Genomic DNA, 61365 nt, shown 5'->3' with positions numbered 1-61365 from the left:
TATCTTTTCCTAAAATAGATGAATTCTTTTATGAAATAGAACAATCTAAAAAGTATAGCTTTTGTTGCGAAGGAAGATGCCAATAAGAAAAGTCACAAAATGGTGGATGCTCATCATCCTTCGAGTTCAAAGAACCATCATGAAATGACAAAGTTAAGATTAACACACCTTGTAAAAAAGATGACGCTAAAAAATAAGAATGTTAGTCGAAAGGACATCAAGAGCTTCTATCCTTAGATTAGAAGAAAGCGTCAAAAGAATGTAAAATTTTTGAAGTCAATATAAGAATGTTAGTCGAAGAAAGCATTAAAGTTTATAAAGTTTATTAGTAGAAGGTTTACTTAGTATTAATCAATTATGTGCTACTTAGTATAAGGTTGAGTTTCACTCAACTAGGAGTTTACGTTCACATAATCAATCATCCTCGTGTCGAGAAGAAGAGTCCGAGAAGAAGGATGAATGAAATAAAAGAAGAGAAGGTTCACTTCCAAGGGCATATACAAAACTCATGTCGTCTTTCCAAAAAAGTAGTGGAGACATCTTCTTAGAGACAAGAACTAGATATATTTCAAGAACTTAGTGATTTTGTACTTGTCTTGACAATTGAACCAAATAATATAGATGAAATATTGCATGACTTAGAGTGGATACTTGCTATAAAAGATGAGTTGAGCCAATTTGAAAGAAACTTACACAATTATTGTCACTCATTGGATCTTTAGGAATAAACTCAGTGAAAGGAGATTTGTGATTTAAAATAAGGTCAAAATTAGTAGTTTAAGGGTTCAATCAGTTATATTATGATGATGCGCGTATCTAGTCCATTCGTATGCTTTTGGCTTTTTAAGGTTTTTCAAACTTTTTCAAATGTATGTAAAATTAACTTAAGCATCCGCAACGGGGTGTTAAATGGATATTATAATGCTCATTTAACACCCTCTCTCCATTGTGAGTGGACATTATGATGCCCACTCACAAGAGAAAGGAGAGAGGGTGTTCAAAGATTTGAACACTTTTGAAAACCCTCTCTCTTAATTTTTTTTTTAAATTTTTTTTCTTTTTAAATTGTAAAATTTCTAATATTATTTAAAAAATAATAAAAGAGATAAATGAAAGGATGATGAAACTCATAAATAATGAGTGTTAATGTTAAAAAGAATGCAAGTAAAAGAAATATGTTGTTATAATGAATATATGACAGTAGACCTCATATTTTTTGATGAGGTGGTGAATATTATAACGAATTAACGTTGCAGATGCTCTTATTTGATCAACGAATAAAAAAATATTTATGTCAAATACCCCCCAATTTTGAACACTTAATGCCAGTGAAACAAAAATAAGAAGGAATTATAAAAGGAAAAGAAATAAATAAAAACAGTCTCATTCCATATAACTCTGCACAGCAATGCACTCACTAAATAATACTATCAAAAATCATAGCTAACGCAGACATAAACACAGTTTGTGACTTAAGCTGAAACAACAAAAATCCTAAAAGAACTTGCTCCTACAAACAATTCCAAGTATACATCCCTCCCATTGGGACATTTAGTCCTTAGCGATCGTAGATACAACAAAAGCTTCTGACATTTACAAAAGAATGTGATTGAGAAAATGCACTACTAATAACTTGCAACTCTGTATGTATCTTCCCGTAGTCGAGCTTAGTATGGAATAGCTCCAACCAGGAAACCTGTATTTCAGAACTCACAACTGGTCATAAATACACAACAAACCTCAAACTGAATGTGATCAGCAGTTTTGAGTATCTTTTAGCAAACTGTTCTATTCTAGCTAAGCTCATCCTCCACTCGAAGAGTTTGAAGAGTTCGCTTAGCGTAGATGGTAATAGCTGCAGTGGCACCGGCAGTAATGGAAAAGCCAACTATATTGTAGATAATCTGTTCCAAAGAAAAGAAACCGCCATCATCAGTTGCATCTGCTAAGCTTTGAAATAGCCTCCCACTGCTCATGTAAACAAGTTGTAAGGAGAATGAAACAATGTTAGTTTTCGAAGAGGAACAAATTTCTGCAAAAGCATCTGTCACATTACATGGCATAATTTAATTTGACTCGTAAAAGCACATTTACCATATTAAATTTGGAAAGTAAAAAATAAAAAATAATAATAATAATGAAACACATGAAAACAGGAAAACAAGCGCCTAAATCTCATTTAAGTCGTCTGGTCACAGATAACCTTTTGGTTCACTACATAGTCACAAATGCAAAATTCACGCACTAAAGGATAGTTATGAAACCATTAAACCAGTGCCATTTGGAGATGTTGGCAACAGCATTCAGTTTACTTCTCAAAGGAATAGAAACTAAGGTAATGTAAGAATAATGACTAGGTGTAAATAAACAGACTACAAGTTGATCATGAAATCTAAAAATGTAGACTGTGAATCTGTATGACCCTATCACATACTGCAAAGGAGAAGATGATAGCAGCACGAAGATGATAGCAGCACAAATAAAAAACTGATATAGTTTACTAGAGCAGATCCGCGAGGAGATTTACTAACCTGTAAATTGCAATAAAGATCTCATGCATGGTTCCTACCATTGAACCTGAGATATATGGACCATATCTAACATTGGTAGCAACTGCAGCGTAATTGAAAATTATATATGGAAATGGAGAGACCCTGATCAAGATGACAGATTGGAACTGGTGAAACCAATCTCCTTCACCAGCTAATCTTACAAAAGATGCTTTCTTGGGCCATTTCTCTAACCATTTCTAAGAAGTAATGACCGAAGTTACATAAGTATCTTAAGAATTACAAGTGATACTGAAGTAGATCAGAAGCAGAGACTAACGTGTATTTGGTGATGGAATAATGAACCAATAATAAAAGGCAATGACATGCCTATTATCATCCCAGACATAATCAGCAGAAAACCATAACCATAACCGAATGTCGTCCCTGCTAACCACATAGAGGGTGATGAGGGCAACAGAAGAGTTGGAAACAATGCGATTGTAGCAAAAAGTAATAGAGCAAGTGTTAGTCTGCTAAAGGATGCCATTTCCCAGTCCAAAACAGGAATAACCACCTGCCAAAAGCATAAAATCTATCAGTGCAAGCAAGGAATATATAGAGAATTCTGTCTAGTTTTGAAGATTATTTTTCAAGTGAGAAAATGCAGTCTAGTTTTAAGATTTGGTAAAATGATTTGCCAATAATTGTACATTTAAACTGTAGCTACATCCATATCTTGAAACACATTAAACTCCTAGCAGTTAAATTTAAAAAGAAGAACAAAGTAACAATCCCTAATTACTTCAATGATAATATTGGACATCATAAGGTCTACTTAACAACTAAGTTCCAGATCAAACAGCTACTATGGAGGGGTTCAAAACGTTCTATCACATCAAAAATGTTTGGATGACTTACATTCAGATTTGCAAAGTGAATGGTATGAGAAAAAGAAGGATTGTGGCTCATTGAATCCAACTAAATTTAATTTATAAGAAAGATAATATTAAATTTGATCACAATCACACTTGTGATTCCATAACCAGCACTTAGGAACATAGAAAAGAACTAGTGGTATTTATATGGCATGATGCAGTGTTTTGAAGTGGAATAAATCCATGAATCAAGTAGTTGGCCAAATGGTTTTCTGCTTCTTGTTGAGGTCATACACTTGAATATCATGATAAAATGAAGTCAACAATCGTACAATGCAAATTGTTAATTGTCAACATCCTATTATCATTGTTAATCAAGATCATAGAATGTCTTCAAGCAATGTCTCTTCTCTTTTGACTCCCCATAAAGATTATTTCCTATGGAAACGATCTTTGATATCGATGTCTGTCAAGAAACTAATTATATGACACCAAAAAGTTTCCCTCAGGGCAACCCTAACACAGAGGATTGTGCGTACGACAAGTAATCGACCAGATCGTCTTCCAACGACTGAAACAAAGAAATCCAACATTGATCTATCCAAACGAACAGTAGTATTAGACGAAAGGTGAGACCTTTTTGAGAATCCAAGGGCCGGCGAAGACGACGAGCGGCACAGTCGCAGCAAACAAGCAAATGCAGAGAGCCACCTTCACCCACCGCCCGAGCGAATTCCATATCCTAGGACCGGAATCGGGAAGCTCCGCCACAAACCCGACGGGCTCTCCACCACCCAGCCTCACATAATCGCCATTCGCCCGGCCATCCCCCAGCTTCGCGCCGAGGATCAGGCCGGTATCGGCATTGCGAGCCTGGTACGTCATGGCTCCGCGAACGGATCAACCGAAGGTCGAGATCGCACAGAGAAGCACAGGCATGGGCGGGATTGGTCCGAGACAAACAGGAAAAGATGCAATGCGCGAGGACTGAAGAAGCGGAACGGAAGAAACGGGGGAGCGTACCGCAAAGGCTTCAACTTGGGCTCGCGAACCCTAATTTTAATTTACGGCCAGGCAAAAGCGGAGAGAGAAATCATTTTTATTTCCTCTTTCGTTTTCATTAAACGTCATTTCCAAATAAATAACGCCCTGCATTATTCAAAGCTCACCCAGTTAGCGCGGGACAATGACCTAATGATTGGGTTTTCAATGGATAATCAAGGGATTAAGATTCAAATCTTAATTGTGATGTACTGTTAAAGATTTTTTCTATTGTGAAAAGCATATTCTAATCTAAGAATCCTAATTGTCTGAATAAATCTTCATGAGTACTTTTCGATATATTTATCCTGATGATCGATAAAATTTGTTGATGAAATTAATAATTAATAAGAAATTTTTATGACACTGAACTAATCACTCATAGGACTAATCACTCATAGTTGGTTCAAAATACTGACCTAATGTCAAATAAAAAAATCATCAGACTAATCCAAAACCGATCTTTAGATAAATCAAATTGTTAAAATAATTGTTTAGCTTGATTTGTATATATATTCAATTTTTTGAATCGATTAAATTTTAGAGATGACTTATCTAGTCCCATAAAAAAATTTTATCGGTCATCAAAATAAATTTGAAAATGTGCATAGCATCTCATACTGTGATAGGACAAATGCCCTCATAATTTACTCCTTCTAAAGAGTGTAGAGTTGTCAAGACTGCTAAGTTGACGGTGTTGCTCAAAAAGTTAAGAGGATTTGTCAAAAACAAATTGATTAGATCATGTTGGTTGGTTTAAATTATGACTAGATAGGCTTGTCAATTCAGAAAAGCTGGTTAGTTTAGTTCTATTGGTTAGTTTAGTTGATCTAGATAGGGTTGGTTGAGTTGATTGGGTTGATTAGCTTGGATGAGCAAACCTAGGGGTGTCGAAAATAAATATAATTCGCTAATTCGACCTGAGTCGATTTGAAAAATATCAAACTAGAATTGAAGATTTTTAAATTTGAATTAGGAGTTTTTGGATTGTGTTACGATCAGTTTAGATTTGAATTGATTCAGATTGTCCTGAATTTATAATTTTTCTAAGGTTAAATCATATTATATTTTAAAAATTAAGCTGATTTATATACCTAATAACGTAATATGAATATAATAATAATAATAAAATATTAAAAATAAAAGTAAACAATTATTAAGAAATTAATTTAAAAAAAGACTATTTTAATTGGGTATCTCCATCTTAAAAGTTACATCTCATTCCAAGTGAAGAATTTCCTAACAGAGCCACATTAGGTATCTCTTGGGCTGTTAACCCACCCTAATTTTTTTAATTATTATTATCTATATAAATTTTATTAAGTATTTTTTTAACAAAATAAATAAATAAACAAATCGAATCATCAAACACGAAGTGAAGATGATGATTTAAAAATTAGATTAAGGTCAAATAAAATTCATCGATAAACATGAAAATAAGGAATATGTTACTTTAAATCGGGATTGATTTAGTTTTGATTTAACCTTCAATTTTAGGATAAGACTTTTAATTTCAGCCTTGAAATTATTTTATTGGAGAGTATAATGTAATATAATGATTTTTTATTTTATATATATATATATATATATATATAGTGTCAAAGGATATCCACATATCTCTACAATGACATGATATTATCCACTTTGGACCTAAACCCTTATAGCTTTGTTCTTGGGCTCTCCCCAAAAGGTCTCATGCCAATAAAGATATCTTGCATCCTTTTAACCTCATGATTTTTATCAAATCTTTTCAATGTAGAATTTTAATTAAAACCCAACAATATAATTCACTACATCTTTCATAATAATATGAGCATGATGATAAAATTATAAAATTTTTCTCCAGAACTCTGTAAATGTATTTACAAGTGCTTCATGCACTAGACTATTACATTAATTTCAAGCTCATCACAAATTTTAATTCTTAGATTCGTCCATGCTACACCGATAGTCTTGAGAGCTATCTATCCCCAACCCTATAACTTTCCTAATAGTGGAATCAATGAGATTGTTGGCAATCAAATTGTAGGAAGCTTGCCTTTTGCAATTTGGCCGGTCTAACATATGAAAGTTCAAGAGGTGAAGGTCTTGGCAGATGAAAGTCCAAGAGAATTATTCTAGTAAAGAAGAATGTTTTTAGAATAAACATTAATATGCTTTTGTTTTTTATAAAAATAAAAAGGTGCCTTAATATAATATTATTAATTGTCACAATGCTGACGTGAAGGATTTGCATTCATTAATGGATCATAGTGTTCTAATTAGTTAATTAGTTGTTATTGTTGTTAATTAGCTCTGTTGATTTGGCTTTATCACTTATATGTTGGTCCAATCAGATCGGAGGAAGGGGAAGTGAATTATCTGTTTAGAAAAATCTTTCTTGAACTTTTAATTCAGATGAGTAATACAAAAATAATATAATAAATGTTATTCCCTGGGTAGCTTCTGGAGTATGCAAACTGATCGTCGAGGCTAGTGTTCGACACTATCTCCATAAACGATATTGCTCCGCTACGGTGCTTAACGGATTGTTGCAATTCGTTCCCAAGATACAACGACGACGAATGTCTCGGAATCGTAGCACTCCGACTTCCGAGACCAGCGAACCTTTTAATAGACTTCTTGGACTCTTGAATTCACAAGATGAGATGAATGCTTGAGGAAGAGAAGAGAGGATTGAATGATTGAGTGAATTTTCCATCATCTAGAGGGTTCTATTTATACTGAATGAAGAGGTTGATTGTCCTTTGGGTGAGTGGATGTGTTCCTTGGGCTAGATCGATCTAGATTATCCATTCTGAAGGGTTGTAACCCTTCACCAAGCCCACTTCAATCTCATCCATCAGATCTGAGGAGTTGTGACCCTCAGATCCCGCCTATTGTCATCGGCCATCGGATCTGGATCCATTGATTTGATGCTTCAGATCAAGTCTCATCCCAAGCCGTCAGATCGTTACTCTTTGCGATCCAACGCTCTAGATCGCATCACAAGCGATCCATCATACCTATTTGATCAACGTTGATCAACGGTAGCCATCCATTCCCTAAGTCAACTGTCCAGTCATCTCCCTTTGCCCACGAGGATGCCGCATAGGTGCTGCCACGTCAGGTACGAGCCTGACACGTCACCCGAGTGCCACGTAGGCACTGTAATGTCACCTGGAGCATAAATTTAAGCTCCTCAATGCTCCTCGCGACGATGCGAAATGCAAAGTGCGCCTACAAATCGCCCATTGCGCACGTGCGCACGTGGCGGGTGGCGGGCTCACAGGTGCGAGCACCTGCTCGCCCTGGGCTAAGGGGTAACCTGTCCTTTTATTTTTGTGTTAACTCCATTAACACATCTTCATTAATAAGTAGAGAATACACATTGAGAATTTTCGATGTGGGACTATTCTCCCATGCACTTTATTAATGAATAATAAATGTTATTTTGGGCTGACTTTAAACATTAATTTCTTATTCACCCTTAATCGGTTTTGAGCAAATTAATAGTCTAAATCTATCTACGCAAATCGTAGATTTCAATTTTGAAGACAATTACGACTTTCAACAATTGATGGCTTCCTTCCTCTAAATCGTTTTGGTCCATTTAAGGCCCCAATATCCAACAATCCCCCACATGAATGGAAATTAATGCAATGCGTGTATGCATGCTGACATTTTACAAGAGTCCAATCGATAAGTCACTGCATCGGGAGAGGTAGCTTGTAGCTTTGAACCTTCCGTAGTGAAATGCTATCGAGTATACTAGGCTGCGCAGTGAACGTGATGTCTTGAACTGCTCAGCTGTTGGTGTATACTGAGACAATAACACCCACACAAAGATCTATCTCACCTACTTTAGGTTCTCATGGTTGGTTCCGTTTCGGCCATGGATACCATCTTGGATTCATGAGTGTTTCATTGAAGCGGTCTGTCTTCACACTCACATAGGTGACACTTCTATCAAGAGTATCCTACCATACTCCACCTTATCATGTATAGAAGTCACTAAAAGCATAAGCTTAACCTCACTACATGAGGTAGGACAGCACAAATTCATCCTAGGATTGGGATAGAGATAAATTATTTAATGTGCTGGACCACAACTTCTGTAACTTCGTTGTCCCATTGAACCAAGATCTTGGGATCTCCAGTCATCAAGGTTGGGTTACCGCTACAGTAGTTTTTAGTTGTAGATTTTTTAATCTCATTCCTCTTGATGAGCAGTATACTTGATCTCGACTCAACCCATTCGTTAGAGGATCTGTCAAATTATCTTTGGACTTAACATAGTCGATTGCAATCACTCCATTCGAGATCAACTGCCTAATGGTATTATGTCTACGACGTATATGTCGTGACTTCCAACACAGCGGGATATTTTCCATAATGTAATCCATAGTTCATAGTATATTTCAAATATCTGAGAACTCACATCAATACTTTCCAATGGGTGTCGTTTGGATTACTCGTAAAACGACTCAGTTTGTTGACCGTACAAGCAATATCCGGACGTGTGCAGTTTGTGAGATACATCAAACTGCCTATTATCCGAGAATATTCCAACTGCGATATGGTCTAACCATGGTTTTTCGCTAAGTGTTGACTTAGATCCATAGGTGTTTTCACTGTAGAGAGATCGTACGCATTGAATTTTTTCAATCAGATTCTACATAATGGGATTGTGTTAAAACTATCCCTTCTGATGTCCTGAGAATTTTAATTCCCAATATAACATCTGCTTGACCCATATCTTTCATATCAAAATTTCTGGTCAACATTTTCTTTGTAGTCATGATTACATCATGATTACTGCCCATTATTAGCATGTCGTCTACGTATAGACAGACAATTACATAGCTTTCAGGTGTGTTTTTGACATAAATGCATTTGTCACATTCATTTATTCTGAATTCGTTTGACAGCATTACTTTGTCAAATTTTTCGTGCCATTGTTTAGGTGCTTGCTTAAGTCCGTACAACGACTTAACAATCGACACACCTTTTTCTCATTTCCAGGAGCCATGAACCCTTCGGGTTGCTCCATATAAATTTCTTCTTCCAACTCACCATTTAAGAACGCAGTCTTAACATCCATTTGATGTATTTCAAGGTCATACAGTGCTGCAATGGCTATTAGCACTCATATGGACGTAATCCTTGTCACCGGTGAGTATGTATCGAAGTAATTAAGGCCTTCCTCTTGCTTGTACCCCTTGGCTACAAGTCTGACCTTATACTTGTCAATTGATCCATCAGCTTTATACTTACATTTTAGTATCCACTTACAACATAATGATTTATTACCAGAAGGAAGGTCTACTAATTCCCAAGTATGATTATTCATGATAGACTCAATTTCACTATTGACAGATTCTTTCCACATTGGAGCATCGGGTCTAGAGAGAGCTTCACTTAATGTTCTTGGTTCCATTTCTGACATGAAAGTCATGAAATCTGGCCCGAACGATTTCTCAACTCTAGCCCGTTTGCTACGACGCGGCTCTTCACTTTGATCGTCAATAGTCCTTTTATAACAGCTAAGTTCGGTAACGTTATTTTTGTTTGAACTTCCGTTGTTATCACTTTCAACGTTTCCCTTTTTATTTGCGAATACGTTTTCAAAGAATATCGCATTCCGAGATTCTATGGTTGTTCCCACATGTATATCAGGAATGTCTGATTTGTGAACTAGGAAACGATATGCACTACTATTATGGGCATACCCGACAAATATCGCATCGAACGTTTTAGGTCCGATCTTTACTTGCTTTGGTTTAGGTACTTCGACTTTTGCCAAGTACCTCCACACTTTCAGGTATTTGTACGATGGCTCGCGGCCTTTCCATAGTTCATATGGAGTTTTATCATTTTTCTTATGAGTGATTCTGTTGAGAATGTGATTTGCCGATAATATTGCTTCCCCCCACAAGATTCACAACATCCTTTGGCCCCTTGGTTGGCTTCTTTGGGCGTCTGCAGTCCTTGGATAGGTGTCCTGCCTTTCCACAGTTGTAGCAGGAGCCTTTGAACTTCTTTGATTGAACCTTCTTTTTGAACTGCTTCGGCTTTTTGGCATTCGGCTCGACCAGGTTGGACATTTCGTCTATAGTCCGTTTGGTTCCTCTGGAGTCGGATAACTTTCGATTATCCTCCTCTATTCGTAGCCTCAGGATCAGGTCTTGCAGCCCTATCTCCTTTTGCTTGTGCTTTAGGTAATTCTTGAAATCCTTCCATGACGGAGGGAGCTTCTCAATTACCGCAGCAACTGCGAATGTCTCGTTCAGCTTCATGCCTTCGGCGTCCAGATCATGCAGTATTAATTGCATATCTTGGACTTGAGATGAGACGCTTTTTGAGTCCACCATCTTGAAATCCAAAAATCGACCGACGATGAATTTCTTCAATCCAGCATTTTCGGTCTTTTATTTCTTCTCAAGGGATTCCCACAAAGATTTCGCCGTCTCTAGATAACAATATACGTTATATAATGTGTTGTCCAAGGCGTTGAGTATATAATTGCGGCACAGAAAATCTCCGTGAGACCACGCATCGCTAGCAGCCTTACTACCTTCCGTAGTGGCTGGCGTGTCTTCGTGCAAAAACCGTACAAGGTTTAGCGTTGTTAGATAAAACAGCATCTTCTGCTGCCATCTTTTGAAGTCGGTTCCGGTGAATTTCTCCAGCTTTTCTCCGTGCGGAATGGTTGTCGGAATGGCGGTCGGAACGACGGTCGGAACGACGGTCGGAACGGCGGTCGGAACGGCTGTCGGAATGTCGTTGGTATCCATATCAGTTTGCACGGAATATCGTTTACGACTGTTATTCCCCGGGTAGCTTCTGGAGTATGCAAACTGATCGTCGAGGCTAGTGTTCGACACTATCTCCGTAAACGATATTGCTCCGCTACGGTGCTTAACGGATTGTTGCAATTCGTTCCCAAGATACAACGACGACGAACGTCTCGGAATCGTAGCACTCCGACTTCCGAGACCAGCGAACCTTTTAGTAGACTTCTTGGACTCTTGAATTCACAAGATGAGACCGCTACGGAGGGAGTGTAACGACCCGCCTTCTACTGACTAGGCTGTAAGGCGAATCGCTACAATACTGCTGTACTGACTGTGCGGAAAACTAAGCTAATTTAAAATTTGCTAAACTAATTACTGTGAAGTCTTAACTTGACATTCTAAGAGTACCTAAGTGTTGTACACATGCTAGGAGAGACAATCTATGCCTCTTGGATGTCCTGCTAGCTGTAATCAGACATTTCAACCGATCCGTGAGTCGATTGAGCCATCGGAACGATTCACAGATCATTCCAGCTGATACTGGCACGGAGGCACCCTCTGGATCGGTCGGAAGACCGATCAGTGAGCCTTCGTGCTTCTGCTGCGTTCTGTACGCAACTGGATCGGTCTACCGACCGATCCAGATGGTCCCTGATCGGTCAAGGAGACTGATCGGTGGCCATCTTTCGCGACCCAGCAATTCTGTACGCCGCTGGACGTAGCTGGATCGGTCTACCGACCGATCCAGGAGTACCCTGATCGGTCGGTAGACCGATCAGTGCACTTCATATGTTTCTGTTCGCCTCTGGATCGGTCGGCTGACCGATCCATAACCCTTGTCAACTCTCTGTTCGTGCCTGGGTCGGTCGGCTGACCAATCCAGTGGCACCAACCCATTTCTGATCGGTCGGCTGACCGATCAGGGTTTCTGATTTCGAACCTGACATTCTGAATTCAGAAACTGGGTCATATATAAACTATCTAATGCCTAATAAAAATTCTAACCACTTGCAGTTAACATTCCAACATGGTTACTGACATTTTAAAACATTCTTTCATAGTTCAATGCGTTCCAAATCTAAATTGCATGAAAATGAAAATATCAAAACTAATAAGCTGAAAGTGCTGAACGTAAATGCTAACGAGTTCTAATGCATAAATAAAGCTTGTTAGATCCCTGAGATTTTTCATTCCAGTTCCACACACACATCCTCATCTGCATTGACCTCCAGCCTCCACTGCTAGTGCATTTTCCATTTTCCTGTATCTGCAGTATAAGGAAAATAATATCTGTAAGCTTAAAGCTTAGTAAGAAACCATCTACCTCACTAAAACATGCAACGATGCGATTATGTTTTTAAATCATGCTGTTTGAAACATACTGAATATGCAAGCATGGCATGGCATGGTATCATACAAAGCATAAACTGGAACTGAAACATAGCATAGCATATAACTGAACATGAAACTGAACTAATCATGCATATCTCTAAATCTATACATGAAGTCAACTCATGTAAACTGAACCTGAACTGAACTAAAAGCTAAATTAGTGTTCTCATCACTGGTTTCAAATTTGAAAACTATACATATAATAGATGAAAATACTAAACATGCTGCTGGGGCCCCGTAATCAGATTTATCATGCGCAGATCCCTACGAGACCCGGATTGCAAGTTCGAATCCAACGAGGATACTAGGTTATCCGAACCTAGGGACGATGTGTGGGAGTCCAGCCCATGGATATCTGATCCAGAATCATGTTAACTGAAAAAGTAAAATAGCTAATTATTATTTATCTTGCTCGTTCTAGGTTATCTGAACCTAGAGCTAGGTTATTTGAACCTAGAGGCTACTGTGGGAGCCCACCCAATGGATATCTGATCCATATAGCTGTAATAACTGATAATAAACTTGAATAAAATGTTTCTAATACATTTTACATGCTGTTAGGACGCCTACTAGTGCATCCTTCTGAACTGGGCATTCTACCGAATGCTTGGTGTGCACTGAAAGCACACCCTAAAACTGAAAACTGTAAAACTACTGAACTAACGCTAAAACTAACAAGCGAGAGCAATTATACTGCAGGTGAGAGGTTTCTTACCTCAATCGCAAGGTTTTCTTACGATTCTATTCGCTAGGTTTTCCGGAAAACTGCTCCGTTCGAAGAACCACTTACGTCCTCGCGTTCCTCTCGCGGAGAAGAACCTTTTTCGTGTCGGAGTCGTCGCCGGAAGATGTTCCCTTGACCCTTGGCTTGGTGTGTGGGTGCCGTGCGTGAGGAAGAGGGGAAGAAGAGAGGTGCGGCGGTTTTAGGTTTCGGGTGAGAAAAACTACGGTGAGAAATAATCTAAAACTTCTCACTTAAATCCTTATTTATATTTACTAATTAATCATCCAAAATCAATTATAAATATAATTGACTCCCTCTTCTTTCAGCACGGCCCTGCTGGGTTCAACTAGTTACTAGCATTATCCCTTACACCATAGGTCTCGGGTTCGATTCTCGCCTAAGCTATTTTGCGACCTATTTGTTTTTGCTACTTCCGGTACTCCAAAAATTATGTAAAAATATCCTAAAAATCTAGAGAAATCATAGGACATTTCTAAAATCAATTCGGGAATTTTTCGGACTTTACAGGGAGCTTCTCAATTACCGCAGCAACTGCGAATGTCTCGTTCAACTTCATGCCTTCGGCGTCCAGATCATGCAGTATTAATTGCATATCTTGGACTTGAGATGAGACGCTTTTTGAGTCCACCATCTTGAAATCCAAAAATCGACCGACGATGAATTTCTTCAATCCAGCATTTTCGATCTTGTATTTCTTCTCAAGGGATTCCCACAAAGATTTCGCCGTCTCCAGAGAACAATATATATTATATAACGTGTTGTCCAAGGCGTTGAGTATATAATTGCGGCACAGAAAATCTTCGTGAGACCACACATCGCTAGCAGCCTTACTACCTTCCGTAGCGGCTGGCGTGTCTTCGTGCAAAAACCGTACAAGGTTTAGCGTTGTTAGATAAAACAGCATCTTCTGCTGCCATCTTTTGAAGTCGGTTCCGGTGAATTTCTCCGGCTTTTCTCCGTGCGGAATGGTTGTCGGAATGGCGGTCGGAACGATGGTCGGAACGGCCATCGGAATGTCGTTGGTATCCATATCAGTTTGCACGGAATATCGTTTACGACTGTTATTCCCCGGGTAGCTTCTGGAGTATGCAAACTGATCGTCGAGGCTAGTGTTCGATACTATCTCCGTAAACGATATTGCTCCGCTACGGTGCTTAACGGATTGTTGCAATTCGTTCCCAAGATACAACGACGACGAACGTCTCGGAATCGTAGCACTCCGACTTCCGAGACCAGCGAACCTTTTAGTAGACTTCTTGGACTCTTGAATTCACAAGATGAGATGAATGCTTGAGGAAGAGAAGAGAGGATTGAGTGATTGAGTGAATTTTTTATCATCTGGAGGGTTCTATTTATACTGAATGAAGAGGTTGATTGTCCTTTGGGTGAGTGGATGTGTTCCTTGAGCTGGATCGATCTAGATCATCCATTCTGAAGGGTTGTAAGCCTTCACCAAGCCCACTTCAATCTCATCCATCAGATCTGAGGAGTTGTGACCCTCAGATCCCGCCTATTGTCATCGGCCATCGGATCTGGATCCATTGATTCGATGCTTCAGATCAAGTCTCATCCCAAGCCGTCAGATCGTTACTCTTTGCGATCCAACGCTCTAGATCGCATCACAAGCGATCCATCATACCTATTTGATCAACGTTGATCAACGGTAGCCATCCATTCCCTAAGTCAACTGTCCAGTCATCTCCCTTTGCCCACGAGGATGCCCTAAGTGCAAAGTGCGCCTACAATGTGCCCATTGCGCACGTGGCGGGTTGCGGGTTCACAGGTGCGAGCACCTGCTCGCCCTAGGCTAAGGGGTAACCTGTCCTTTTATTTTTGTGTTAACTCCATTAACACATCTTCATTAATAAGTAGAGAATACACATCGAGAATTTCCGATGTGGGACTATTCTCCCATGCACTTTATTAATGAATAATAAATGTTATTTTGGGCTGACTTTAAACATTAATTTCTCATTCACCCTTAATCGGTTTTGAGCAAATTAATAGTCTAAATCTATTTACGCGAATCGTAGATTTCAATTTTGAAGTCAATTACGACTTTCAACAATTGATGACTTCCTTCCTCTAAATCGTTTTGGTCTATTTAAGGCCCCAATATCCAACAATAAATAAATAATTAAAAAAAGTTAAAAGAGTTAATTTGATTATAACTAAGGAAGTTATTAATCCAAAATAAATAAACATATTAAAGATTTTTTTTTTTTTTTTTTTTTTTTTTTGAAGATGAAGAATAAGAACCGGGGAGATGAATATGTTCTTTGTAGTTTGATACACAAGAGAAGTATGAATAAGAAAGGACTCATTATTGCTCATGTGATGACATTTGGCTGCAAAGCTTTTATGCATGTGCCAAAAGGGACATAATAGAAGCTTAATAGTAAGTCAACTTCATGCAACAAGACAACCCATTGCATGAAAGTCCTATTGATGTCGTGAGGACCTGAGAAAAAATTTATTATAGGTAGTCGGATTCGATTTTATAAAAGATTATTTTCACGACTTAAATTTGTAATCTTCAGATCATATGATAATAATTTTATTATTACGTGAAGCTCCCCTTCACACTTACAAAATATGAAAAGTAAATTTTATATTATAGACTTTGGGTTCAAAATGAAGGCGGTACAAAACAATGTAATTTTCTAGAAAAATATAGAATATAATTGTGTTAATCATAAAGAATCAAACAATTCTAAAATGGGATATTGTCATTGACATATAGCAAAGTTGTGAAAATAGCTAAATTGCATAAGTGAAATAATGTTGTAAATTTGAACATGAATCAAGGCTCGAAATCATGATCTTGAAGTCGCCGAATCAACTTGATTATTAAGAGGTGAAACAAATGCAGGCTTGATCTTCCGTAGTGGTTAAAGCGAGGACCGTCATATCTCCCTTCCGGATGGAATGGAAGAAACGGAGAACAAAATCATCATAACCCTACAAGGACGACAACCCTTTCGTATAACTTAATTTAAATTTATTATCGGTCCATTGAATAAAAAAGTGGATATCCAAATTTAATAAAGTAATTTTTTAACCTTAAATTGTGCATTTTGGATAGGAAAACTGATGTGGATGGTCTAAGCCCACCTAATGCAGAAACAATAACCAACATCAAAGTTTTCTACAAATTAATGAGCACCTCTAGCCCTAGTTTATCTTGAAATGATCAAGTTAGACAAAGTATATTGGGGAGATTGCAGGTGCAATCGTATGCCAAATAGTTTTGATATATTTGAGCAAATTAAGGTTTAAGTTAGACAGATGGAAGACCGCACCGGAGTAAAATTTTGATGGAGAGTGAGCAATTCTTCACATAGAAAAAGAGATTCCATCAGTAAAGCTCCAAACGAGCAGCAGCTACTACACCCCAAAGGCCAAAGCCAAGCATGCACCAACACTTTCCAGCCTTGAAAAAGAATGAACAGTCCCTACCTTCCAAACCCTTATTCGTGTGCCAAAAGACAGTTTAATTAGCACCTCTGACTAAACTAATGATCATGTTCACAAGATGGTGCAAACATTTGGATTGTCTTGAGCACTTTGCACATAGTAAAACTGTGCGGCATCGTACGGATTGTAGTAGATTTTGTATGGATTCACAAGCTCCACTGCTGCCATTTGCTGATCATCGTCGGGCACCTCTTTCTTCGCCTCCTCCTCTTGCTTTTCTTCTTTTGCTTCCACCTCGATTGCTTCCTCTTCCTCCTTCTCCTCCTCCTCCTCCTTTGCAGGGCCGACGGAGAGGATGTCGGTGTGCCGAGATTTTCTCAGCTTCATCACGAGGCTAACGGGATCCACCGACCCGACCACTGCCATTTTCTTTTCATTCACATCGATTCCTATCGAATCGATTCCTGCCCGAGTGAAACAGGGTGCAATTAGTATAAGTCTAATTGGAAGGGGGAGAAGAAGGAGAGGGAGATTTGCCTGGGAGGGACGAGACGACCTTCATGGCCTTTTGCTTCTCCTTTGCGTCGTTTATGTCCAAATTTAGCACAATCTTCTGCAAATGAAGAAACATAGATCATTATAACAAAAAATGTACCAGCATATATACACTTCGAAGAGAACTACACACATATATATATATAACTATAATGAAACACAAACTAGATCGGTCTAACCTTCATCGATCGCTTGAATGAAGGGCGAAAAGGCGCAAATGAATGAGTTAATTAACAAGAGGAGGAAGAGGAAGATGGATGTGGTCTAGCTAAAGTGGAGTACAGTGAAGGAACAATTATGGCGTGGGAGTCTTGTGCCATCTATGGTATATAAAAGAAAAGGTGTTTGGGCGTTTGTAACTTCCTAGGGTCATTTTGTTTAGCAAAGAAAGAAAGGTATATATATATATATATATGTATAATAGTATTATCTTGGAATTATAGTGCAACGATAGAGTATTCATGTTGTTATCTAAATAGAATGTAATCAAAAGATATTGAACTTCTTAGCCGTTCGTCACAAGCACTTTCTTATTTATCCTAATGGCCGATGGAAAAATTCTATAGGATTGGACTGATTACCTCAGGACCAGTCAAGAAGGCTAACTAGATTTATTATTTTTTTAATACTACCAATATCACTCCTACTAATTTGGACTCATGACCTTTTGGATTTCTTCATCCCGCTTAATTTCTCGAGTTCTCTACATAGTTCTCCGCCTCTAGAATATTTCATGTGAACTCTTCCATCTATGTGCAAGCACTTAGACATCCATGTTGAGTTTAATATCTTGAATTTCCGGTTCTTCTAATAAAAATGATAAATCAGATAACATTGAATCTAATACGAAATCTAATACAGAGTTCCCAATTCTCCTAGTAACATAATTATTTACGGTTATAATTGGATGTGACCTCCACATGATTTATAATCCACAATCCCTATGAGCATCCAACCATAGAGGGAGCTCCTTGTGAAGAAGTAGCTCCGTGTCGTTTTTTTATTAAATATTTTGTCTGTTTTAAAATATTAAAATATTTTTAAAAAATGGGAGATGAAAAAAATATTAATGTTATTTTAGTTAGCAATTTATGAATTTAAATTTTATAAACATTTAATTATATATAATATAAAATATAAAGAGAAATATATATAATGAAAAATATGAGACAAAGAAATTGTTGAGAGGTTTTTGATAGTAAAAAAATGTGTGAGATTTTTTTACTTTACAACCACAACCAAGGAGTCCTCTCTAAGAACTCTAATGACTATGGATACCCTAAGGGTTGAGCTCCAAAAAAAAATCAAAAGACCATTTGAACCTCCTATTAACCATCTATTTATTTATTTTTAAAAAAAATTAGCTTTAATATATTAAATTATTTAATAATATTTTATTGATATTAATGGTCTAATTCAATATAACGTAAGTCATTTGTTTAAAATTTTTGAATGTGGGACTATTCTACATTTCTATTGAGTTAATTTTTTAACCTATTTATTTTAAATCTTCTAATATAGGACTAATACACCTTTAGTTCATTAAATTTGTTAATCTAACTTTCTTAATAATATGTTACTTATTGGTCTTATTCTAGTTTTAATAGTATGATATATTTAATAATAAATTTATCAAGTGATATAATTTACTCATCACACTAAAATATAATACTATTAATGATAAAAAAGAGGTAAAAAATAAAGATGGTTCGAGATTTAGTATAATATTATTTTTAGAACATATCATTATCTTTCTCCTTCTCCCTTAACCTTTTAACTTAAATATTTTTTTTTCATATATCATGACATGTTGGTCCAACTTGATCACTTTGAGACTGGTTGCATCCACAATTTCAACTTTTTTTTTTATATTCGATAATTTATTTATGTTAGGAAAAAATAGCATTAATGTTTATTGAACTAAAAAAAACATGAATCCACATTAATCAAAGCTTCCACGTGAGTTTGGTTGTAAATACTAAAATAGTTAAATGATCTGAAAAAAAATGTGAAAAAGTATTCGAGAGAAAAAACAAAATTGTATTTTTCCAAAATAGAAATTAGAAACAATCTGTAGAATTTTATTATCCGTTGGATCCAACCTTTCCCGAATCATAAAGCAAAGATGAGGTTCTAAACCCTAGCGTCTTCCGCCGTCGCACTGTATATAAATGCCTTCCTCCGCCGATCCAAAGGCATAGCGCCGGCGCCACTTCGAAGGAAGAGAGAGGGGGAGAGAGAGAGAGAGAGAGAGAGCCGGCGACGACATGGGCCGCGTTCGAACGAAGACGGTGAAGAAGTCGTCCCGCCAAGTAATTGAGCGGTACTACTCTCGGATGACGCTCGATTTCCACACCAACAAGAAGATCCTGGAAGAGGTGGCGATAATCCCTTCCAAGCGTCTTCGCAACAAGATCGCTGGGTTCTCGACCCACCTTATGCGCCGCATCCAGCGCGGCCCCGTCCGCGGCATCTCCCTCAAGCTCCAAGAGGAGGAGCGCGAGCGCCGCATGGACTTCGTCCCCGACGAGTCCGCCATCAAGGTCGACCAGATCGTGGTTGACAAGGAGACGATTGACATGCTTGCCTCGCTCGGCATGGCTGACCTACCCGGTGTCGAGAGGCAAACTGAAGCGCCGGCCGCCCCAGCGTACTCGTCCCGCCCCGGTGCCGGCGGATACGGTGGCCGCAGGAACTAAGATGGTAGCCTCTTTACTGGACCAATTGCACTTTTTATGTGTTTGCTTCTATATGGATTTTGGATTTGAAATCTGGTATTTTGGATTTGTTTTGTTTTGTTTTGCTGTTTAGGAACGTTGGTATCTTTGATATTATGCTGTACTTTCTTATTCCAAATATTGTCTGAGGTCATAACCTTATTGTCTTTTGCATTTGTGGTGGTAGTTTACGCATCTCATATTTCAAATCAATTATCATTGTCTATGCTACAATTTTTGATATCGAACTTCAGTAGAATGCTCACTCACTTTGCAATTTATGGTCAACAAAAAATCATCTATTGGTAAAAATTGGTTCAGATCTCTGTCACAATGACAATCACCGAATCCCATTTACATTTATTCGAGTAGAAAGTTTCTTGGTTTTTTTAATATATTTGCATAGTATTTGAGATGGAGTTGATTTGTAATCGTCTAATTGATGAACTTCTCTTTAACTTTTAGTTTGTCATAATAAAATATTGCTGGCTGTGTGGGAGATTTAAGTGAACACTGTTGTGTTCATACTACTCTCAATTACTTGTAAAATAAATATTTTGAATTAATATTTACAATATAAAATGTTATATTGATGATTTATAATTACAAAAATTACATTTTTAATGGAGAAAATTGATAACAGAAGGCCTTATTAAATTCTGGATTAGTGAATAAACTTAATCAACTTTTTCTTTTCATTGCATTGCCTAGCTTGTATTTTCTTCTCCATCTCACGCAGCAGCATAGACATCTGAACTGTTTAGAGGGTTCACATGTTTCATGTGTTGTGATTGTTTGTAGAAAATGTCTAGGTAACTGTATATGCAGCTACTTGGGCCACTTTTTAGAACCTTGTATAGTATAGTTGAGATTGTTATTTATTAAGTCTAGAGATTGACAAGCTGGTGAGCATATGCATTATCCTTGGTTCGTTTAAGTCAGGCCCTTTCTAATTAGTGTTTTTGTTGAATTTCTTATTTTTTGACTGAGCATGCTTAGATAAGGATCCTTTTGTCCCTTAACAAGGTTAGATAAAATTGATTCTTTGGTGCTGTTTGTTTCAGTCTTTTTCTAAAAAAAAGCTAGAGATGGTAAAAGCTTAAGCTGACTCCGCTAACTTCTAAATAACAGATGTACAGGGACAAAATTTGCCTTTTTTTTTTTTGAAATCTTGTTTTAGTTAGTCTATGACAGTCCTGACCATTCTCATTCCTCCCTTGGCCCTTTCCTCTGTATAGCTTCCTGAATATTGATTTGACATTGGGAGCTAACTTCTTTGGAGCTCTGATCGTCCAACTCTTAATCAAAAGAAACCATCCATCAAACATGTTACCATCAAACTGAGCACCTGCTTATTCTTTCCAGAGATTCCTTGAAATAAAGTAATCAACACCTGCAGATTTATCTAGAGCATCTCATGAGCTTCTTGTTATGAAAATTCTATCAATATCATTATTCTCTTGAACTCCAGATATTAAGCTGATGAAATTCCATCTTTTTTTTTTTGTTGCCACCACATAAGACTTGGAATAGAAAATGCAAGCTACACTAGCTCCATTCTCTTCACTATTAGTCTTTCCTTGGTATTGATTTTCTTATGTAGAGTAAACCATGTATTCAACTTAATCTTAATGTCACTAAAGGATTTTCATATCTTTTGTGGACCTGGCACTCTATTTTTCATCTGCAGACCAAATCCATTTTATTCCATTTTGGAGTGCTATGTTTAACGTCTCATAGGCTTTCAGGATATTGTTTACTATTCCCCTCATAAACCCAGGTGCCATTGGCAAGGTAACACTTGAGTTAACATAGTGAAACTGATTCTCAAGCAACACAATTTTTACATAATAGTTGCTGTGACTTTGCCTTTCCAAATACTAGCGCATCATCCAGAAATTGTAAGATGTGTGAAAATTCTTCACTTATTCTAAAACATACATCACCTTTGGTCAGAAGACCTGATTTTCTAGTTCTAAGAGGTTTCTATTTGGAAATTCAGTGACATGCTACTTTCAAGAGCAGTGCATCTAAACTCTCCAGTTCCTAGCACACTTTTAGAAAATACAGTGAATTCATTTACATTTGATTCTGATTACTGCACAAACTTTAAGAATCTTATGCTTTTACCTGGGCTATCCTAAGTAAACACTTTGTACTTTCATCTCCAGCACTGTGGTTTGCATTTCCAAGCTTAGTTCTGATTTTGAAGTTAACACCCTGCTTTCATCTGGTTCATCATAGAATGAAGCTCTAGATCAGCTTACCATCATTATAGCTAACATCACCAAGTCTCTCTCTTAAGCTCTTTTTTCGCTACTTTAATTCTCTGCTTAAGTATCTCTGCTTCAAAATCACTAGCAAAATTGATTTATGATCAGATAAAGTTTCTTAAAGTATGTGTGTCTGAATTTGAACAAATCTGACCTCTAGATTCAAAGTCACTAGCAGAATTGATTTATGATCAGATAAAGTTTCTTAAAGTATGTGTCTGAATTTTAACACATCTGACCTCTAGATTCATGTTCACAAAGAAGGTATCCAGTGCCTTCCAGCTTAAGCTGTGTTCTGAATTTATCGGTAGGCGAATTAAGGGGAAAGGCTGCCTATTCTCAGGATTAGTCGGGTGAAATAGAAGTTGTTAATTGACAGTTAGGCTAACTGTTTTATTTAACAGAAGGTGACTAGATGAACCAACTTCATATGTTCTGTTTCTGAACACCAAACCCCACCGTAAGGGCCCCAGTTGCTCCCTAAAGACCCTTCTGGCTTTTGTTTATTTTCAACTGATGCCTCACCCCGTTTAAAAGGGTGCTCCTTGTCTAAAGGTGCTACTCGAAATGCCTTTCAAAGTTGCAAACCATGCATGAGATATTATTTAGAGGTGGAAAGAAACTGAAAATAGTATCAAAATATTGATATTTGAGAGTTTGAAAATATAAATAATTTTTGCTAAGCTCATGATATTGTGTGCCGTCAGTCTTATTGTTTGTGCAACATAGAAGAGAACTTTTTACCTCGAAATCTCCTTTACGATTTCACATATAAATATTTGTGTGTTTTTTTGTATTTTAAGATTATCGTGATCCATCATTTCCCCTACGCTTTTACTCTATATATCTCGCACTCTAACCTCATATTAAATAAGAGGGCAAAGGATGCTTCGCATTCAATTCTTATCATCGTAACTACGTTCCTTGCACTCGACACTTTATTTCTTTGTCAAAAATTTCTATTTTCTATATGTAATGAATCACCTATCAATGAGTTAGACTTGGGCACATCAGAATCTCTCCAAACTAGCCTATGTATTCCTTAGTTTCTTTTGAGTCTGACCATGTCAACCAACATTGAGTTCCAGACCCTATTTAGACTCATGTGATTTCTTTAAAATAAATTCAACTTTGCATGATTTTGGAACAAAGTTATTGATGGATACTCAATTTCGGAACGTTATTGAATCATAAGTTATTGATCATCAATAAGTTTGGACTAAAAGGTTTAGCTAAAAGTTACTGATAGATGTACACACATAAGAATCTCTCCGAATCAAGACCTATGTATTCTAGTGACTTTCTTAAATTTGACCATGCTCAAATTTCCTTAATTTGAACATTGATAGTCATCAGTGACTTTTTGTCAGAAGTCATTCATGGATTTAGTCTTCTTGGATTCACCGTAAACTAGGATATTTCATATTTGTATTCCTAAGACTCCTAGTTTAGTCATGCTCAAATTCCCTTATGGATGAGTATTGACCAAATTCTTAAGAGTTTTTGAAAAAAAAATAAATCAACCTCAAGTAGTTTTGCCATAAAATTTGTTTTGGCCAGGATGCTCGGGATTCTTTTACCTTAAAATTGATTATTCAGTTGATGATTAGTCCTTTGAGATGGCCTGACTCTAATATAAGTTGTTAGATCATGGTGATAGTGAGGCTTGTTAGAGGGGAATGGGGTGAATACTATGTCTACCAATAAACAATAAAATTTTCTTACTGCAACCCCAACAAGATCACCAAACACAATTAGCAACAGAAAACATACAAAGGATCAAGCACATACCACACTGACATATAGGTGATATAACATGGTTCACAATTCTTAGACTCCTAGCATATGTACGATCCATGATCTTCTTAGACTCCTAGCATATGTACGATCCATGATCTTTTAGGTATATTGCTTTTGGAATCTTCTATCTTTTCATTTTTAAAATGGTGGAGGTGGAGAAGCCATCTAGAAAATTGTCGAAGATAGTTCTATAGATTTAAAATATAATTCTAAGGTTTACAATAAGACTGAATGAAAAATAATAAAAATAATGAACGAACCAGTCTATTATTTTTATCTTTGTGACCTATGAACGGTCTTTTAATGTGAGTTTATGATTGTAGTAAAAAATAATTATTTTTATCTAGGTATTTTTATAATTCTTTTTTAGATTATGTGAAGAGAGATAAATTATAGAATCAGTTTATAGTCGACTGCCAAATGATTAGGGGTGAAAGTTTTTTCATGAGGACATGCATTTGTCGGAAATTAATTTCTATCTCATTGTAACAAATTTATCACTCTCTAACAATTGGATACTCTGTGGAGAACAACACAGTCTTAATAACATCACATTTATTAGTCAATCTTTCATCATTAATTGATTGATAGGATTGATTCTCATAACTCATGATCGATTCGTGCGATGATTGTTTCATCCGAGGTTCACCAGTCATCTAGAAATCAACTATTGATTGACTAGCCTTGACTAAGTATCCCATGAAGGATTAACTTCACATGGGTGATGGGTGATGGGTGATGGGTGGTGTTAATTTGATTAAGTCCACATGGATGAACTTAATCTTCATAAAGTAGACTTATATTTATAACATAATCTTGAACCTTGGCATTCAAGAGAGAACTTCTTCTTCCTTCTCTTTTCTTTGTTGAGAAGGACTATAGATTGTTGTCCAATTGTGTAGAAGATCATTTCATGCTTGCAAAAACTCTGGTGATAAGGACAATGACTAATGCGATGAATTTAGATTAGACTATTAGTTTGCCGTTGTTTTCAATTTCTATCCAATATAGTCTTATGGATAATGATAACTAAATCCTTATATACATCCTTTAGTTTATTTTGACGTATCTATATTGCTAACATCCCAATTCCTTCGATTCTTCCAATCACACTTGCATCCAATTGACTAGTCAAATAAAAACATAATACATAATTCTAAGATGGTCACCTTGTACGTTAACAAATTTTGGACTTGTTTTTTTGATCCACATGAAGATCTTAAACTCATATTGGCAGTCTTTAAGAGAAATATTAATAATTGTACCATTACGTGAGCCGTCTAAATAAGAATTCTTGCTCACTCCATCAAATAATTTCCATTAATGAAACTATGAAAAGCCCTAAAAAATTGGATCTGTTTATCACAAAAGATTTATTGTTCCTACCCTACTTCACTTTGATTGTTATTTGAATAAAAATATCACAAACTTTTGGTAAAAGTTATCTTGGTCCTCTGGGGAATATCATTTCTCTTATACATGTTTGTCTATGGAATTTTGAAAAATTCAATACAATAAGGACTAACAATTCTTAATATTTAAAATTTAATTTTCCAACTCATTTATATTCCATTCTTACAAAAATAGAATACAATAGCGATTCTCATGAACGGATCCTAATTATAAATCAGATCGAGTCTCTTTTTAAGTCATTAGAAAATGAAGGACAAGAAAACAATCAAAGAGCTACATCATAACTTTAAGGTGTTCTTTTTATTCATGTTAATCGATACAGGATATAACAAGCAGACCGAGGGGGTGATGTAACGGTCAAAGTCAAGAGAAGAAAGTATCCCCATCCGGTTCTTGCAATGCCAGCCGAACCGAATTATAAGTCATTCGGAATAGGACTGATTGACCCTTAAGCAGATCGGACATAAGAGGTTTTAGTACTTTACTCTTGAACGGGGAAGATAACATGTCCAGTCATTCAATAGAGGATTGAGTTTCAGAGATGTCCGACCCACCTCACAATTGACTAACTATAGGTCTGACCAGCATAAGGGTCGGTCTCCCCGTGATTCTCATAAATCTCTCTACGCATGTCTAGCTAGATAAAAGGTTGGTCGGGCCTAGGGCACTTGGCCTCATATTGTTTTCCAAACAAATTTTCAGCACGCACAATTTATCGTATAACTTCTTGAACAGATTTCCAGCACGCATAGTTTATCATATGGTTTCTTGAACTGATTTCCAGCACGCCCAATGCATCATATTATTTTTCGAACTGATTGATAATACTATTCAGTACATAGTTGAGCAGCTTAATGCGAGGACAGACAAAGACGACCGACATTATAGACCGGTTGGGATATACTCAGTCAATAACATGAGTAGAGAATTTCAACAACCTGTCATAATCGCTTTATCAATGACATAAGCTATAAATAACAAAAGAGGTGCACATGTGAGTAAGGGAAGATTTCTCAGACAATTATTGCACAGGTTGTATACTTTTCATTACCCAACAACCTTTGACATTCTTCGCCACCTCATGATTACGGAGATACATCATTCAGTTTATTTTGATGTATATATATTGCTAACATCCCAATTCCTTCAATTCTTCTAAGCACACTTGCATCCAAATGACTAGCCAAATAAAAACATAATACATAATTCTAAGATGGTCACCTTGTACGTTAACAAATTTTGGACTTGTTTTTTTGATCCACATGGAGATGTTAAACCCATATTGGCAGTCTTTAAGAGAAATATTAATAACTCCATCCTTACATGAGCCGTCTAAATAAGAATTCTCGAATGAGAAACAACCGAGTCTATTATTCACTCCAACAAATAATTTCCATTAATAAAACTACGAAAAGTCCTAAAAAATTGCATCTGTTTATCACAAAAGATTTATTGTTCCTACCCTACTTCACTTTGATTGTTATTTGAATAAAAATATCAGAAACTGGTAAAAGTTATTTTGGTCCTGTGGGGAATATCATTTCTCCTATACATGTTTGTCTATGGAATTTTGAAAAATTCAAAACAATAAGGACTAGCAATTCTTAATATTTAAAATTTATTTTTCCAATTCATTTATATTCCATTCTTACAAAAATAGAATAAAATAGCTATTCTCATGAACGGATCCTAATTATAAATCAGATCGAGTCTCTTTTTAAGTCATTAGAAAATGAAGGACAAGACAACAATCAAAGACCTACATCATAACTTTAAGGTGTTCTCTTTATTCATGTTAATCGATACGGGATATAACAAGCAGACTTAGGGAGTGACGTGACGGTCAAAGTCAATAGAAGAAAGTATTCCTCTGTCGATTTTGTTATTCACCCAGTGCTAATGCTCGTAGTGCGAGCCAAACCGAAGTCGTTTGGAATAGGGCCGATCAACCCTTAAGCAGATCAGACATAAGAAATTTTAGTGCTTTACTCTTGAACGGGGAAGATAACATGTTCAGTCATTCAATAGAGGATTGAGTTTCAGGGATGCCCGACCCACCTCACAATCGACCAACCATAGGTCTGACCAGCATAAGGGCCGGTCTCATCGATTCTCATAAATCTCTCTACACGTGCTCGGCTAGATAAAAGGTTGGTCGGGCCTAGGGCACTTGGCCTCATATTGTTTTCCAAACGGATTTTGAGCACGCATAGTTTATCATATGACTTCTTGAACAGATTTTCAACACGCATAATTTATCGTATGATTTCTTGAACTGATTTCTAGCACACCCAATGTATCATATTATTTTTTGAACTGATTGATAATACTATTCAGTACATAGCTGAGCAGCTTAATGCAAGGACAGACATAAAGACGACCGACCTTATAGGCCAGTTGGGATATACTCAGTCAATAATATGAGCAGAGAATTTCAACAACCTGTCATAATCACTTTATCAATGACAAACTATAAATGACAAAAGATGTGCACATGTGAGTAAGGGAAGATTTCTCAGACAATTATTGCACAGGTTGTACACTTTCCATTACCCAACAACCTTTGACATTCTTCGTCACCTCATGATTACGAAGATTATGAGAGGTAATATATAAAGGGGGTCCTCTCCATTGGTAAGGTACGTTTTTATCAACATCTCATGCTTACTCTCGCGTGTACATTCTCTACTATTTTTCATTTGCCCGGTCAGAACTCGCACCAATTTGAGCGTCGAAGGGTCTTTGCTAGGGACTCCTTCTGGTTTCTAGATATTGACATTTTGTTGGCTCATTTTAGTGTGTGTGGATCGAAGCTCCCCGTCATCAATCAAGCCATCATTGTTAGCACGCCGTCTCTTGAATTTTCAGACAGGATCATTAGTAAAACCTCATCCTTTTCTCTTTATTATTGTTGATAATTGATGCGTTGAATTCTTACAACCCCTATGTATCTCGTGTTGTTAAAAATCATACTAAATTATCAATTAAAGTTAAGATGAGTCAAATATGATCTAAAAAAATCAAACCAAATCCATATGAGATTCGAGTATGATCAAACCAGTTGAACACACTTAATCCCAGAAATATAATTCGCCAAAGCACAAGATAGCTATTATAAGTGTCAGTCTCAATCTCGAATCTCGACATCATCTAAGCCTCAACCTCAGATCCTGACATCACCCATGTCTCTGCCTCAATAATGATAACAATGGATCGGGTTCGGGTCAGCTTTTATATCCTCCATTCCCTTATTCATCGAATATAAGATATCCGATGGGTAATACTCATATCCATTAAATGAACAGATATCTTCTATATTTATAATTTTTTTTTATCAAACTATTATCATTCAACCAAAACATATTAAAATTAACATTCTTTTAAAAATTATATGTAATTAAAAAATATATTAAACATGTATGTTGTCTCATCCTAATATCAATAAAAATAGTTAGTGAATTTTAGAAAAAGAAAATTTTCTTTAATATATATATATATATATATATATATATCGAATATCGAGTATCAATAGTACCTTCATACTCTCCTTCTCTATCAGATTCGAGTGAGATTATCATCCTTAGCCTCATAATATCAATAAAAATAGTTAGTGAATTTTAGAAAAAGAAAATTTTCTTTAAGATATATATATCAAGTATCGATAGTATCTTCATACTCTCCTCCTCTATCAGATTCGAGTGAGATTGTCATCCTTAGCCTCAATCACTGATTTCATCTGTCATCAAGGTCACTCCACATTGACGTCATTTCCTAATTCGTCCTCAGATCGAACCTACACTAATCCCTAATAAATGAGGTCGATTTTCCCAAAAGGTGCAGACAACGATAACGAATATTCCTGAACATGTGATACGAGGTGAATAGAGAAGCAAGTACGTGATTGTTAGATCTAATATCCTAAATAACCTCCTTCCAACATGACACTTAATAAAAAGAGGGATAGCTAACGACTGCTAGATTTAGACCCCATCGGCCGATGATGCGGCATCCAATGTGGAGATGCTCTTCTAACGTCTATATAAATCCCAAAGAAAATAAGTGTCAGAGGTCCTTCTGGTGGGTGGGTAATGCTCCCACATACTCTTTTTTTTTTTCTGGCTCCATCAAACTCTGGCTTGTTTCTTCTTTCCACTCTACTCTTCATTCCTCAAACAACCCTAACTTAGCATCAAAGTAGACCACCGAGATCTCCTCAACACCAATTTAACCCTTTGCTAAAGTGCATTTCAGATCCTCCTCTTCGTTGACGATCTATAGAGAGCACGCACTTCGGATAGTTCGTTCACTGGTAACTTAACCATCCACAATACTTGACCAGAACAATAATATTTAACAATACCTTTTAAACAGGCAACATATTCATCTACAAACTCTAAGGTAATGCATCAAATTTTTACTCCATCCCAGAGTTTACTTCTATACAAAACTACTTTGCTAAGCATGGTTGATTGTTTTTTCACAATAACGCCGAGTCAGAGCAACCAGATTCGCGATCAGCCTACCGAACATAGCACCTAAGACTGGATTCCTGTTCGTCCTGGTGAAACAGGTGATTCTTTTAAGATACACTAGAGCACACCACCATCTATTATACATTACAAGCCAGATTATTACACTTTATATGGATGTATCAACACAAGCAGCAGCCCGCTGGGAGGAATGTCAACTGGGCAGCCTACCACGCCGGAAAAGGGGGACCGGTGCCACCGTCCTTCTCTGCGTTAGGAACGCTATTGTAACGGTAAAGATGGTTCTGCATCTCCCAACTCCAATCTTTTTTCCTTGACACAGTCAGCGGAGGCCAACGGTTGATCCTCACATAGTGGTCTCTGATCTGTCCCTTGCCTACGTAGCTGGTAATGATCGAGTAAGTGCACTCGTGACCGCCCCAAACTTTGTCGCCAAAATCTGCAGTGTGGGATCCATCTGGGTTGAAGTAGCGGTGCATTGGAGGACCTGAACATTTCCATGATGGATCAAGATCACGCCAGTATTCAGGAGCAGCCTACATGTCAAAGATGTGAAAAGAGGATAAAAGGATCGACAACAGCGTCATCATTTTCATAAAATGCAATCTTAGGTTCTGATCTAAAATACTGTTTTTTCATATAAACAATGCTGACAGTTTAGCAGTGCAAGAAAATAAATCAATCTCGAGTAACTGATGCTTGAGTTCGTAGCAAGTAGAAAACAATGTCATTAAGCTTCCACTGATCAAAGTGTATATGCTTCCTCATTGAGCATACCCTTGTCATAACTAAACCCCATATGCACACAGTTTTTCCTAGACAAATGTTAGTGGTAATCTGAAATTGTTATCTACTGTTGAGTCGATTGGCTGAAAATTATTAGAGGTTACACCTGCTTAAATATTTGGAAACAACTTACCAGCAAACTATCGAAAGTCAAAACTCATATGGTGATATTGCTATTCTATACTCCTTGGAAAGGGTATATAGGTTATAAATTGATGCCTTTTCTAATAGCTTGTGTTTTTGAACAACGGGCTAGGCAATCAACTTTACCCACAAAAAAAAAGTAAGATACCTAATTCTTTTATAGAACCAATATATAAAGGTAACTGAGGAAAAGAAGAAAAACAGTAAGATAACTGAATTGGATGGAGATGAGTGTGCTACGCATTCAAACATATATTCTCATGTCCTTGAAGCTGAATTCAGCTATCAATGGAGCAAAGAAGTGAGTAGAATTGCATACCTTCTTAAAACGAAACTCCCAAACATGATCATACAGATCCTCCTTCGTAATGCGAGTCTGGAAAGTTTACTATAATTAGGAAATGTGGCATAGCCACACAAATATATATTCTGTGGATCATGAAGTTCAAAAAAGCATAGATCTCAACAATAGTTCAAGACCAGCCGAAGTACTTGATAAAACAAGAAAGGTTAACACAATAAGACAATGTAGCCATACAGTATGATAATGAGCCTGAACAGATGTAAACATAGTATTGCTCAAGTGTTTATAATTGAGCATCACAGTCTCAAGTTAGCGAGTATGCAATATGAGCATGACACTATGGCAGTGTGTTCTTGCTTCATAACTATGACAATTAGATCAATCGAAGATATACGATACAAAAATTTATTTGCAAGAGGAGCAAGTTTACATGAAAATATGTGAAAGAAATGACCATTGAACTTCTAACTGTATCAGGTTCAACACACGATCTTTTACCTTAATGCATATAGTTAATATACCATTCTGGAATGCACTGGTAATCACATATATCTGATTACTCTGCATTAATTCTTCAAGTGTCTGTTATCTTTTATTTCAATCCAATATTATATATCAGGTAATCAAAAATCAAGAAAATACATGGCTTTAAAAGTATGCCCTTTACAATTTTGGAATATCAACATGATAGACTTTGCATGCCTTGAGATTCGAAATAAAGGATTGAAATGCCAATTGACATCATTCAGCCTATGAAAGACTTTGAGTTGGAATTAGATTTGTGCATTATTAACTTTGTCCTAGAACATATCAACAAGAATCCAAGGATGGACAAATTTAAACTCAAGCAACTTCGAATGAACAGCACTAAGCTTAACTATCAATGATCTATATTTCATGTCAAATCATTATAGTTAATGTTGTAAGTTGTGTTATGGAGGTGTGCTAAAATACATCAAGAGGAATCTTGCAGATCACACACGATTTAGTATAAATAGATCAACGGTAGGCAGGTCTATCTTTGAACAATCTCAAATATCCAGATACTTAATATTCTGATGTAGGGAACTGAAGAAGTCAGTTTTTAAATCTGAAGATTATATCTTACCCTTTTTCCATCCATAACGCACATGGAATAAGCTGCAAATCTTGAAGCCCTATGTAAATTTGACAATAGCGGGATATGGGCCTTCTCTTTCAACAATTTCTGGTACTGAAACCAGAGCTAGTCAGTTTTATGACAAAGAAATTGGATGGAACAAAAACAATTAACAAACTGGAAAGACAAGAAGAACAGAGCTGATTCTTTAAATTATTTTTGTTTTCAAAAGCTTTGGTATAGATAATAAACAAGTATTAATTCATTTAATCTGGCAAAGTCTTAAAGTATCATTTCATGCTAAAATTTCAATATGGAAGAGTCAAGATGATATGGACCAGCTCTAGTAATATTCTTTTCCACTTGGTTTTGATTTCTACAATTTGATAGTCAATTTCAAATGCTATATTAATCAAACCCAATTAATTTAATTGTCAAATTTTTTAACTCTATAATAGATTTAAGTATGAACTATAAATTTATTTTCAATATTAATTAAAAGTAGTTAATCTATACTTAAGTTTGCCTTTTATTAAATATATTAATTGTATATTATATAAGTAATTAACTAATGTTATAACAAAAAAATCAGTTATAATATTAACTGATATTATTAGTTAAATAATATAAAATTAATTATATTTTCATCAAATAAGAAAGATATATTACTAATTAATTTAAATTTCATTATAAATTACTTAATAATAATCACCTTTGTAATAGATTATAATGATATAAAATATTAATACTTAGTTCCGTTTAAAGTTGATTATTATTAAACAAAGATAATAATTTAATACATTAATATTAACCTATACAATTAATATAAAATTATAACTTAACTATTATTAATATAAGATAAAGTCAACTTTTTAAGCCCTAATTATTAATATAAGATAAAGTTCAGATTCCCTCGCAAGTCATGACCTGAGAGTTGTACACCTCTGTGCCAATCTAGGACGGAGGGCTATCTCTCCTAACCCCTTACCTATCTTTTGTCCTCCACTTCTTCTTTGTCATTTTTACCTGGGTATGCAATCCAATTTTTTACTCTGTTTAGTTTGAATTAGAAAAGATAGGGTTAGTGCCATCAGATATTGCGTTGCTTTATGGTTGCACAACTACAAGTCAATCTTGCTAATACTGTGCTAGTTTCAGTCGATTTGTTGATGTTTCAGTTGTGCCGACCAAAATGACATAGTATCACTCAGTCATTCATTCAATAGATGACTTATTTACCATCTAAAGTTTATTCCTTTTTGGTAAAGTGACATGTCAATATTATCAAATTGTGTTTCAGCTATTTAGATACAATTATATAGGTCTCATCACTCATAGAGCTTTATAAAAATTCTCCATCACTATTGATATTCAAAATTAATTAAGCTATATTACGTTTGATGCGATATAGCTCCTGGCTTAATAGGAAATAGGAGAAAAGAGAAGGGCAAGGAGGTCTTTTCACATGAGGAGGTTTTTTGTTTTTAAGGAGAGCACTGTTCATGAGGAGGGAGGAGGCCGGTTCGTGCTTTTTTCCACCGCCAAGGAGGGGCTTTCTCCCTCTCACGCTCTTCGCCGACGCCAGCCGCTGGCTGCTCCCCTCCTCCTCTCCTCTACCTCCTTTCTGCCACCGCCCTCACAACAACGCCGACTGGGGTCGCCTCGCCACCTCCTCCATAGATCGTTGGCACACCAACAACTCATATCCCTCTAGGTCGCTCTTGGTTGACACCGCCAGCGCTCCTCCCCTCGCCGGCGTTGACGCCGCTGCCTCCAGCGGGCGCCGCTGCCGCCGTCTCCAGCAACTGCCGCCAAGTCTAGCAGTCACCGCAGCCACCTCTAGCAACCACTGCCACCCTTCTATGCCACCTCCAGCGACAGCCATCGGCCGACCCACGACCTTCGTTGGTGGCACAACGTCATCGTTGGTGGCACAGCGTCGTCGTCGCTATTGGCACTCTACCTTTGTGATCTGTGTTCTGTCCTGTGTGGTGTTCCGGCCACCGAGCCGCTGTGTTTCATATCTCTATTATGATTGCGAGTTACTGGTATTATCCGGCCTGCGCATCGTGTCCCGGCCTGCGAGCCGTTGTAGTATTCCGGCTCAGGAGTCGTCGTCATATTTCGACTGACATGCCGCCTCTTGGATCCATGCTGCACCGGATTCCATGTCGCCCCCCAGATCCGGCTCCTCAGACGTCTCACATTCGTCTACTCTTCAGTGCCGCAACGACTCAACCCGCATTGCGACCAACTCACCGATCCATCCGAGGGTGCCCCCGGGGCCAGGTACGTTCTCGTACTCATTATTCGTTCATCTTGTTGTTCTACTATTATTCGATTACTTATATATTAGTGGGATTCGCCTCGAGTATCGGGGGACCAGGGACAGGGGTAATCCGGTCGCTAGCTACAGGTAGCGTCGACTAGAGGACTTCGGACAACTTGGTCACAACAGAAGACAGCTCACCATCCGGGTCATGGAGATGCGGTCAACATTCCAGACACGTCATTCCGGCAACCCCGTCTTCTCAGATTCCCGATAGGAACATATTTTACGCCATCTGTGGGAACTTCGCCTGATCTGGAACGTGAAGATGGACGACATCGGAAATTTCTGTTATACTCATGACCTTGGTGGGTTTCGACGAGCGTATCATATTCTCCTCACTCCACGGGTATTCGGGAGTCGAGAAATTGAGTCAGATCCTCTGCTGGACGGCAGGCCAATTTTTCCCGTTGTAGTTTCTCTTTCGATCATAGTATCTGCCATAGTTCTCCGGTCGAACACTCCCGCGCCGATCGGCCGAGATTATGTTATATTAGAGCCACAGGCTCAATTACGAAGACTCTCGCGCCGATCGGTCGGGACTATGTTATATTAGAGCCACATGCTCAATTGCGAAGACTCCCGCACCGATCGACCAGAATTATATGTTATATTAGAGCCACAGACTCAATTGCGAAAACTCCCGCGCCGATCGGCCGGGATTATATTTGCGAAGACTCCCGCGCCGATCGGCCGAGATTATGTTATATTAGAGTCACAGGCTCCATTGCAAAGACTCCCGCGTTGATCGGCCAAGATTATATTTGCAAAGACTCCTGCGCCGATCGGTCGGGATTATGTTATATTAGAGCCACAGGCTCAATTGCGAAGACTCCCGCACTGATCGACCGGGATTATATTTGCGAAGGCTCCTGCGCCGATCAGCTGGGATTATGTTATATTAGAGCCACAGGCTCAATTGCGAAGATTCTCGTGTCGATCGGCCGGTTTGAGTTATACTAGAGCCACAGGCTCTAGAGGTCGAGCGGCGACCTTAAACTCCTGCCTTAGAAGACCGTCGAGCGACGACGTTAAATCCAGGTCTTCACCGACGGTAAAGCGGCGACCTTAAACTCCTACCTTAGAAGACCGTCAAGCGGCGACGTTAAACCCAGGTCTCCACCGACAGTCAAGCGGTGACCTTAAACCCGAGTTTTCACTGACCAGCCAGCTTATCAGAGCATTTATCTCCCCCATTCAGGGTCGAGTGATTATCACTAGTTTCGAACCAGCTTAACAGAGCATCTATCTCCCCCGTTCGGGGTCGAGTGATTATCACTGGTTGCGGACCAGCTTATCAGATCATCTATCTCCCCCGTTCGGGGTCGAGTGATTATCACTGGTTTCAAACCAACTTATCAGAACATCTATCTCCCCCGTTCGGTGTCGAGTGATTATCACTGGTTGCGGACCAACTTATCAGAGCATATATCTCCCCCGTTCAGAGTCGAGTGATTATCACTGGTTTCGGGCCAGCTTATCAGAGCATCTATCTCCCCCGTTCGGGGTCGAGTGATTATCACCGACTTCGGACCAGCTTATCAGAGTATGTATCTCCCCCGTTCAGGGTCGAGTGATTTTCACTGGTCTCGGACCAGCTCATCGGATCTCGTATCTCCCCCGTTTGGGGTCGAGAGGTCTTCATTGGTCACGCAACATATCAGAGCAGCTTATCTCCTCTGTTCGGGGTCGAGCTATCTCCAATGGTCGTGAACAAGAGTATCTCCACTGGTTTCGAGCCAGAATATCTCATAGGCTTTGCGCCTGCCCAGCTCATGACTTTTGCTTGCGTGCGCTTTCGATTCATGGGTTATACTCCCTTTCAGTTCACAGGCGATGCGCCCGCTCGGCTCATGACTTCCGTTTCTGTGCGCATGTGATTTTATGGGCTATGCTTCCGCTCCGTTTTCGAGCTCCACTTCTGCCCGGCATTGCCTCATCGCTCATTCGGTATTCGCCCGGGCGCTCACTTGGCGTTCGCCCGATTGCTTGCGTGGCATCCGCTCGACACTATTTTTCGCCGCTCGATCGACATGTTTTTCTCGCCACTCTGCCAAGCGCACGCCATTTTATCAGCATTTGCGGTGCCGCCCGACCGGTATCGCTCAGCCGTCCATTCGGCCATACACTTGAACTAGGTCAAACACTTGACATTCTCTAGATGGCCTAGTTAGTATTTTACAATCGATGGGTTGACACTTTCTCGGTCGCCCGCTCGGTCAGCATTTTACGGTCACCTGGTTGACATTGTTGGGTCGTCCGATCACATTGTACGACCATTCGACCGGTATTTTTTGGTGGCTCGGTCGGCATTCTCTTGATCCCTCGGTTAGCATTTCCACGGTCGCATGCTCTGCCTCGCTTACCCAGCATCTCTCAGCCTGATCGACATTCTTCCGACTACCCCGGTCGACACTTTTTCGCTCGGTCTGCTTGGCATCTTGTGTGTCACTCGGTCGATTATCATTTTACTCGTCGCTCGCTTGATGTTTTGTCGTTCGCTCGACATCAATCCGGTTGTCGACTTGGTCCGCTCGGCACCGTTACCATCTCATGCGACACCATTACTATGGTGATCGCTTGCGTGGCATTATACGGTAGGTTCACGATTTGACTCTATTATCGAGAGTGAGGCAACTTTTTGCGATTGACTGTCTAGTCAGTCGGATTCGCGCCTCCTTCGACTAGACTTGAGGGGAAGACTTGTGATGTGGATATAACTCCTGGTTTAATAGGAAATAGGAGAAAAGAGAAGGGCAAGGAGGTCTTTTCACATAAGGAGGGTTTTTGTTTTTAAGGAGAGCAATGTTCATGAGGAGGGAGGAGGCAGGTTCGTGCTTTTTTCCGCCGCCAAGGAGGGGCTTTCTCCCTCTCACGCTCTTCGTCGACGCCACCCGCTCCCCTCCTCCTCTCCTCTACCTCCTTTCCTCCGGCCTCTTCACTCCAGCGCCACCGCTAGGAGAGAGAGAGAGAGGGGGGAGGGGGTTTACCGCCACCCTCGCAACAACGCCGACTGGGGTCACCTCGCCATAGATCGCCAGCACACTAACAACTCATATCCCTCTAGGTCGCTCCTAGCCGACATCATCGGCGCTCCTCCCCTCGTCGACGCTGACGCCGCCGAGGAGGATTGCCGCGGCCTCCAACGAGCACTGCCTCCAGCAGGCGCCGCTGCCGCCTCCTCCCACGACCGTCGCCGCCGTCTCCAGTAGCTACCGCCAAGTCTAGTAGTCACCGCGGCCACCTCTAGTAGCCACTGCCGCCCTCCGATGCCACCTCCAACGACAACCATCAGCCGACCCACGACCTTCGTCGGTGGCACAGTGTCATCGCTGGTGGCACAGCGCCGTCATCGCTATTGGCACTCTACCTTTGTGATCCGTGTTATGTCCTGTGTGGTGTTCCGGCCACCGAGCAGCTGTGTTTCGTATCCCTATTATGATTGCGAGTTACTGCTATTATCCGGCCTGCGTGTCGTGTCCCGGCCTGCGAGCCGCTGTAGCATTCCGGCTCAGGAGCCGTCGTCATATTTCGGCTGACATGCCGCCTCTTGAATCCATGCTGCACCGAATTCCTTGTCGCCCCCCAGATCCGTCTCCTCAGATGCCTCACATTCGTCTACTCTTCAATGTCGCGACGACTCGACCCACATTGCGACCAACTCACCGATCCATCCGAAGGCGCCCCCCGGGGCCAAGTACGTTCTCGTACTCATTATTCGTTCATCTTGCTGTTCTACAATTATTCGATTACTTATACACTAGTGGGATTCGCCTCGAGCATCGGGGGACCAGGGACTGGGGTAACCCGATCGCTGGCTGCAGGTAGTGTCGAGCAGAGGACTTCGGGCGACTTGATCAATACAGAAGACAACTCACCATCCGGATCATGGAGATGTGGTCAACATTTCAGACACGTCATTCCGGCAACCCCGTCTTCTCAGATTCCCGACAGGAACAACATTCATAAACTTTAGATACCATAATGATGCTTAGAATGCTTCAACATGCTTCCAAGGAGATAATTGTTGGAGATCAAATGACCTAGCTAGAGGGGGGCGAACCTACAAGTGTGATTCTCAAACTGTAGCTACTAACTATTAAGGTTACAATGTTAAACGTAGTAGTATAAAAACGTATAAAAGGGAATTACACTTGCACTATCATATACACGTTTATTAAACACGGTTTGGTAGTCTCAGGCTCCTACTTCATGGCCAATGATTTATTGGTGGGTCATTCATAGAAAGTCTGCTAACTTCCTCCTTCTCAGTATTCTACCGAAAGTGGAGAAACCTCTTACAATGCAAGATTACACAAGCAATTACAAAGGGAAAGGAAATGGAAAAACTGAGTTTAATTAGCTCTAATCTGCCAACCTTCAAAGTCTCCTGAAGCTCCTTTTATGACCTCCAAATCTGCTGTAAGTGGTCTGTTGCCTAGTAGTTGATTAGTCTATTGCCATCGATTGACTGCTCCTCGCAATACAATTATCTGTCTCTCAAATCTACTTCTGATTGCTTTCCACGTGGACATCGGTCGATTGGAAAGTTTCCAACAATCGATATTCAATTAATCCCATAAATCGACTATCTGGTCAACTTAGTCACAAATACCACCATTTTGTACACTAGCTCCTTGGACCAGTCAACTTCCCTAGTCGACTGAAATACACATTCCAGTCGATCGTTAAATCCTTAAACCATTGATCAACTTGGGATATTGGGTTTTTACAGCCACCAATCGACTAATAAACCCTTACTACAACCTCATCAGATCGAGTTTGCCTATGTTATGTTCCATCCTCGTCCCCTATGGGTACAAGGTAACACTGAACCATTTAGAGGCATCATTACACCAACAATCTTTCCTTTTTGATGTTTTGCAATCCCTCTAAGTTAGGAAAACCAAGCCCATACACATGCATCACATGCGCTACTATGCATTGGGGCCTACATCTAGGCTCCCCTACACCTAAGTTCTCCCTAGAGCTAGGAATTCTCTAAATTCACAATTAGAAGAGAACAAGATTCTCATAACCCTTTTTTCACATCTCCCCTTAATATCAAAGTCAAGTTCTTCCTAATCTCAGAACACGAGAATGTTCGATAAGGAGGAATCAAATTTCCCACTTAAACCTTCCTAATCTCTCTCCCCCCTTTGCCACACATCAAAAAGATGCACCAACAATGTCCTAAAAGTTGGTCTCATGTATTTTCAATGACCCTCTACTTGTATTCAAATCCAGTATTGGATTCTTCATATTAATAGCAAGTCTTTTGGGCATTTCCTATTATTGGTTTGTAAAATAACATTGGTACACATTTTTCACTCTAGCTAAAATTAAAATCATTAAGTGTTTATTTGATTATCGACCTCTCCCTAGCCCAAAAACAGTCACAGCTACTTGCTTATTACTGATATGTCATACTCGGCATGACATTAATGAGTATGCAAGCTATAATGTGTCAGCGACCATGCTTGTGGTGAGTAAACACAAAGTATCACTCCTTTAGATAGTAAGAGAAACCTAAAAGTTTCGCACTCAATTTTGCTGTAGAATTTGCTAGACTAATAAATCAAGATATTATTAGACTGAAACATCATACCTTTCTGCTTAATTTGATAGTTATGCTAAAAATTCTATATGTTGTGATAATTTTTCACCTTATTGTCATCATATAAGGCATTTTGTTGCATTTGTACCAGATATTTCCCTACTTGATATTAGGTTGCTATAAGACAAACTCATTCACCATTTGTCATGGATTTATCATTTGTTTTGTTTTGTTCTCAATATGTATTTGCAACCCTTTTGGATTAAATAAAGTTGTTGCTTTGTCACAGAGATCAACATCAAGAAGAGGAAGCTGATGGAATTAATCAAAGAAAGGGGCAAGTGGATTCCATCTCACAAATGAGATCAAGAGTCATTTGAGTCATGGTCATAAACCTAGAACTCCTTTGCACATTCGAACCACTACTTCTCGGATTCCCCCAAAATTCTTGGAATAAACTGTAATCATCTCCTACGAAATTTCTGAATTCCTTTTACGAAGCAACAAAAGTGAGAAGAATATTTCCAATTCACGCGTAAGTTTTGGGGGAAAAGAAGAGACCTTTGGTCCCCAAAGATGGTCGCTGACTGCAATCTCGTGCCAGCCACGAGATACCACACTGCACCGTGCCACGCTGCATGCGTCGGAGAGCTCGAGTATCCTCATCATCATATCCATCCCCAGCACCTCCAGTGGATCCTTGCTCAGTCGCTCCCGCTTCCCTACCTCGGCCGCCGCCGCCGCCTCCTCGTCGTAGCTCCTCTTCCGTTTCGCTTCCGGTAAGGATCCGCCTCCGGGATCGTAGCGCTTCCTTTTCCTCCCACTTCCCTCCGTATCTAGGGCAATCCCGCGTGCCGCCGCCATTTGAGTGCTCCGCGGAGGAGGACGAAGCAAGCAAATCGCAGCACGGGAGACCGAAGTGGGTTACATTGAGTAGTTTGTATGTATTTAGAATAAGTCGGCGGCTTAGCTGCGACGGAATGACCTATTTACCCTCGTACGGGAGTATATATGTTAGGGGCGTTTGGTTTAGGAGAAAAGGAGTGGGGAATGAGAATGAGAATCATTGATTGTCATTGTTAATATTTGGATTATAGGAATAGAAATATAAATAAGGGAATGAATCCTTGAAATTGGATAATAACTCATTCACATGTACCTCCTTCAATGAGTCATTACCCTATTTTCATCCATCAAAATATTCTCTTATTCCAAAAATACCCTTGACCTAAATCTAAAATTTTCTCCCTTAATATCAAATATCAAAATATATTTATTTATTTTTTCTTTCATATCATTTCTCTCTCCTTGTTCTCTCTCATCATATTTTCTCTCTCATCATTTTATGACACACTTTCTCTCTCCTTAATCTCTCCTATCACACTCTCTTTCCTCTTTTTCTCATTACACTTTTTCTCTCATCATACTTTCACTCTCCTCAATCTCTTCCATCGCACTCTCTTCCTTCTTTTTTCTCATCATATTTTTCTCTCTCATCATACTTTCTCTCTCCTCAATCTCTCTCATCACACTCTCTTTTCTCTTTTTTTCTCATCACACTTTCTCTCTCCTCAATCTCTCTTGTCACTCTCCCTCTTTTTTTTTTCCTCATCACACTTTCTCTCTCCTCAATCTCTCCCATCACACTCACTGTTCTCTTTTTTTCTCATCACACTTCCTCTCTCATCATACTTTCTCTCTCATCATACTTTTTCTCTCACTGTACTTTCTCTCTCCTCACTCTCTCTCATCACACACTCTCTCCTCATTTTTTCTCATTACATTTTCTCTTTCTTCATCCTCTCCCATCATACTTTTTCTCACATTATATTTTCTCTCATCTTCTCTCATCATGATCTCTCCTATCACACTCTTTTTTTTTCATTTTCTCTCATCACACTTTCTCTCTCTTCATTCTCTCTCATCGTTCTCTTTTATTTTTCTCTCACATTCATTTTTCTTTCACATTTAATTTTTTCTCTTATTTTCCTTTAAGGGTAAAAAAGGAAATTTTGATTTATTCCGATAGAAAATATGCAACTAACCAAACATTGCTTTTAAAAGTGATATTCATGCTCATACCCATTCTCATTCCACAATACAATGATTCTCATTCTGATTCCTATCTTAGGAAAGAACCAAACACCCCCTTACTGTCCCTCCCACCCTTTCATCATCGATTATTAATATTTTAGAATCTGAAATTTAAAATTGCAGTAAGCTCCCTGCAATCTAATTTTCTTTATAAAAAATTAATTTAATTTTTTATATTAGAAGGTTAAATTAGGAGAGCAGTCTAGTAGATCTCTTGGTCCACAATTTACAATCCAGAGGATCCCTACTAGTTAAATTAGTAAAGACTCATAAATGTATATTTTCTAACAACACGTTGTCTATTTAAACTTTTATAAAAATTTCTTTATTTGTAATATTGCCAATAATAAAATGTGAAATTAAAGAGAGTAAGTAGAGAAAATTATCCTCAAAATTATTTTCACTTAATAAAATAGTAAGATTTTACAAATAATAATAATTGATATTAAAACAATTAAAATTTAAATCTTAAATCCTATATTCTAAAAAATTAATAATACAAAAATGAGAGGGGCAGTCAGTACAGACATGATCGAACGAATTCATATGACAAAAAGTGATTCGTTCACCCCAAGTGTCCCCGTCAATTTGTTTCTAGACTAACACAGAGGAGGTAAATCATGGGTGACTACTAACCATTAGTACAAGTGACAAAGACACGAGGGAAGACATGCTCGAATACGTCAAGTGTCAACCCCAAGACTTCATATGGTAACACCTTATGTTTCAACCATCGCACTACCTGAGAAAATAAGATCGTATGAACCCATGATCTTATGGTGACTAAACAAAGAGGTTAGCATTAACGAGATCAATGATCGAATTAATTAATTTTTTAAAATAAACTAAACCGATTAAGGGCGTGTTTGGAGAGCTTTTACTTATTGAAAAGTGATTTTTATAGAAATTATTTTAAGGTTAGTGGGAAGCTAAAGTAGTGTTTGGAAATATAAGTCAAAACTAATACAAGATAAAGTTGGAGTGTTAATAATTACTTCTAAATTTAATTTTTAATTAAATGATAATAATATCCTTATATAATTTAATCTTTTTTATTATCTAAATATAATTTTGATGGACTATTTATTTATTCAATTATTATTATATTTTAAATATGGTATAAAATTATTATTTTTTAAATAAAAAATTAAAAATTAATAAAATAAAAAAATGATAAAATTTATATAAATATACAAAAATATGTATAGAAATTCTAGAAATATAAATTATATAAAAAATATAAAATATTATTTAAAAATAAATATCGCAAAAGTGTATTGACAATTATATTAACTTTTAATTTTAGACGATAAACCAAAAAAAATAGAAATAAAAAAAACATTGAATTCTTACTTCCAGCTTGTAAGAAAAAGTTACAGACAAAAGTTCATAAACATTCGAAATACTTCCATATAACTAGAATCTAAAAAGCATTAAGTAAACCTCTACTAAACCCTCCCTTAAAGGTATTATAAAAATCAAATAAATTAAATGAATATAAAATTAATTAATTAATTGATTTTTTTATTTTTAAAATAACTCCTTTTTTCAGAGTCGATCGATATTACATCATTAATCAACCACTATATATTTTTTTGTCTGACATAACCAAATCCGTTCTTACATGACATATTTATAAAATTAAGGTTAAATTCGGGTAAAAATCAAGGGATTATCCTTTTATGTGATGGCTAACTTTGATTTCCTAATTTATTCTCTCCCAATGATACGAGTAGTCGTGCGAGGTAGGGGATTTCACCTTTTACATGATTAAATTTATTTTTCTCCTCCTCTTATCTCTAGTCATTTGAGAGTCAATCATAAACTGATTTCATAATTTATCTCTTTTCACATAATTTGGAGATAGACTATGAGAAGTACCTAGGGGAGCGTAATCATTTTTTGCTATAATTAAATTTATTTTTCTATGTCCTGGGACAATAGTGTATTCAACGGATAATTAAGGAATTTAAGATTTGAATATCAGTCACAACCATACCATAGGAAATTTTTCCTTCAATGAAAAGCGGCCTAAGAAAACTAGCTGTATGGATGAGCCTCTACGGGTGTTTCTCGATTTAACTAAGGCGGTTGGCAGAAAATTTTCGTAAAGCTGGGCTGGTCACCCATGATTAGTCGATTCAATTGATTTTTCTATAAAGTGCAGAATGTATTGTTAGATGTCTGACCTCCCATGTAAAAAGTCACTCCGTTAAGATAAATGCCCTTTATAATTTATCCTTATGTGGAGTCGTCGTGGAGGGACCACTAGGCTTCACCTTTTCTCTAATTAAATTTACTGTTCTTACACTCTACGAGTTAATACAGTAAGTACCTACATATATGGGAAAATTTGTATGCAGTCTTATTGACAAATATAATTTTGCATACAGTCATCATTGGCAAACATAATTTTGCATGCAGTCCCCATTGGAACAAATCTTTCTTTCCACTCCTTAGTCAAATATACTTACCTAATTACTTCTGATATTTTAAGTATAAAAAGTTTAAAAATGAGTATAATTCCTCTTAAATTCAGTACATTAAACTAAAATCTAGTATATTTTCTATCAAATTTAGCACGATTATTTTTCAGGATGGAAAATATACTAGATTTTCTTTAAATGGTGTTGAATTTAGGAGGAATTATATTAAGTAGGAAAAAAGTCGTACTCAATTTAATAGAAAATATACTCGATTCTAGTTTAAAGTATTGAATTTAATAGGAATTATACTCATTTTTAGACTATTTATACCTAAAAAATATGAAGAGCAATTTTAATAGAAAATATACTCGAATATACTAGATTTTCTTTAAATGATACTCAATTGGATAAAAAATATACTAGATTTTTTTAAATGATACTTAATTGGATAGAAAATATACTATATTTTCTTTAAATAGTATTGAATTTAGAAGAAATTATATTAAAATAGGAAAAAAATCATGCTCAATTTAATAGAAAATATACTTGATTCTAGTGTAAAGTGCTGACTTTAAAAAGAATTATACTCATTTTTGAATCTTTTGTACCTAAAAAATCTGAGAGACAATTAGGTAACAATATTTACATGAGAGAGTTGAAGCAAATAAAACTACATGCAGGGAGTGAAAATAAAATTTTTTATAAGTGAGGATTGCATGTAAAATTCATAGGAGATTTTTCTCTACTTTACTCTACATAGACATTTATTATAATAAATCCTAGGATCAATTCTGTTTAACAGGTGTCAGAAAATTTAATCAGGTGTCTGACCTATTACATAAAAAGAGCTATTATATTTGGGTAAAATATCTCCCATCTCTTATTCTCTTTCAGAGTGTATGAGGTCCACTTTTGTTTGTTGCAGTAACTTTACTTTTCTTGATTTGTAGACGAGCAAAGGATCGATTCAAATAATTATTTTTTCTTAAAAAAAACAAATAAATTAATCGAATTGAATTTTTGAAATAAATCAATTTAATTGATTATTTCGATTGAATTGAGAATTTGCTCACCTGAGCTTGCAACCGCCAAGGCTGTTAGTTTGTTTGGAGTTCGTTAGTGATCTGTCGAATTGCTTTTAATAGTTTTTCTCTTAATCTCAGAAAGACGAGAAAATAGTTTTTTTAAAAAAAATAATTTTACAGGCAGATTTCAAGTTTGATCGTTCATTAGTAGTAATTAGTTTAGAGTTCGTCCAACGGAATATTAATTTGATGCAGATAGGGAGGATTAAAAAAACTCATTCCGTCTAATTTTAAACGAATAAGAAAAGTATCTAATATAGAAATTGTCTCAAATTAGAAAAAATACATTTTCTTGTTCATATTTCGAGTTGAAGATTTTTTATATGCTATGATTTAAACTAATATTTTTTCAAATTATTTAATTGTTGAGTTATTTGTTTTTAAGTTTGTGTCAAAATGAGAGATTAGTTACTAAAATAGTATATTTTTTGTTTTAAAAATATTAGCTTACTGGTAATCTCTTGTTATGTATCCTTATAAGAAAGAAAAGTTTTTCTAACTTTTCTAACAGTTTACTATATGTTTTCAAATTTTTTCTTAATATTTTTTTTTGATGATATCAAAGGGGGAGATATAAGTAAAAGTTAAGGGGGAGTTAGGATTTTTATACTTGTATTTATTTTTTTTTACAATTAACTTGTTTAAATTCATTGCTTAACTATTTCATTGCATTTTTAACTTTAACTTGAACTTGGGTTGATGGATATCAAAAAGAGGGAGATTGTTATTACCTCGGGATAGTTTTGATGTGGTCAATCAAATTTAGTTATGTCATGTTGTGTTTGATCCTTGTGTTCAAGTGTACAAGAGCTTAGGAATACAAGAAGTCGAGTGGAAGATGCAGTTACCGAGAAGGACGACATAGGAGAGAGCCGACGTGCTCGGTACGTCCGAGGGATGAGGTTCTTGCGAAGAGTACGCTAGCGGATGAGAAGGAGGCGTGTGGTGTTTCTGAAGGATGAGAAGTCGGAGCGGAAGCTTGCTCGAGGAGAAGGTCGGTAAATGAGTTCGGATGAGCCCTATCTTGGATGACCGAAATCACCCAAGCGAGCAGGGCAGCGGAAGAGCCAATAGAGAAGTGTGGAGTTCGGTAGCAGCTGCTGAAGGCGCCTTCAATACCATTGAAGGCGCCCTCGCACCTTTCTAATGGAAGGCGCCTTCAACCTTTGAAGGCGCCTTCAAGCTTTTATGGAAGGCGCATTCGAGCCTTTATGAAAGGTGCCTTCAACTCCTTAAAGGCACTTTAGACTGGGAAAACAGTAGCTATTAGCCAAAGATAAGACTTTATCTTCGATGATAAGCTTTGCCACGCTGGAGGCACCTTCAAGCCTATTGAAGGCACCTCCCAACCTCGAATAAGATTTTTCAAGGGTTATAAAATGACCCCTGGACCTAGAAAAGATATAACAACTGAACTACAAGTCTTGTATTCACTTTCTATCATTCAGTGAGCTATAAACGTCTGTAAGAGGCTACTACGCCTTCAACAAAGGAGTTTTCCTAATGGAGTCTTCTTTAACGCATTGGATTAACAACCACCTAGGTTGTAACCAAGTAAATAGATTGCCCTCTTATTTTTTATTCAGCTTTATTATTCTATTTATTATTATTGTGCTGCTGATCAAATCAAAAGAACGAGAAGGAGTTTATTTTTTTTTATAAGCAATTCACTCCCTTTTGTCGGCCCCGCTGCCCCAACAGATTGAACATGATGTAATCGATTGGATCAATCGATTAAGATGTCGTAATCGATTATAATGGGCGTAATCGACTGACTCCCAATGTCAATCAAATTAGATAAGCATTAATCGATTGATAGCTAAAACTAATCTATTAAGAAGGCTAATTTTGGTTGAAATGGTTTAATTTCAATTCATTATGCCATGTTTAGTCAACTTAATAATCTCTAACCTTATAAAATACCTTAATAAGTATTTAAGGAAAATTTTCTTAAGGAAAATAATAAATAAATAATTAAAGAGGACTAATTTAGAGTTTATGAGGAGGTTTGAATTGAAAGTTGAATTTTCAACCTCAAAACTTAATTTTGGGTTTCTTAAATGTTTAAGAACTTTAAATCATTGTTAGTGCAATAATAAAAGTTAGTGTATGTTTTGAGGGGGAGGTCTTTCTTAAAGACATGATTTAATTCTTTTTTAGGAGACAATGGAAGATTGAGAATCTTTATTGTGATGAATATATGCTCAAGGCTAAGCATAGGACACAATGAAAGATATGAGACTGTGATTGAGGTCCTTTAATAAAATGAACTATTAAAGTGAATAGTTTTTGATGTATGTCAAAGGAGAAAAAAATATAGGGTCTAAGTTAGAAACTCTCATTCATGCTTTAGCATGTGATGAAGTTGGGTTAATGGGCTAGGCTTGTTGTGACCAAAAGGAATGCACATATCTTCATAATGACATGATATTGTCCATTTTGGGCTTAAGCCTTCATGATTTTACTTTTAGATTCTACCCAAAATGTCTCATATCAATGGAGATATCTTACATCCTTTTAAACGCATAATTTTTTCTATATCTTTCCAATATGAGACTTTAACTGTATCCCAACAATCCTTCCCTCAAATGAATGATCATAATTACTTTCAAGGTCCGAGTCTCCTCATGAGTATCTGGTCACTCTTGACCTGCTCCAGACCTCCCCACGAGCATCCAGTCACCCTAACCTATTCTGGACCTTCCTCATAAGTATTCGGTCAGTCTTGACCTGCTTTGAACCTCCATGTAACCATCCGATTATCCTGACTTGCTCTGGACCTTTCCTGCAAACATCCAATCACTCTTGATGTGCTCCAGACCTCCCCACAAGTATCCGGTCACTCTTGACCTGTTTTGGGCCTCCTTGTGAGCATATGATCACCTAACCTGCTATGAGCCTTCCCGTAAGCATCTGATCACCCTGACCTACTCCCGGCCTCCCTGTAAGCATCCACATCTGATCACTCTTGTCCTACTCCGAGCCTCCTTGCGAGTATCTCATCATTCTGACTAGCTCTGAGCCTCCCCGTAACTTTGTTCAAGGCCACCCCACATGACATCTAGTTTGGACCATGACTCTGATACCATTTGTTGAGACTAAAAGGAATACATATATCGTCATAATGATATGTTATTGTCCACTTTGGGCCTAAGCCCTCATAGTTTTACTTTTAGACTCTACCAAAAAATCTCATATTAATGGAGATATCTTATATTCTTTTAAACTCATGATCTTTTTCATATCTTTCTAATGTGAGACTTTGATTGTAGCTTAACAAGCCTAACTTAAATATATTGTTAAACATTAAAAAGGGAGAGATTGTTGGTGCAATTATCCTCTGGTCAAGGTTGACCAATTTGACTAAGCTTAAGTGGGTTTGAGCTTGAGATCGATGTTTGGACAATATATAAGAAAAAATCAAGTAAGTCAAGGTTCATCGGATCCTTGACAATATGTGAGAAGAAAGTCTAATTGTGATAGACCAGTCGACTATGAGGCAACAAACAACACTAACTGCAAGAACTCAAATGCTATAAAAGGAGGTTCAAGAAGATGCTTCAAAGTTGGCGAAATAGAGTTGAATAAACCCAATTAGAAAGCTTGTACTTTCCATTTTTATTCTTCTTTGTAATTCCTTCTAATTCTTGAGCATTGTAAGAGATTTCTCCACTTCCGGATTTGTACCAAGAAGAATAAAAATATAGAAGCTTTCCCAAATTTATCTGCCTAAAGGATCCTAAGTTGTGAAGTAGAAATAAGAAGTTCTAAACCACATTACATCATCATATTTGGGTTTGTTCTCTTATCATTGTATTTTGTTTATATTTTTATTGCAATTAATTTGTCTGGTAGAGCAAAACACTAAAGAGAACCACAACGACTATTCATCTCTCCTCTTTGGCTAACTATCTTGTCCCAACAAGTGTTATCATAATAAGTGCTTTTTATTAGACTAACTACTAATAGAGCAACACAGTGATGACTAAGATAGAGTATGAGCCACCATTCTATGAAGAAGACTTCAATATTTGAAAGAGAATGAAAAAAGTATGATTTTTAACTAAATTTTGAGATGATGCAAGCTATTATGTGGGGATTCAAATTCCTGGGGGATAAGAAAGGAGAAAAATTAGGAAGTGTAAATGGACTAAAGACCAAATCGAACTTAGTAATTTGAAAGGTATTTCAATCACCCATCTACTTAGATGACTTATTAATCATGGCAGCTTTATATTAATAATCACTTAATCATTATAGACCATCAATTGCAACAGTAATGGTTGACACCCACTTTCATTTGAAGCTGATGATTGCACAAGTTGTAAGGGTCATTTCTAAATGACCCATAACCTGCTTAACTTGGAGGGGAAAACTCGAAGTGCTCAAGATATAGAATTCTAGGAGTTCAGAATGAAGAGCTTGAGGAGCTTGGAGCACTCGAGGAATATGGACTCAGTGAATATTCGTCTCTATAAATGTTGGCCTTATTAGCTTTATGGAAAAGGTCAACCTGATGATTCACGATCTTTGTTGTGCAAGTGCTGATGCAATCAACATCAAGAGTTTTAGTATTTGATAATATATTTGTGTTTGGTCAAGTTTGTTGGTGCTGATCACAAGACCTGTGTCTTGATAATGACAAAGATATTCAAATTAAGTTGTCTTGTGATCTAACAAGTGTGACTAAGTGTGTAGGAAGGCTCTAAGTAATCTTAGGTAATGGAAAGTACTAGCTGCAGTTAGGCAGGTGGAAAGTCTTAATTGCGGTTAGGTAACGAAGTCATGGTCCGGGGGGATTGGACGAAGTCTTGGCGAGTCAAGGACTTTAGGAGAAATTCTAGAGTTGAGGACTCTAGGTGATAATCCTGGGAGTCATGGACACCAGGTGGAAGTCTGGACAGGTCATGAATTGGATATTCAGCATGAAGTCCTGAAGTCTTGGATGCTGAGCAAAAGTCTAGATGGTCTGAAGGATTGATCTGACAAAAGGTAAACTCTCCTGAGAGGAGTAGGTGAGGACGCGTTCCCCGAAGAGGAAACAATAGGCGTCGATCCAACCTAGAATTTCAGTAAAATTCAAAGTCAGGATTGGACAATCCAAATGTCATCAAAATCATACTTTATTTATATTATTTTGCCTGAACTAACTTTATTTTTCATAAAAGAAAGTTGCTAGAAAAAGCTGGTCCGAGCGGCCGGAGCTACTCCGGGCGCCCCGAAAGGCTTTGCCTAGAGCAGGGTGTTTGTCCAGGCGCTCTCGCGGTTTGAGCGCCCGGAGTTGCTCCAGGCACCCGAACAATCGAAAATTAATCTTCGCAGTGAGCTGGAGCACGACAATTTGTGGACCTATGTCACATTCCGGACCCCTGGGGTGGTCTGGGCGCCCGAAGGTGGATAACTTCTGCCAGATCGAGTTTCAATGAGCGTACGCCACGTCCTCCCTGTGGGGGTGCCTGGGGGAGGTTCCAGGCACCCGGAGTGGGTTATAAAAGAACTAAAGAAGGTTTCGACTAGTAGCTAGAGAACAACATTCTAAGCATCTTCCGCTTCTGCATGCTGTTGTGATAAAGCCTCTACGACATCCGAAAGCTGCTCTGATGACGATTGCACTAAAGATTTGATTCTTTAAGTCGTTGGTATTGTTTTCATTTGAATTTGTATGTACTTAAATCATATTGTAATTCTTTACGATTGATTGATGATTGCTTATTAAAAGTACTCAATGAGTGCGGGCCTTGGAGTAGGAATTGTCACAGACTCCGAACAAAGTAAATCTTGGTTGTGTTATCATATTGTTTACTATTATTTTTTTTCTTCCGTTGTTACTTATCTCTCAAGTTTTTAAATGAAAATGAAAGTCACGAGCACTATTCATTCCTCCTAGCGCAATGATCCTACAAAGTTTATCTAAGAGTTGATCCAAATAGAATTAGATATTTGAAAGAGAACTAAGTGAAAAGTCTAGTTAGGTCAAAGTTGACCGAATGACTAACAAAGAGAAGTCTAGTCAGGTCAAGGTTAACCAAATGACTAACAAAGGAAAAGTCTAGTCAAGTTAAGGGTGACCGAATGACTAGCAAAAGTCTAAGTAGGTGAAGTAATAAGTCCAAGTAGATCAAGGATAATCGGATGTCTGACAAGTGGTAAATTCAAATAGGTTAAGGTGATTGGATACTTGATGATGCAACAGATAACTATTGATTCCATTGATTCATGCATGAATACTAGAAAATAGAAAAAAAAACTTCGACGTTCCCAAGGAGACGACGACTAGAAATAACAATAATCAAAACTTCCTCAAAACAACTAAACATATATTTAAATAGACTTAACCCTAACCCTAAAAAGCCAAAAATACCCCTAAATCCTAGACTTGAAAAATAATAACAAAAAAAGGATAAAAATATTCAGAGCTAAAATAAGCTTCAATTTGGTTGATAAATCATCTTGTGGTTCATCCCGAGTCATAAATTATGGGCTCTGCTAATTTGGTCTGTCATCCCTCATCACTTGATAAAGAGAAAATCTTAAGGGAGTGAACCTAAGATGGTAAAAAATCTTGGAGGAGTAAACTTCAAGCAAGAGGAAAGTCTAATAGGGCAGGTAAACTTACGTGATAAGGCTTAGATGAGCCTAGTAGATCAGGTATACTTACATGATTATGTTTGGTTGCTTGTTGTGCTTGTATGCATATTTTGCAGGAACCTAGAGCTGGAAGTATGACTAAAAGTAGACAAAGGCAATCGGATGCAGTCGACCCAAGTTCGGGGTGAACCAAACTTGACACAGATTGAACTGGACTCAAATCAGTTTGGTTGATCGGGTTTGGATTCGGACTTAGATCGGTGACATGGCTTGTTTCAGTCAACCGAAAAGGTTTTGATCGACCGATAAACTTGATAACGACGAGATCACGAGGCTCGGTCCAAATCCGAAAAACTCGATCGTGGTGACCAGGCTTGACCAAGTTTGATCGATCGAATAAGATTTTAATCGATCGATACAGATCCGATCCAACTTTATAAAATGAGACGAAAACTCTACATTCAAGCAATCAATGCCCACATTCTTCTCTTCATCTCTACATTCATAAAAGATCTTGAATCTTTGCTCATGTGATCATGGATGCACTAGAAGGAGTGTGTGACACTCATAGGCTTTCGGATTGATCATCAACATATTATTTATAATATTTTCTATTTATACTTTAAGTTTATCATTATTGTACGCAAGCATTATAAGAGGTTTCTCCGTTTAAAAAAAAAAATCGCAAAGGAGAAGACTTAGTAGACAGACACCTCCTATGCATAAACCTTAGATGTACTAACCTTAAATATTATGAACTAAGTAAAACTCTTGTAATTTTTTATCTTATTTTTATTTATCTATTATTTCACTGTAAATACTAGTATGATAAAAAGAAGGAACTATAAGCGACAATCAATATTCATGCCGACGCTCTCTATCGATTCCTATGATCTTATAGTAAAAATATAAGCGCAAAGCTAATGCCATATAGACATGACATGGTAATTTGAAAATAGAAACATTATTACATGATATCATCTGTGTATATATTTTTATTACGCTAATTTAAATTATAGAATAAAGTAAGAAAACAAGTGATAGTTTTTTAAAAAAAATCCAGTATCAAGTTATCTTAAATCCAATATCCTAAATTTTTTAATTTGTGCATAGATTCCAAGTTCAGCCCATACTCCGGTTGTCCATGGGTGCCTTGAGGCCGAGTCCACGCCAGCCCCAATTGTGATTGGAACGTCAATCATTGCTTCCCTCACGTGCACCGGGCATGCGCACGTGTCAAGCGTGCTCCCCGCTCGCAGTTGCAGATGAGAACTGGCTGGATGCACGTGCCACAAAACGCCTCCCACGTGCCACCCAACGCCGTGCATGCTACTGTGGCATCACGAGGGAGCTCATCGTGTCGCATGGCATGATGAGAGGGTTGTCATGTGCTGTGCTGGGCTGGGCCGGTCGCATACGGCGCACTCTCACGCTGCCACCCTGCCATGTGGACTGCGTCCTCGGAGTGCGTACCGGTCAGACCACATCCGTCCATGCGGACTGCGTCACGGGACTGCTACAGCCGCACGGCAGACTACGCCCGCATGAGCCGCGTTCGCAGGCGCATGGGCCCACTACGCAAAGGGAGGGTGGTCAAGAGTAGGGTTAGGAGTTAAACGAGGGTATAAGTTGGGCATTTAACGCTACTTTTGCACAGAACCACAAAGGCATAGATTTGTTACTATTTTAGTACATAAGAGGAAGAAAAATCTATATTGGGAGGAATAGGTTTTGCATCTATTAAATCTTGTTCATCTATCGACAATCCTAGTCTTTATCATATTAATACATGTGTAGTACCAGTATGGTGTTAAGTTTTTTCTCAATTAAACTTCATAGATATGAATATATCCTCATCGCTAGCGTAGCAAATTTTCTATGAGTAGTGAAAAAGATTTAACAATATATAAGATATATATATTTTTTTTTGATAATGCAGTTGTCCAAACTTACACTGAAGTTGACCTCTAAAATACTTATTTCATTTAAGATTCAAATCATAATCTTCTTATTTCTCATCTAATTAGTTTTACCATTGCACTATATATATATATGTAATCTTCTTATTACTCATCTAATTAGTTTTACCATTGCACCACACACCTATATATAATATTTATGTTATTCTATTAAAGTTCCTATAGAAATAGAAAATACTTAAGAAAATTTTTTTGTCATTAGTTAATTATTAGATCTTAAAAATTAAAATTTTAGATTTAAGATGATGTCCAATGTCCATACCAAACAAACTAACAAAAAAGAAACTCATCAAATGTGAAAAGCAAAATATAACTTTTGCATATTTTTCATTAATCCACAAAATATGACCAACAAACATACAAATTCATAAGAAAGAACCCATGGACAATTAGACCTATTAATTTTTTCAACCATTTCCTCCATTTTTACATATTTTAGGCACTCCAACCAGCAACCATATACTGGAAACATGTATTGAAATATAGAGAAGGAGAGTCTTGGGGCAATAATAAAATTATTAACGTATAATTTAGAAATCATGGGTTCAAATATCTAAAATCCCATATTGATGCATCAACTGGACTGTCCTTTTTTCTTGAATGTGAAGGATCAGCAAATAAAGGTACATGTTATTGTGCCTACACAAAAGCCTGTCTCTGGCAATATTACATGCTTACAAGGTGGCATCACATGCAGTCATTCCTCTGGTTCAAATCCTAAATGGGTGGCACAGTAAAGAGTGAAGTCTCCCTTCCCTAGATAGATTTACTACTTCAATCGTACAGAATAAAAGGATTGATGAAAACCTAAAAATCTTCAGGGTTTTTCATTTTGGATTCACCTCCAACAGCAAGTGTCTAAAAATTAGAACTTTTCAAGCTTTTCAGTGACAAAATCAAATCTTTAAGGAAGACTAGTTCTTCACATAGGCTCAAAGCTACAATGAAAAAGATTTAAAGACACTGAAGGAGAGAACAAACAAGAGGCTCAACGAGTTACAATATTAATTAATGGCTGCGAGACTGATGAGATAGGATCACCTGTGGCAGACGCACCGGTAGCGGTAGGCGCTGTTCATGGGGTCGCCGGCGTCCACCGGAACTTGCTCAGCGCTGCACTTGAACCGGCAACCTCTACACTCGTTGTAGGTGCAGATTGGAGCCGTCGAGCCTATCAACTCTCCCCTGGTTATTCCACTCCTTGCCATCTCCTTGCCATTCCCTGCGACGTCCTTGCGCGGTGGGAAAAAGCTTGAGCGATCAGTAACTTGTCCTGCGAAGCCTGCAAGCAAATTGGCGATGTGAGTTCAAAGTTCAAGAGGCCAGAGAAACTAATGTTGGATATTTTGACCTGTAGAGCGGCAGAGAGCAGAGATGAGAAGGGTGAAGAGGAGGCAGAAGAAGAGGAAGGAGGTGGTGGGGTTGGTGGAGGGCATGGCCATGGCCGGTGGCTGAAAGTCGGAGTAGATAGCAAAAATGAAAGGTGAAATGGAACACTGCAGAGAATGTGAAGAATAAAAAGAGGAGGAGGAGGAGGAGAATGTAAGCATGCAGGGGATTGCTTGTCCCACGCAGGAAAAGAACGAGGTCCCCTCTCCATGCAATGTTGCAGTCACAGTTAAAGACAAAATTGACCAGAATCAATTATTATCATGCACGCTTGAATGATCTTTTGTCCAACGATTTGAATCTTGTAATCTGTTCTCTGTCTCTTGTCCATCATCATGTCGATTTTTCCCTTGGCTTTTCCTCTGAGGTAGGTCGCTGGATTTGGAAATGATTAAGAATGCATAATAAACACAACAAACATGAAGTTGAAATGATTGTACAGCATTCAAATCATCTGTTTAAAGAGGCAGGTAAATTGCTAAGGAAGATGACTGAAAATTCTCGATCGTATCCGATCCGAAACTGAAATTGAGCAAAATAAAGCAAACAAATTTTCAAAAACTGAAAAAGAAATCGATCGATCTAAGGTTAATTGACAACGTCATTGATCAAAACGGAAATTGGGGGAAGAGGGAAATCCACAAAATGAAACAATCGAAGCCAAGAAGCACTGAATAAATGTCGCCAAACAATTGCAATCGGTTTATTTTAGGGATCAGAATTGGTATAAAAGATTCAATCACAATGCGTTCGAATGACTTGCATCACATCTCAAATCGATCGATCTAAGGTTGACTGACGGCAACGAAACTAGGGATTAAGAATAACTACACAAAGAATGTTTCATCATGGATCATAGCATGAATTGGGGGAAAAGGGGGAAATCCACAAAATGCAACAATCGAAGCCAAAAGGAACAGAATAAACGTCGCCAAACAATCGCAATCGGTTTATTTCGGGATCAGAATTGGTATAGAAGATTCGATCACACTGCGTTCAGAAACACGGACCCAATGACTTGCATCACATCCCAAATCGCGGAAACAACTACACGAATCGACGGGAATACTCACAGACAAAGTAAAGCAACAATAAACGACGGGCGATCAGAGTTTTTCGATCGATCAAAGAGTGGATCTCCGGCATATCGTTGCAGTTCTCTTTCCTTGAGAAATCCAATGATGCATCCACAGCTTTCCGTGGAACGAATCGAAAACCCTCGATGATCGGCGAGATCGCAAGAGATAACGATGAATGAACGAAAGGGAGCAAACCGGGAGAAGAAGGAGATGGCCGGAAACCGACGGGATTCTGGCTGAGTTGAGAAGAAGGCTGCTTGAGTCTGGGCGAGGTATTTATAGTCCCGACTAGGGAAACCCTAAACCGCCTTCGAGCTCATTTGAAATTGAGTTTTGAAATTAATATTTTAGATTATTTTTAATTTAAAGTTCATTTAAACCCAAAAAAAAAAAAAACACTGCCGATATTTCTCATCTCAAAAATATTTATTATTTAAGGCATTTATCACTTTTCTGATCATTTATCTCTAGAACTAGTTCAACTGAAGGTTTAGATATCTAAATTAATATATAAAGAATATACTATTTTTCATTTTAGGTCTAAGTTCTCATGATTTTATTCTTGGACTCTACCTAAAAAATCTCATGCTAATGGAGATATCTTTTATCTTTATAAATCATGATCTTTTTCATATATTTTACAATGTGAAACTATGTTTGTAATTTTACAAACCCAACACGGACACAAATTACTAAAAAAATTACATGGGTAGTGCAACAAATGCATGATGATTGTAGATCGATTAACTATCAAAAGAGGTTGATGCCCAAGGAATCATCATTTACTATGCTCTCCACAATTAAACATTAATCTTTATCATGTTTGTTCATCTCAAGTTGTGGTTCCTTGGAGTGGACCACTTGGCCATTTTGGGCTTCTTGTGATTCCAACGGTTTCTCATCAAATTCTATCAATTTTCCCCATAAATCCTTCATATATGTGAAATCGCTAACCTTACTCAAGTTTTCCTTTGATAAATCCACATACAAGATTGTTTTTTTTTTCCCTCTTTCATTTGCCATAAATTTCACTTCTTGCTCCTTTGTCCACTTTTTCCTTCCAAGAAGGTTTTCATGATCATCAAAGTGAACTTTAAATCCTCTCTCAAAAACTATTCATATTTTTTCCATTGTCCACTAATTCGATTGTGGACCCAAATGTCAAAGTGAAAGTGAAGAATTCTTCATGCGTACTCTGATCGACAGCAGCGATCGAATAAGTGGTTTAATGGCTCGATGTCACCTAGAGATTAAAAAAATGGTACGAGACATCTAACGGATCACAGCATGAAGAACATCTAGATCTAGATGCAATATTGACGATACAAGATTTCATCGGATGGGTCTAGTAGTTAGCACATGAAATATTGTTACACACGAGGTGTTTTTATTCATAATGAAATTTCTTTTCTATCCACTCCTTTTTCATTCACGAATCTCGATGCATTATTAAAATAGGACAAACCCTTCTTACATTCTGACAACTTTCTAAAAATGGTCTTATCATTACTATGTTTTGTAAGGTAGAAGCTTCCTCACATAAGCAACATAGGAAATATTCCCTTGATTCTCTGACAATTGTTACACGAAATGTCAAAAGGGAATATTAGACCGTTAGATTGATGGACCTTTTGACATGGTGAATCGACCGGTTGACTGAGTCTCTCTTTGTAGTTCGATCGACCTCCGCTCATAGATGGGATCGGGTCAGCTAAAGAATGACAACCTTCTTGAAGGCTTAGCCTGTGCTCGGCCTCTACACTCGGATAGATTGTTCGGATCGGTCGGGCCACGTGCCCAACATGTGCGATCGGACCTCTAGTTCGATCGACTAGAGCACTCAGCGGAGACACCTGACTCAGCTCTGAATGTCACTAATACAGCTCAAGATTTCATCGGCTCCGAGGGACTCGGTGTCCAATCGGCTAGACCACTAGACCGAACCAAATGATCTTGCTAACCCTGAGTGTTGACCCCTTCTTAACTTTAACCGCCACGTCAACCGACCTTCTTGACTTTGACCCCGACTCAATGCCATACCTTATTCGCCATATCAGATGAAGAAGGTGAACTACATAAGTGAGGCTTGAAGGATGACATGTGGAATGACTGAAGGCTCTATGCACCTACGGGATGAAAAAACCTAGTAGGAGATGATCTCGATGGCAAGGACATGCTGTGAAAGGTAAGTTCTTGTGTGAATTGTGAGAGTTGAGAGGAATGTATTCTTAGAAGAAAGTAGATCTCGACTTAGACAAAGACATATTATTAGGATGATCAGATCAATACTCCAACCGAATAGAAATGATTCTAATTGACCAAGGTGTCGTGTCCAAAGGATATTGATATATCTCCACAATAACATGATCTTGTCCACTTTAGGCCTAAACTCTTGTATCTTTTTAAACTCGTGATCTTTTCCATATTTTTCCCATCTGGTCAGCCTGAGCTGCTCCGGGCCTTCCCCACGAGTATCTGGTCACTCTTAACCTGATCCGAGTTTTCCCCGCAAGTATTCGATCACCCTAATATGGTATCTGGTTTGGACCATAACTCTAATACCATTTATTATATCCAAAGAATATTGACATATCTCTACAATGACATGATATTGTCCACTTTGGGCCTAAGCTTTCATTGCTTTGTTTTTGAGCTTTATCTAAAATATTTTATGCCAATGGAGATATTTTATATCCTTTTTAAATACATGATCTTTTTCATATTTTTTTCAATATATGTCTTTGATTTTCCTAATATAATGAGCTTAAATTAAGTTGATTAGCCAATGAATAAAATATGTTTATTCATGTCTGAGTTGATTTGATAGTCAACTAATTTATGGTCAATCGACAATGATGAATTTTAATAGATTGATGCTATGATAGGAAATCCAAAAGAAATTGTTGATTATACAAAACTACATTGCAATGGCTAGATAACCTAAGGGCTATAATAAAAAGGCAATTGATGGTGAAATTCAATCGACTCAAGTAGTCATTGGAAGACTATAGGCTAAAACAACTATAAAATTGGTTTATAGATAATGGATTCAGTAGATTGATCGATGATAGATTTGTAGAGCAACAACTGAAGCTTGAAGTGTTTGAAGGCTATAAAAGGAAGACCAAGGATGTTTAAAGGTTTAAATCTATTTAGCCTCTCTTGTAGTCTTCGCTGTCTTCCTCTAAGATTCATTGTAAAGTTTTTATTGTAAAAGGTGTCTCCAACTCTGGAAGTTATCCACAATGGATAGAGGGATTATTTTAAGAGTGAATCATCGATTAGTCATAGTCCATGGAGCAGAAATGAAAGTTCTGAACCATATAACATCATCTTGTTAGCAATTGATATACTTTAAATTCATATGTTTTTGCTACATTACTTGTTTAATTTGAGTATAAGTTTTATTTATATGTCAATCACTATTCACCTCCACCTCCGTCTAACTATCCAACCATCCACTAGCCTAACACAAAGTGGTCAAACTCTATAGGCTCATATAAAGACCCTTCATTAGTTTAGGTACATAAGATTCAAGTGACTTCTAGCAACATTAAACTTACCCACTATTCAAAAATGAGCTATTTCATAAAGCATTTCACACCATGGTTATGTCATAAGATAGTCCCTTTATCGACTTATATCACAATATGCCCTTAAGACTTAGCATAGTGTTTATTTGATGCACCCATGACCTTTGGAAAGAATATCAACATGAGATTTATTCTCAATTGAGTTTCACTATGTATAGGTTTAATTCAAAGGGTCATCGAACAAATCGGTTGTGTTATATAACTTCCCTTTATAACGAATGACAAGTCTTATGTGATTACTTGCTCATCTTTATAAGATTTGTAGCAAACCTAAAAGCAAGTCTACATGCAACCTTCCTAAGGGCCAAACAACAAGCATGGAAGCATGTTAGTTCTCTTACAAGATGAGTAGTAGCTGACAGCATAAGTTTCGGAGGGATAGTACTCATTTATATATTTAAATGGCTTAAATTGATTATCTCAAACTGTCAATCTTATCAAGTAGGTTGATCGTTAATTTCATCTAAAGCTCTTTAAGTCCGAGTGGGAGAGGAAATTTATTGAGTTGTCGATTCATCAAGTTATCAGGTTGACAAATGTTCCGAGTGCCAAATCGACGAAGCTGATATCGAGGGGACGAAAGACATGTGTTTATGTTGAGGAAAGACAATCGTATCATTACCTCCTATTCACCTCTCTTTCATCCCCTATTCTTGTACCCTATACATCTCATCTCTTATGCTAAAAAATTGAGAGGATACATCTCTTAAGCTAAAAAATTGAGAGGGGCAACCACCCCCATCACTCCCCCTTTAGCTCCGTCCTTGCATATACTTGAACACTATCACAAATACCCTATTGAGCAAAAATTTGCTCGATAGAACGAAGGAAGAAGAGATAAGCCCATCTTAATCCAAACTACAACCTAAATGGAAAGATGAATCTAAGAAGACATCACAACTAACATAATCACAACCATGATCTAAC

The 61365-nt window shown here is 37.6% G+C and overlaps 5 protein-coding genes across 9 annotated transcripts; 1 reads left to right on the top strand and 4 right to left on the bottom strand.

Annotated features, from left to right (window-relative positions):
* Nucleotides 1–1478: 1478 nt before the first annotated feature.
* Nucleotides 1479–4436, bottom strand: LOC122018582 (uncharacterized membrane protein At4g09580-like). Of its 2 annotated transcripts, none has more exons than XM_042575936.1 (4): nt 4004–4436; nt 2830–3066; nt 2532–2749; nt 1479–1968 (listed from the first exon to the last, which is right to left on the bottom strand). In XM_042575936.1, the coding sequence occupies exons 1-4, from the start codon at nt 4250–4252 to the stop codon at nt 1794–1796; spliced, it is 879 nt and encodes a 292-aa protein (XP_042431870.1). In that variant the 5' UTR covers nt 4253–4436; the 3' UTR covers nt 1479–1793. The 2 variants fall into 2 exon arrangements, with proteins under 2 accessions (XP_042431870.1, XP_042431871.1); XM_042575937.1 differs by having other exon boundaries at nt 1479–1904.
* A 12238-nt stretch (nt 4437–16674) lies between these two features.
* LOC122021553 (heavy metal-associated isoprenylated plant protein 39-like) lies at nt 16675–17597 on the bottom strand. The gene is made up of 3 exons (XM_042579675.1): nt 17473–17597; nt 17276–17351; nt 16675–17202 (listed from the first exon to the last, which is right to left on the bottom strand). The coding sequence occupies exons 1-3, from the start codon at nt 17476–17478 to the stop codon at nt 16850–16852; spliced, it is 435 nt and encodes a 144-aa protein (XP_042435609.1). The 5' UTR covers nt 17479–17597; the 3' UTR covers nt 16675–16849.
* A 1868-nt stretch (nt 17598–19465) lies between these two features.
* On the top strand, nt 19466–20223 carry LOC122021838 (40S ribosomal protein S17-3-like). Its single transcript, XM_042580004.1, has one exon. It carries the CDS (start codon nt 19561–19563, stop codon nt 19990–19992), a length of 432 nt encoding a protein of 143 aa, XP_042435938.1. The 5' UTR covers nt 19466–19560; the 3' UTR covers nt 19993–20223.
* Nucleotides 20224–29881: 9658 nt separating this feature from the next.
* LOC122020074 lies at nt 29882–41127 on the bottom strand. Of its 3 annotated transcripts, none has more exons than XM_042577805.1 (4): nt 40767–41127; nt 32329–32433; nt 31236–31292; nt 29882–30522 (listed from the first exon to the last, which is right to left on the bottom strand). In XM_042577805.1, the coding sequence occupies exons 1-4, from the start codon at nt 41067–41069 to the stop codon at nt 30193–30195; spliced, it is 795 nt and encodes a 264-aa protein (XP_042433739.1). In that variant the 5' UTR covers nt 41070–41127; the 3' UTR covers nt 29882–30192. The 3 variants fall into 3 exon arrangements, with proteins under 3 accessions (XP_042433739.1, XP_042433740.1, XP_042433741.1); XM_042577806.1 differs by having other exon boundaries at nt 32329–32427; XM_042577807.1 differs by lacking the exon at nt 32329–32433.
* A 14131-nt stretch (nt 41128–55258) lies between these two features.
* On the bottom strand, nt 55259–57091 carry LOC122020891 (EPIDERMAL PATTERNING FACTOR-like protein 9). 2 transcript variants are annotated; one of them, XM_042578929.1, is made up of 4 exons: nt 56840–57091; nt 55729–56141; nt 55419–55659; nt 55259–55315 (listed from the first exon to the last, which is right to left on the bottom strand). In XM_042578929.1, the coding sequence occupies exons 2-4, from the start codon at nt 55925–55927 to the stop codon at nt 55300–55302; spliced, it is 456 nt and encodes a 151-aa protein (XP_042434863.1). In that variant the 5' UTR covers nt 55928–56141; nt 56840–57091; the 3' UTR covers nt 55259–55299. The 2 variants fall into 2 exon arrangements, with proteins under 2 accessions (XP_042434863.1, XP_042434862.1); XM_042578928.1 differs by having other exon boundaries at nt 55729–57091.
* Between the last annotated feature and the right edge of the window lie 4274 nt (nt 57092–61365).

The sequence above is a fragment of the Zingiber officinale genome, chromosome 9A (genome assembly GCF_018446385.1).
Source record: "Zingiber officinale cultivar Zhangliang chromosome 9A, Zo_v1.1, whole genome shotgun sequence".
Taxonomy (NCBI): domain Eukaryota; kingdom Viridiplantae; phylum Streptophyta; class Magnoliopsida; order Zingiberales; family Zingiberaceae; genus Zingiber; species Zingiber officinale.
This window is presented reverse-complemented; position numbering and strand designations above follow the sequence as displayed.

What these genes read in the sequence shown, in the direction of transcription:
- LOC122018582 (XM_042575936.1), bottom strand. Translation starts at nt 4,252, where the DNA reads ATGACGTACCAGGCTCGCAATGCCGATACCGGCCTGATCCTCGGCGCG. An exon ending in GCCCTTGGATTCTCAAAAAG is followed by an intron (nt 3,067 to 4,003) that starts GTCTCACCTTTC and finishes TGCTTTTGGCAG; the next exon opens with GTGGTTATTCCTGTTTTGGA. An exon ending in TATTCCATCACCAAATACAC is followed by an intron (nt 2,750 to 2,829) that starts GTTAGTCTCTGC and finishes ATTACTTCTTAG; the next exon opens with AAATGGTTAGAGAAATGGCC.
- LOC122020074 (XM_042577805.1), bottom strand. Translation starts at nt 41,069, where the DNA reads ATGGCGGCGGCACGCGGGATTGCCCTAGATACGGAGGGAAGTGGGAGG. An exon ending in ACCATCTTTGGGGACCAAAG is followed by an intron (nt 32,434 to 40,766) that starts GTCTCTTCTTTT and finishes CTCTGGTTTCAG; the next exon opens with TACCAGAAATTGTTGAAAGA. An exon ending in GGGAGTTTCGTTTTAAGAAG is followed by an intron (nt 30,523 to 31,235) that starts GTATGCAATTCT and finishes TTTGACATGTAG; the next exon opens with GCTGCTCCTGAATACTGGCG.
- LOC122021553 (XM_042579675.1), bottom strand. An exon ending in GGTCGTCTCGTCCCTCCCAG is followed by an intron (nt 17,203 to 17,275) that starts GCAAATCTCCCT and finishes TCACTCGGGCAG; the next exon opens with GAATCGATTCGATAGGAATC.
- LOC122020891 (XM_042578928.1), bottom strand. Translation starts at nt 55,927, where the DNA reads ATGCTTACATTCTCCTCCTCCTCCTCCTCTTTTTATTCTTCACATTCT. An exon ending in TGCTCTCTGCCGCTCTACAG is followed by an intron (nt 55,660 to 55,728) that starts GTCAAAATATCC and finishes ATTTGCTTGCAG; the next exon opens with GCTTCGCAGGACAAGTTACT.
- LOC122021838 (XM_042580004.1), top strand. Translation starts at nt 19,561, where the DNA reads ATGGGCCGCGTTCGAACGAAGACGGTGAAGAAGTCGTCCCGCCAAGTA.